Below are 72,089 nucleotides of genomic sequence, written 5' to 3'. Positions count from 1 at the left end.
AAAAATCATGTTTTAGGGTATGATTTTTGCGGGATGAGATGACGGTTTAATTAGCACTATTTTGGGGTGAGTATGACTTTTTGATCGCTTGCTATTACACTTTTTGTAATGTAAGGTTGCAAAAAATTGCTTTTTTTACACCGTTTATTTATTTATGTGATATGTTTATAGAGCCGGTCGATACGGACGGACTTAAAACCCTGCCCCAGTCCCAACAAGTCACGCCCCTGGCCTGATTAGGCCACACCCCTTTCCACTGCTCAGCCGACAGGGATTGAAAAAATAAAGTTAAAATTCAACTTCTGTCAGCTGCAGAGGTGGGAGGGACGGTGACATTCTCCCTGCAGCTCACACTCAGACAGCACAGTGCTTCTGTCTTAGAGTGAGCTATTCAAAAGGATACACCCCTGATCCAGTTAGGCCACACCCCCTCCCACTCCTCAGCGGATAGGGATTGAAAAAATTAAGTTAAAAATCAACTTCTAGGTCCCACTAAGCCACGCCTCTGATCAAGTACGGCCATGCCTACTCCCACTTCTCAGCCGACATGGATTGAAAAAATGAAGTTAAAAATCAACTTCTGTCAGCTGCAGAGGTGGGAGGGATGGTGACTTTCTCCCTGCAGCTCACACTCAGACAGCACAGTGCTGCTGTGTCAGGGCAATAAAGAAACAGTCTTTTTTGGCTGTTAACCCTTGCTTTGTTAGTGGAAAAAATGGGTTAAAATGGAAAATTAGGCAAAAAAACGAAGTTTGTAAAAATGAGTTTTGAATACCTTGAGGGGTGTAGTTTATAGAATGGGGTCATTTTTGGGCGGTTTCTATTATGTAAGCCTCGCAAAGTGACTTCAGAGCTGTAGTGGTCCCTAAAAATTGGGTTTTTGTAAATTTCAGAAAAATTTCAAGATTTTTTGGGGTATTACTATGTATTACAGAAGTAGAGAAACTGAAACTTTTAAATTTGCTAATTTTTCCAAATTTTTGGTAAATTAGGTATTTTATTATGCAAAAAAATTAATTTTTTTGACTTTATTTTACCAGTGTCATGAAGTGCAATATGTGACGAAAAAACTATCTCAGAATGGCCTGGATAAGTCAAAGTGTTTTAAAGTTATCCTCACTTAAAGTGACACTGGTCAGATTTGCAAAAAATGGCCTGGTTCTTAAGGTGAAAAATGAGCCTGGTCCTTAAGGGGTTAATGGGGCGGGGTGTTGTAGATATCACTGTTATAGTGTATAGTGTTGATATCGTTTAACAACACACACAAATATGAAATGAAATAGATTTAATATACCTGCACAAAGCCGGGTCCTTCAGCTAGTACATATATATAAATATATGTATATATAATTATCCTATCATTGCAGTGCTTTTTTTGATCACATGCTCATGCTCAGACATTATCCAAGCACATTAAGGTCCTTCTTAACGTTGTTCCAGAGCCACACTTTACATTCAATGTCTCCCATTTTGTGGTACAGAGGTGACTGCATATATACTGTCATTTTAGTCCCTCTCCATTATAGTTTAGGGCCACAGTCACACGTTGCCTGGCCATGGCCGTATTGCTGCCCGCAAACAGCGAGTCCGCAATATGCGGGCATCGGCCGGGTGCTCCCCGCATCACGGATGGGGATCCCTTGAATGGGTCCGCAATTCGGAGCTGCAGTGCGGAACAGAGCCACAGAACCCCACGGAGGCACTACGGAGTGCTTCCATGGTGTTTCCGTCCGTGCCTCTGCACTGCAAAAATAGAGAAAAAAATGTTGTTTTTTTATCTCGGCCCCATTCAAGTTGAATAGGTCTCGATCCGTCCCGGCCGCCTTATTGACGTTGCCCGTGCATTGGGGACCCAAATTGCGGTCCCCACTCGTTGAAGAGTGTGGGCCTTTTCCTCAAAAGTGACTTTCAACCGCCTGTATACAACAAAGCTATTGAGACCTTTGTCTCCCTTGTCAGACTGGAGATTGAAAAACTTAAGAGATCAAAGGTATATCCAAATATCACCAATCTGACAAGGGGAGAGAAAGTAGCATTAAAATCCCTAAAAAATAGGAGGGAAATTACAATCAAAAGGGCGGATAAGGGAGGAGCCACCGTGGTGATGGACACGGATAAGTATAAAATGGAGGTGATGAGACAAGTTAATGATAAGGAGGTATACAAACCTCTAAATAGTGATCCAAAATAGATAATTATACGTAAGATTAGGCTGTTGGCGGATAGTGCTTTCGCGAATGACCTGATCGATGTCAATCTACATACTTATCTCGTGCCACAGAACCCGGTGACTCCTCTCTTATATATCCTCCCTAAGATACACAAAGGGTTGAAAGACCCGCCAGGACGCCCTATTGTGTCCGGCATGGGGTCAGTCTTCTCCAATGCTGCAACTTTTTTAGATAAAATCTTAAGATGTTATGCAATGGAAGCCAAATCCTATGTAAAGGATACTACGGATTTTCTGTTAAAAATTGATGCACTAGAATTTCAAGAGGGAGATTTTTTGGTTTCATTCGATGTAACCAGCCTCTATACCAGTATTGATCACGAACTGGGATTGGAGGCAGTTAAATGGGCCCTAGAGAGGTCAGATTATGGGTCTGACACCAAATCATTTTTAATCTCCCTACTTGAAATTCTACTGTATCATAATTATTTTTTGTTTGATGATATGTTTTATGAGCAATGTCGGGGCACCGCGATGGGGTCCAACGTGGCCCCGACATATGCAAATATATACATGTCAAAAATCGAGGAAACGTCTATATACCCATCCACCCTCTACAGTAATGTGAGGGGGTGGATGCGGTATATAGACGATATTTTCCTTATATGGAATGGTACGGAAGAAAAGTTACAGGAATTTCATGATTATATTAATCAGTTGCACGATCAATTGAGATTTACAAAGGTGTACTCAGCGGAATCATTACAATTTCTGGATACGTTGGTTTATGTAAGGGAAGGCAAATTGGAAACCGATCTCTTTATTAAGCCAACGGACAGGAACAGCATGTTATGCTATGATAGTGCTCATCCCAGGAGGTCAGTAGAATCTTTACCGTTTAGCCAGTTCTTACGAGCAAGAAGAATAGTGTCAGAAGAGAGTCTAGTAGATGATAGATTGAAAAAAATGGGACAAAGATTTAGGGATAGGAAATACCCCAAAAAACTGATAGATAGACACTTAGAAAAAGCCAGGAATAGTAACCGACAGCAACTATTAATCAACACAATGAAGAGGGAAGAACCAAAAATAAATAGGATCCCATTTGTATCCACTTATAGTAAAATGAGCAATCGCATCTCAGGCATACTGACGCATTCCTTTCCTAAGGTTATTGAATTTCAATCCCCTCCACTGATGTCATATAAGAGGCCCAGAAATCTCAAGGATAGCCTGACATCAGCTGATGTTAAAATCAAGAAAAAGGAGGTTGGTAGAAGGGGCTGTTACCCTTGCTTGGGTTGCTGTAATTGCGGCAGCTTAATCAAGGGTGACTCCTTCTGCCACCCTCAAACGGGGAAGAAATATGACATTAAAGGACACTATACATGCAATACAGACTTTGCCATTTATAGTTTGCAATGCCCGTGTGGTCTTCTCTATATAGGAGAGACGACACAGCCCTGTAAAAACAGGATTAACCAACATCGGTACACTATACGTAAGCTATTAGCTAAAAAAGAAAAAGAAACAAGTCAGCAAAATCAAGGAAGTGATGATGAAGCAGAATTACCAGTGCCTGAACACTTTTGGAAATATAGGCATAATGTCTCTCAATTGAGATTTAGGATTATTGATAATGTCCCAACTTTAAGGAGAGGTGGAGATAGGGAGAAGCTGCTAAAACAAAAAGAACTAAGATGGATCCACGAGTTGGAGACATTAGAGCCGAAGGGCCTTAATAGGGAATTTAAGGTGGGTTCCCTTTTCTGACTCCAGATCAGGTTATGCGTAAATGTGTTTCAAATACCAGGCTAAGAAGCCAGTTTTTAATACATATGTATATATGAATATATCTAAACTCCTGCTTGTGCCCATATCTCCATTTTTATATTGATAGTTCACCTAAAAAAAAATATTTTCCATTTGACTTAGATTCTATTTGGACAAACATGCTGTGGGAGAACCGTCTTCTTATCTTCATGATGCCTTTTCGAGTGAAAGAACCATGATTGATGGGTTAAAAGGGGATCCAGTCATATATACCCTTTAATGACGATGTGGGGTTGTCAAGGTTTGCACCATATACAATATAACCTTAGAATGATGTATATAGTAAATGGAGACTGTTACTAAAAGGGTCCACTTGCGTGATAATCCACATAGCTTGAGAACTTTTTTCTAATAAGTAATCGAGTGAAATGGTACTGGAGGTAAATCTAGAAGTAACAGGTTTCGCCATAAAAAATCTTTTTAGGGAGACAGTGAGGGGATGTGGGCGACACCGCCAATGGTGGGGTAGCCTTACATTCCCTTACTTAAACTCCCACATAGAATGAATGACAGTACGAGGCTGGATGGGCTGGCGTACTGAGGGTTAATCACCCCATGAACGCTTACCCTATATACCAGTCACTAGACTAGGTGGCAGACCTATATGCATAGCCTCTGAATAAAATACCATGATATTCACTCTAAAGATAGGGCGATATGATACAATAGAGATTAAAAGAATGTATCAGTGGCCCAGTTAGTAGCAGCCTCCATAAGATAGGTAATGCATTAGAATGGCATAATTAATGGCCTGACTAAATGTCGATTAGAGTGTGATACCAGACAACCCACAGCGTTTAATTAGGGGTCTCATCAGTAATCCTGCATAACTGTGTTAAAAACCGTGATATATAGTATCACTGGGCCCTGGCATTTGATGGCATTTAGATTAGAGATTGAATAGAACGGAGTATGATCATGTGATAGCGCGTCATCGGAGCGACGTGATCACATGACCAGGAAGTGGGGCATAATGTGATGGAAATGCGCAGAGAAGGGCGGAAGCGATTACGCGCATGCGCAGATCATACACAGAGACGCGGAAGCCTCGTGTTGTAATGGGAGAACATCGATATGCACCTGTGAAGAGGACGTGACGGCGTCTCCTGCAGCATGGTGAAACAGGGGAGCAAAGGATGAAAGTATGTTATTAGGGATTATGGAGTGGGCAATATGTAAATGTTTGTAAGAAGCAATGAGGGGGTCAAAGGGTAGGGCTCAGCAGTAACCAATGCTGAGCCAGGGGACTGTATTTAATGTTCACTGTGTCATTTGTGTAATGGGAGCTTGACAAAGACCATTAGGTTGAAACGTTGCTACACAAGGTGTAATAAAGAAATTGATTGGAATCCCTCTGGAGTGCCGTGGCTTATTCAACATTATCAACCAATGCACGGAATGGCCGCACAACGGTCGTGTGCATGAGGCCTTAGGGCTGAACAACTCTTCTCAGTAGTTTCCATCTCTCATGTTCGACACCTTTTAGAAGCAAACAGGAAGCACAGTACTTCTCTTCAGCTGGGTATCACTCATGTATGACTCTTTGTATTTAATGTATTCAATATGTGTAATTTTTGCAGTACAAAATAGAGTTGTGTACAGTACTCAGAGGAGCAAGGACAGCAAACAGACCATCTGAGGGTACATGTGTCCCTGACCTGGCCAGTTGACCACTACTGTTCTATGGACAGAGTGAGTACACAGTTCATCCACAGAGGCTGCTGTATGGAAGTTTCTGAGTTCTCCTTCTGTATCCAATGTTTTCTTATATATATGTTATTAAACATTTACCTCCCTGCACAGATTCCATCTCTTACTTCACTTAAACATCATTTTATATCCTTTATCCATTTTTAGCCAAACATAACCATGGCTTAGTCACGTCAGCCTTGCAGTTCCAGTAAGGAGCACACATGGAAACCAGCAGCCTGCATGTCTATTTCCTCCACTCAGTTCCTTCCTCCCCACTCTTGTTTCACCGTAACATTTTCCTGTCTTCTTTATGTATTTCTTTCATGTGCCATTACCATCTGTGCCCTTTTATTCACTTCATTCCCTTCAATATCTCTCCTAGTTATCTTTTTACGCCATATTCATATCTTTATTTCCTTAATTCTTTCTTTTATCCCTTATTTGATCTCTAACAAGCGTTTTATAACAGAGGTCTCTAACTTTTGAAGCTTGCAAGCCACTTTCAAAACTGAAAAGTAGTAGTGGGTCACAATAGTAAATCTGAAAAGGTCTAATAAAGATATAGTATGTCACTGATGGATATGTGTTATATGCCAGTGATTTTGAGCTTTGAGGCAAGTTCCAGTTATGGTAGACATTTCTAGTGCCCAATAGTATCTAGAGCTGCCAAAAGCTGGGGAGTCGCATATGGCAAGTGAGACTCTATTTGGTGGACATTGTGTTATAAGAGCCTTTAGAAGTGTTATGTATCTTATACTTTAATCAACCTCTATGCAAATTGAACAGTTTAAAGTGTGTTATATAGTGAACACTGTTGAAATATTTTCTCGAGACCCCAGCATTTGATGACCAGAATAGTCCTCATTTATTAATCAGTTTATGCCAGTATACTGGTGTTAAAGATCACTTATGAGGATGTTCAGCTTTTGTGAATTTTCTTAGCACTCAGTTTTGAAAGTAACCAGAAGTGACCAGAAAAATTGCAGTGGTATATTGGTCTCCTGAAAGCACAGGGATGATGCATGCTGTGATGTTTCAATACAACAATAATACACACAGTGATGTCACAGTACAGGTATTATGCACATTATGATATTATAGCACAGAAATAGCACACACAAAAAAGGTAACCTTGTACACTGTGACCTCACAGAACATGAAAAAGCATATCATGAGGTCAAATGCAGGGATAATGCATATTTGTTGTCCCAGTACAGGAATAATGCACATGTGATGTCCCAATACAGGAATAATGCACACATGATGTCCCAGTACAGGAATAATACACACATGATGTCCCAGTACAGGAATAATACACACATGATGTCCCAGTACAGGAATAATACACACATGATGTCCCAGTACAGGAATAATACACACATGATGTCCCAGTACAGGAATAATGCACACATGATGTCACAGTACAGGAATAATAAACACATGATGTCCCAGTACAGGAATAATGCACACATGATGTCCCAGTATAGGAATAATGCACACGTGATGTCCCAGTACAGGAATAATGCACATGTGATGTCCCAGGACAGGAGTAATACACACATGATGTCCCAGTACAGGAATAATGCACATGTGATGTCCCAGTACAGGAATAATGCACACATGATGTCCCAGTACAGGAATAATGCACACATGATGTCCCAGTACAGGAATAATGCACACATGATGTCCCAGTACAGGAATAATGCACACATGATGTCCCAGTACAGGAATAATGCACACATGATGTCCCAGTATAGGAATAATGCACATGTGATGTCCCAGTACAGGAATAATGCACACATGATGTCCCAGTACAGGAATAATGCACACATGATGTCCCAGTATAGGAATAATGCACATGTGATGTCCCAGTACAGGAATAATGCACACATGATGTCCCAGTACAGGAATAATACACACATTATGTCCCAGTACAGGAATAATGCACACATGATGTCCCAGTATAGGAATAATGCACACGTGATGTCCCAGTACAGGAATAATGCACATGTGATGTCCCAGGACAGGAGTAAAACACACATGATGTCCCAGTACAGGAATAACGCACATGTGATGTCCCAGTACAGGAATAATGCACACATGATGTCCCAGTACAGGAATAATGCACACATGATGTCCCAGTACAGGAATAATGCACACATGATGTCCCAGTACAGGAATAATGCACACATGATGTCCCAGTACAGGAATAATGCACACATGATGTCCCAGTACAGGAATAATGCACACATGATGTCCCAGTATAGGAATAATGCACATGTGATGTCCCAGTACAGGAATAATGCACACATGATGTCCCAGTACAGGAATAATGCACACATGATGTCCCAGTACAGGAATAATGCACACATGATGTCACAGTACAGGAATAATGCACACATGATGTCCCAGTACAGGAATAATGCACACATGATGTCCCAGTACAGGAATAATGCACACATGATGTCCCAGTATAGGAATAATGCACATGTGATGTCCCAGTACAGGAATAATGCACACATGATGTCCCAGTACAGGAATAATACACACATTATGTCCCAGTACAGGAATAATACACACATGATGTCCCAGTATAGGAATAATGCACACGTGATGTCCCAGTACAGGAATAATGCACATGTGATGTCCCAGGACAGGAGTAAAACACACATGATGTCCCAGTACAGGAATAACGCACATGTGATGTCCCAGTACAGGAATAACGCACATGTGATGTCCCAGTACAGGAATAATGCACACATGATGTCCCAGTACAGGAATAATGCACACATGATGTCCCAGTACAGGAATAATGCACACATGATGTCCCAGTACAGGAATAATGCACACATGATGTCCCAGTACAGGAATAATGCACACATGATGTCCCAGTATAGGAATAATGCACATGTGATGTCCCAGTACAGGAATAATGCACACATGATGTCCCAGTACAGGAATAATGCACATGTGATGTCCCAGGACAGGAGTAATACACATATGATGTCCCAGTACAGGAATAATACACACATGATGTCCAAGCATTGGAATAATACACATATAATGCCCTTGTACAGGAATAATGCACATGTGATGTCCCAGTACAGGAATAATGCACACATGATGTCCCAGTACAGGAATAATGCACACATGATTTCCCAGTACAGGAATAATGCACACATGATGTCCCAGTATAGGAATAATGCACATGTGATGTCCCAGTACAGGAATAATGCACATGTGATGTCCCAGGACAGGAGTAATACACATATGATGTCCCAGTACAGGAATAATACACACATGATGTCCCAGTACAGGAATAATACACACATGATGTCCCAGTATAGGAATAATGCACATGTGATGTCCCAGTACAGGAATAATGCACATGTGATGTCCCAGGACAGGAGTAATACACATATGATGTCCCAGTACAGGAATAATACACACATGATGTCCAAGCATTGGAATAATACACATATAATGCCCTTGTACAGGAATAAAGCAGATGTGATGTCCCAGCACAGTGATTTTGTAGTACAGGAACAATGCAAAAAGTAATGCTGCAGACAGGGGTGTACATAGAAATCACTGGGCCCCATAGCAAGAATCTGAATTGGGCCCCATAACCCCGCCCACTACCCACCACTGGTCCACCCCACCTCCTGTCCTTGCTCCTCCCCTGCCACACCCCCTATTTGCCAATAAAGAAATGTATACAGTACATGACCTACTGAAACCGTTAGAGATATGTTTTTTTTTTCAAAATCCACCCCATTTGGATTTTTTTTCACCCGCTTCCCACTACATTGTATGCCATATTAAAGTAAAACTTCTCCTGCAAAAAATAAGCCCTCATACATCTATGTGAATGGAAAAATAAAAAAAGCTATGGCTCAAGGAAGATAGGGAAGAAAAAATAAAATACAAAAAAAAAAATAAAAAATCCGGTATCCTATGGGTTAAAGAGGCTATCTAATGCTGCCAGCAGCGTTCGGGTGTCCGCCTGCTGAGCGGAGCGGAGGACAGACGGTGCCAGACTGATGCATTCTGAGCGGATCCGCATCCACTCAGAATGCATTAGGGCAGTACGGATGCGTTCGGGGCCGCTTGTGAGAGCCTTCAAACGGAACTCACAAGCGGAGCCCCGAACGCTAGTGTGAAAGTAGCCTAAGGCTGCTGCAGACTTTTTTTTTTGCTGTGAGAGGGACATTGCTGATACACCCTACACTCTTAGACACAGTCTGGCCAATTGTTTTTTAACCCCTATATGCCTCAGTTGGACATTACAGCCACTGTTGCAAGAATAACATTGCTAGCCTTAGATTCTGCATAAAGAGACTTTAGAGAGACAGAGGGAAAGAGTACTACAACTTCCATTCTTGCTCTAATCCATACATTGCTATCTGGGAAGCTTTGCACTGTGAACTATTTGGAACTATGTTTTGATATTGTTAGATGTACCAGAAATGCCATTCTGAACTTTAGTAAAGAGAGACATTTATTTTCTAGAACTGGCCTGGTTACTGACTCCTGTACCATACACCAACCATTACACCCTACACCTCCTGTCTTATACCCACACCAAACCTATAACATCAAGGGCACCCTAACTACCATCAGGCAGGGCCCTCAACATCAGGATGTGCTCCAAGTGAAGAAAAGGTGTGCCCTCCTAACACTGTTCTGGCTCTATAGAGCATTGGTGTGAGGAATGCCACTGTGATTGACTTTTTCAGCCAGAGCACCAACCACTCCCATCCTCTGCTCCTCCTACACCATGTGTAACCTTGCGACTTTATAGTAAAACTAAGAATGGGGCTTCATTCACTTTCAGTGCCTGTTTTCATAGTTATCACTAATTGCACCATATGTCTAAGTGGAAATGTCCTACATTAGTTAGGCCCCATAGTAACAGTCACAGCGATGTCTGATAAATAACAGCTGTTCTTGGTGTTGCCACTCAGTAGTATTCACTTGAATGAGACTGACCCGCGCCTAGACCATGACTGATGAAAGTGACGTCACTGGCCCATGAAAAGTCTGCCGCACTCACTCGAGTGCCACTGCTGATCAGTGGGGGCACCGAGTGTTGGACCTCCACCAATTTGATATTAATTAACTATCCTGAGTATAGGTCATCTCATCAGTATCAAAATGAAAAAAATAAAAATAATATTTAAGCCCATTATGTTAGGTATCAGTTGTCAGCTTGCTATGAGTGAAGTGAAAAACCTGAAAAAGTATTTTTTCTAAATCATAAAATCGGCATATCTGTCATTAAATGTATGCCCATAAAACATACATGGGGGGATTTATCATGTTAATAATGGAAGTTTCCTTCTGCATTTGCATTCTTTGCAAAAAAAAAATATCAAACAAGTTATTTGTTAGATTAGGCTTATCTTTATACCTAACACTTTTGTCTACATATCCTACTCCAATCTTCTACACCACCTCCCTGTTGGAGTGGCTTTCAAATGTGTTTTGTGACTTTTTGAAAAAGTTACAGTCATAAATGTGGAGTGAAACTCATTAACCGGACTTCCATTCCTGAGCAAGTTTCATTTTGCAAATCAAACATGTCACTTTATGTGGTAATAACTTTGAAATGCTTTTACTTATCCAAGTGATTCTGAGAATTTGTTTTCATGACACATCATACTTCATGTTAGTGCTAAATTTTACCTTAATTTATAAAGAAAATCCTAAAGTTACTAAACATTTGGCAAAATTAGCAGTTTTCTAACTTGAAATCTCTCTGCTTTAAAAAAAGATAATAATACTTCACAAAATAGTTATAAAATATTTTTTACTTAACATTAACCATATATCTACTTTATATTGGCATCATATTTATTGTTGATCAAGCATGCTTGGCCGAACACCGCCTGTGCTTGAGTCAGCATATTAAAATCTAGTTTAGCCTCTATTTCTGAACATTTTCTGCTGGGATTTGAACTCACAACCTTCTACATAAGGGGCAAGAACCTTAACCACTCAGCTATAAAGCTGAATGATAAGCTGTGTTAGAAAAACCTCATAGTAGTTTCTCATGTAGGAAGTATTCCTATATAGCAGAAGTATCATTTTATATTTAACGGCAGGTTAACACGCAGCTCTATAGCTTATTGTTTAAGGTTCTTGGCTTTAATGTAGAAAGTTGTGAGTTCAAATCCCAACAGAAATATTTCAGAAATAGAGGCTGAATAAAATTTATATATTTTATAATTTTTTAGTAATTGTAAAAAATGTATGGCACAAAATAAATGTGTAATTACAAAAAAAAAAAAATTATAATATATATATATATATATACATGCGCGTTAGCATCCTGGAGACGCGCTGAACAGCGTGACAGTATAGGTGGGCACCATCACTCCTCAAGGTAGTAATTCATCGGATTATTTCCTATACACATGTTCACAATTAATGATAGATTACTAATTATGTATACACAACCAACAGCTGAGTATATGCATATATTTTAAGTAACAATATATGATATTCAGCTATATCATGCACCTGCTTTATTTGTAGCACCAGTCACTTTATTAATGATTATAAGGTTGAAATTTTTTATGTATGCTTGTATACTTTTTATACTGTTTTTCACTAAGTATCAATTATGTTGATGCATTAATTGGTTTTATTGGCACACCTATATATGTATGCTTTGCACTTTTTATCAATGCTTGAGAAAGGCTCATGTTGAGCCGAAACGTCGCTTATTGCCACCATATGGGTGAATAAAAAGAACTTACTGTTTTACTGAAGAACCGTCTGGAGTGCAGTCCGATTTATTTGCATTATCTACAGTGGGTAAGCTCCGGTTACCATACTTGGACTCTGCAACCTCCTTTTCTTGTTTTGGTGGTGCTGCCAGTAGCTTATTTCTCATATATATATATATATATATATATATATAATATAGATTCCAAAAAACAAGGCAGCACTTCCAGATTTGGGTGAAAGGGTGAAGACCCCAAACTTTATTCCCCAGCAATGTTTCGGCCTGTTCAATGAGGCCTTTGTCAAGCTATACAACAGTGCAAAACACTAGGTATTTATACCCACAAGCCAGTGCAATCACATAGTACAATTAGTGGATACACATGTTAACAATCACATAGCATTAATCACATGATAACCTTCAGTGCCCAGTCACGTGACACTCTCTATGAATATTGTAAATAAATCCATGTCAATACAAAAGTATTAAAGTTCCAGTGGTAACACAAATATTAGTGCAAAGTTCATAGTGTAAATCTTATACATATGTCTATACTCCGTCTCATCCAATATATCAGAGCCAAGGGCCTGTATAGATTGTGATATAAAAGTGCTAAGTGTGTAAAGGGTTAAAAACATCTCTTAGCAAAAGAGGGATACACCTGCATCCTATAACGTTTTAAAATAGTAGCGCCTACCATCAATGGTTCAACGTGGCCGCGAGTGTTGGTGTCCTCATCCCTGCTATGCGCATGCACCCACGCTCTCACGCTCCCTGGAACGCAGCGTCATATAATATATATACATATTATGCATTCATATATATCAGAAGTATGATTTTATATATATATATATATATATATATATATACACACACACACGGTATACATATATATATATATATATATATAGATAAAATCATACTTCTGATATATATGAATGCATAATATGTGGGAAACTACTACTGATGTTTTTACCCATAATATATTTACATATATTATAATATGTATTCTAAATATATAATATTATATGTAAATATATTATGGCTATAATATAAATTAAGTTTAGCCTCTATTTCTGCAGGTAAATATAAAATGATATGTCTGCTGTATAGGGATACTTACTACATGAGAAACTACTATGAGGTTTTTCTAACACCATTTATCATTTAGCTTTAGAGCTGAGTGGTTAAGGTTCCTACCTCTAATGGAGAAGGTTGTGAGTTCAAATCCCTTCTGAAACTTTTAAGAAATAGAGGCTAAATTAGATTTAAATACAGTGGTTGTCCGCAAGCACTGAATCCATATATGGACATAGCTATACAGTTGCAAGAAAAAGTATGTGAACCCTTTGGAATGATATGGATTTCTGCACAAATTGGTCATAAAATGTGATCTGATCTTCATCTAAGTCGCAACAATAGACAATCACAGTCTGCTTAAACTAATAACACACAAAGATTTAAATGTTTTTTTTTTTTTTTTTTATAATTTTTTATTTGAATTTCACATAAAGAACAAATCCATAAAAATGGAAAAGGCACATTACTCTGACACTAAACATAGTAATTATAGTTCTTTTTCATTTTCTCTTCCCTTCCCCACCCTCCTCCCCCCCCCCCCTCCACGCGGGGACGCGAGAAAAAAAAAAAAAAAAAAAAAAAACACAAAAAAAATAAAAATAAAAAAATAAAATAATCCAACACTAAAGTAGCCAATTTTTCCATACCTGGTCGAGATTTAATGACCTTTTTTTGTGACTCTTCATCACTCGTTCTTCTTTAATTAAATTATCTATCTTTTTTCTCCACTGTCCCACCGTCGGTAAATCTACTTTTATCCATGTTTTTATTAAACACACCATGTAAACATCCACAGTGCAGGTGGAAAAAGTATGTGAACCCTTGTATTTAATAACTGATTGAACCTCCTTTGGCAGCAATAACTTTTTTTTTTATTATTCCTTTATTGTTTTCTTAGCCAAATATATAAATTTTCATTACATAAAATCTAAATATAACTAATAATAATACAATAATCAATATAATTGACCCTTTTTACCCTCCATCCTTGATTCACTGCTGCGCGGCCCGACTACACCCTTGTTACCACTTGGAATCGATTTCCAATGCTATAAATGACCGAAATCTTAGGAGCGAAAAAATCCCCACTCTTTCAACCATTATTCAGATTTTCTTGCTATTCTTCTATAGGCATCGATGGTGTCTATCCGAGCCCTCCACTTGGGGAAGCTGGGGCTATTTTGAGTGCCCCAGTATTTAACAATCAAGGCCTTTGCGGCCATGAAACCCTCCAAACACACTTGTTTCTGATAGCAATAACTTTAACCAAACATTTCCTGTAGTTGCAGATCAGACGTACACAACGGTCAGGAGTAATTCTTGATCATTCCTCTTTACAGAACTGTTTCAGTTCAGCAAAATTCTTGGGATGTCTGGTGTGAATCGATTTCTTGAGGTCATGCCACAGCATCTTAATCGGGTTGAGGTCAGGACTCTGACTGGGCCACTCCAGAAGGCGCATTTTTTTTCTGTTTAAGCCATCTGTCTGATTTACTTCTATGCTTTGGGTCATTGTCCTGTTGCAACACCCATCTTCTGTTGAGCTTCAGCTGGTGGACAGAATGCCTTGAGTTCTCCTGCAAAATGTCTTGATAAACTTGGGAATTAATTTTTCCTTCGATGATAGCAATCCGTCCAGGCCCTGACGCAGCAAAGCAGCCCCAAACCATGATGCCCCCATCACCATACTTTACAGTTGGGATGAGGTTTTGATGATGGTGTGATGTGCCTCTTTTTCTCCACACATAGTGCTGTGTGTTTCTTCCAAACAACTCAACTTTGGTTTCATTTGTCCACAGAATATTTTGCCAGTACTGCTGTGGAACATCCAGGTGCTCTTGTGCAAACTGTAAACGTGCAGCAATGTTTTTTTTGGACAGCAGTGGCTTCCTCTGTGGTAACCTCCCATGAAATCCATTCTTGTTTAGTGTTTTATGTATCGTAGATTTGCTAACAGGGATGTTAGCATATGCCAGAGACTTTTGTAAGTCTTTAGCTGACACTCTAGGATTCTTCTTCACCTCATTGAGCATTCTGCGCTGTGCTCTTGCAGTCATATTTACAGGATGGCCACTCCTAGGGAGAGTATCAGCAGTGCTGAACTTTCTCCATTTATAGACAATTTGTCTTACCGTGGACTGATGAACAGGAAGGCTTTTGGAGATGCTTTTATAACCCTTTCCAGCTTTATGCAAGTCAACAATTCTTAATCGTAGGTCTTCTAAGAGCTCTTTTGAGCGAGGCATCATTCACATCAGGCAATGCTCCTTGTGAAAAGCAAACCCAGAACTGGTGTGTTTTTTAAAGGGCAGGGCAGCTGTAACCAACACCTCCATTCTCATCTCATTGATTGGACTCCAGTTGGGTGACACCTCACTCCAATTAGCTCTTGGAGAAGTCATTAGTCTAGGGGTTCACATACTTTTTCCACCTGCACTGTGAATGTTTACACGGTGTGTTCAATAAAAACATGGTAACATTTAATTATTTGTGTGCTATTAGTTTAAGCAGACTGTGATTGTTTATTGTTATTAGTTTAAGCAGACTGTGGTTGTCTATTTTATGACCAATTTTTGCAGAAATCCATATCATTCCAAAGGGTTCACATACTTTTTTTTGCAACTGTATATGGAGTCAGAGCAGGGACTCCTAAAAGCATGGACTCACACTGGGGGATTCCCTCACTGTATAGCAATCGTTTGCATAGACCTCAGTGGAACACGGCACCCTCCCCTATTCAGAGCAGGGAGTGCCTGGTTTAATGCTTGGGTTCTTCCATTGACTTCCATTGTGCTCGGGTGCTCTGTAGAGCACCCGAGCATTCCAAAGTGTTCTACTCAAGCACCCGAGCACTTTGGTGCTCGATCAACGCTAATCATATTGTTAATGTCATTTTAATTTTTTAGGACACAAATTAGAATTTCAGGAGCTATTTTTAACATTTAAAAAAACATCTGACTGGTTCAAGGACTAGTTCAATTCTGAAGTGACTTTGAGGGGCTTACTGTCACGGATGGTGTACAGGAAACAAGACAATGCAACATGCATATAATGTCACGGACGGTGTACAGGAAACAAGACAAAGCAACATGCATATAATGTCACGGACGGTGTACAGGAAACAAGACAAAGCAACATGCATATAATGTCACGGACGGTGTACAGGAAACAAGACAATGCAACATGCATATATGACTCACTCGATCCAAAGCTAAGGAACCAAAAGGGAGACCCCTGCACAAGACCTGGCACTTTCCCTGGCTGCTCAGCCTATGCAAAAATCCCAAAGGTGGATGGTTGCATATCCACGTACCTCAACTATATAACACCTGAACACCCTACAATAGTGAGGGGACACGACCACCGGCTCCCTACACCAGACACAGAGGGAGTCAGGGTCACCTGGGATCGAGCAAACAGAAAATAACAGATAAATGTACAGCACTTAACTTAGTAGCGGACTGGGAAATAGGATCAGCATGCACACACACTCCAGGAAGAAGTAGAAGCCGCCCAGTAATACATTATGGGGAGGAATTTAAAGGGAAGCAATCAGTCCAACTACATGACAGCTGAGAGAGGCTAACGAGATGAGGAACTGAACACCACAACAAAGAAAACTCAAGGAGGAGGTTCTGAAAGGCTTCTGTCAGAGCTTCTCATCTGTCTGGTTGTGACACTTACATAATAGAAACCATTCATAAATGGTTACAGACTACAGACTTAAATCATTTAATGCTAATCTTAGAAAGTTTAACTCTTTAGATGTTCCACAAGAATTAAAGGAAAATGGAAGCAAAATTTTAAAATGTTTTTTTTTTTGTTATAGATTTTCAATCCATTTTTCCTCTAAGACAGCAAGGGTTCAAAGTAAAACAAACCTCTATATGGGAAGCAGCGCCACATGGTTTTTGGAGGGCACATTTTGCTAGAATGCTTTTTGGGCGTCATATAGCATTTGAAGAAACCTTGAGGTACCACTACAGTGGATAATTCCCAAATAGTGACCTCATTTTATAAAGTACACCTTTCATAGAATTTATTGGGGAGTGTGGTGACATTTGGCTGTGAAAATTAAAAATGTAATTTCTTCCAATAAAATGTTGCTTTAGCCCGACATTTTTCAATTCCACAAGGGTTAACAAGAGAAAAAACTATCTGAAATTTGTTGCATTGCATGCATCTTCTCCTGAATATAGCAATGCCCCATATGTGGTTGTAAACTGCTGTATGGACACACCACAGGGCTCAGAAGGGAAGCACCATATGACTTTTGGAAGGCCAGTTTTGCTGGAATCGTTTTTTGGGTGCCATGTCACATTTGTAGAGATCACTGACACGAGCTCCGCGCTCTAGCAATTGCACGATTAACATGAAACTGCACTGATGTGCAGTGCCTAGACGTTTCCTGACCTGTCAGACACTTATAGCCTTTGAGCAATCGGGAACTTGTTAACATAGCTAACCACTCCCACTTTTCCACCTACTTTTGAACACTGAAGTGAGTGGTGTAATAATTAAAAAAGTCACAAACATTTTGCGCATATGACTTCAAAATGTCATTAAAACTCTGTTTTTCAACTTTTTGAAGAGAGAATTCCCACGTGCAGGGCTTGATAAATTCCCCCATAGTATTTTAGCCTGTGCTATTGCAGTGGTTCCTCTAAAATCCATTCAGGTCCCATAGCTTTCACTCTGCAGGACATGTACTACTCTGCAAATATCATTAGTCCTTCCACTTTTTAAATGTACCTTGTTCTTGCATTATCTGCTTTCAGTCACTGCAGACCAGGAAATCTGCCATATCAATGGCGCAACAAATTATAGCACCCTTCCAAGAAAACCTTTCATTTTCTTAACACAATCCTAAACTTTGATTGCTGTAGAAATGAACGCTGTTGGGATTGGGAGCAGGAGAGGTCTGACCTTTTAACTTGGGCTGTTTCAAATATATAACAGTCTGTCTGTTTTACTGCAGCGAAACTGTAACTTTTTGGCAATGAATGGAGCTTTGTGAAACTCTACTGTGCGGTCATTCAGATGCAATCTGTTAGTCTTTTTAGAACATGTTTTAAAAAAATATCAATCTAGAAACATGAGAAAAAATCAGTCAAGTATCAGCTGGTGATTCGGCAAATGAATACTTTTATTTGCTAAGAGTCAAGTAACAAAATTGTGTTTTAACTCGACTGGCCTGGCACTACCCATGCTTTGCTTGCGTAGACCTTTCAGTTTATAATTGCAGTAATTAATCAGTGTATAAGGAACGATAAAGGGCTAGAACTGCTCTTACACAGCAGAATAAAAATCTTCTGCAATAAAGAGGTAGTTGTCTCTCAATAGTCGAACTAAAATGTGCAGAATGTCGATATAAACTACTGAACCAACACCCCCTTAAAGGATATCCCTCCTTTCAACATGCCAAGTACATGTAAGTCACTTTTCATCCTATATTGTATATAAATGGGCTAATCACAGTTGGCAACTCAATGGTTGGTATCAAGATGAAACATGCAGCAAGATTCTTATGTCCACATCATTTACTGCAGTGAATAAATTATTTGTACATGTTTGACCTCCTCTGCCCCCTTCAAAATAATTTAAATGGTCTCATTTGGTACAGTTATAGAGAAGCCGTTAGGCTTAATTAATGTCACATCTATGGAGCATGATTGTACATGTTGAGGAAATCTTCAACTATATATGCTTACATGCTCATAAGCTTTAATAGTCAAGCATATACCAAATAGCTCTTATGCAGGCACAACTACTATTCACTGAAATCATAGTTGTGGTATAAAGCAACTGTATAGCATATAGTTGCCTACGTCTGGTGGTAAAGCAGAACCATTTCAATTTATGAATTTAGCTTAATTTTGAAATTGTATTCACTACCATGGTAGAGCCATACTGGTACAAGAGAGGAATTATCATACTCATCTACATACTGTACATCATACTAATTTACAACGGAAAAGTAGTAAATAAGGATGAACGAACCCGGACCAAAATGGTCAGGTTCATACCGAACATTACGGTGTCTAGGCACCCAAACACAGACATTGGCGCGAAAGTCCGTGTTCGGTGTTTTGGATTTTAAATAAAGCTTATTTGAAGGGTGCAGCACAGCCTGTTAATCATGCCGGTGACATAAAGCTATTTTTGGGGTTCAAAACTCCACCTTTACATCCATCTTACTATAATAGAATTGTTAATCAGTATGTTAATTGTGTCTGTGACATGAAGCAATTTTTGGGGTTTCAAAACACCGTCTTTGCATCCTTCTTACTTTAATGGAATAGGTAATCAGTCTGTAAATTGTGTCAGTGACATAAAGTCAATTTTTGGGGTTCAAAACACCGCCTTTGCATCTGTCACACAGAAATAGAATTGTTAATCAGTCTGTTAATTGTGTCAATGACATAAAGCCAATTTTTGGGGTTCAAAACAACGTCTTTGCATCCATCTTACTGTAATAGAATAATCAGTCTGTTAATTTTCTTGGTGACATAAAGCCATTTTTTGGGGTTCATAACAACACCTTTGCATCTGTCTTAATATAATAGAATAGTTAATCAGTCTGTTAATTGTGACATAAAGCTATTATTTGGGGCACAAATCACCTCCTTTGCATCTGTGACACGGAAATAGAATACTTAATCTGTCTGTTAATTCTGTGGGTGACATAAACCAATTTTTTGGGACGCAAACCACTTCCTTTGCATCTGTGACACGGTTGAGATACAATTTGCACCCATGACACAGAATTACAATTGTTTGTCAGACAATTTTGCGGGAGACCGTAAAAAAGTTAGGAGAGCATAAAATAAGGGATGTGGTCTTGGTACTGCTGGTGTTGGCGGACCTCCTGTTGCAAAGAAAGGACGTTGTTGATCGGTGCTAGCTACGCACCCAAATAAAACCCCTTCCTCTGGTGCACGCAGGTGATAGGATGTTCTGTGTCAATTTTTAGGCCCAAATACCGCTCTATAAATGGTGTACCCAGAACAAGTATAGGCAGTAGTAGATTGGATGGCTGACAGTGCCTTCAGTTCCTTCACATTGTCCTCTACCTGGTCCCCCGCTGAAAGCGCAGAGTTGGTACCTGCGGCCCATGGGCATCTATCCTCCACCTCAACCTCTTGCACATCAGCCAAGCAGTCTGAGCCCCAAGTCATGCAGCAGTCACTTATGCTTTTTGACGACTCTGCTGGCGGGGATTCCGTGGGCCATCCACCGAGCCCTGCCCCAGAAGTGGAAGAAATTGAGTGCACTGGTGCCCAACCACTTATGTTTAAGGATGAGGACATGGAAGGACCACTGCAGCACATCTCTGACGTCTTTCTGCAGGGTGAAGACCAGCAAGGAGATCAGGGGTGAGGAGTGGGTGGAAGATGTGGAGGATGATAAGGTCCTAGACCCCACATTGAATCAAGGTCATGCGAGTGACGTGTGCAGTTTGGAGGAAGAGGTGGTCGTCACACAGTGCCAGCCACACAGCAAAAGAGAGAGCAGGGTGCAAAAGCAGAGTGGCCGTCCCCAAGCCAGTATGCCTGCTACTGCCCACCGCGCTGAGGGACAGAGCAAACCAATGCCAGCTCAAAGAAGTTCCCTGGCATGGCAGTTCTTCAGGCAATGTGCTGACGACAAGAAAAAGGTAGTTTGCACACTGTGCAGTCAGAGCCTGAAGCGAGGCATAAATGTTCTAAAATACAGACTCAAAAGTCCCCCACATGTGTTTCACATTGCTTTCTCAGGGATAATACTACAAATGGGCGAATACACTCCTTAAATACCCTGTATTGTCCAATCCTAACCCTACTGACAAATACTGTATGTTTGTATTTTGTATTTACAGCATACGTGAAAGCTAAACAAACTAAGGGAAACACTATTGAATGATTATATAAAGACCCAGGGGAAGAGAAGGTTCAATTTATTTCCACATACAATTTACATTGGAGAAAGATGAGACAGACATTGAACAAGTACTGGCAGGTGTTACGATTGGACCCTGTCCTTTACAAATCTTTAGCAGCTAGACCATCCATTACCTATAGAAGACCTAAGGAGTTAACAGATCTTTTGGTAAAAGTCATTAGCCGGGCGTTCACCCAGTGCACCTCTTTAGGTCACAAGGAACCAGGTGTGGCTGCAAACCATGTAATAATTGTGTGGCCTATACTAATGTAGATTGTGCCACAAATTTATTTGATTCAACTGCCATAAAAGTATATAAGATCACTTAGGCTGGGTTCACACGGGCATCACGTTTTGGCTCAGGATGCGGGTGCATTGCGGCAAACCCGCGCGAGTAGGTACCCAATTATGATTGCGTTCCGTTGTTCAGTTTTTATCGCATGCGTTTTGCACGCACGTGATAAAAAACTGAATGTGGTACCCAGACCTGAACTTCTTCACTGAAGTTCAGGTTTGGGTTCGGTGTTGTGTAGATGTTATTATTTTCCCTTAGGGAAAATAATAGCATGCTTAATACAGAATGCTTAGTAGAAGGTCAATTGAGGGTTAAAAAAACAAATTTAACTCACCTCAACTTGATCGCGTAGCTGCCGGTCTCCTGTTCTTTCTTCAGGACCTGTCAAAGGACCTGTGGTGACCACGGTGATGGACCATGTGATTGGACCATGTGATGTGATGTCACCACAGGTCCTTTAGCCGACAGCTCATGATTAAAGAAGTAAGAAGAGATCGGCAACTACGCGATCAAGAGGTGAGTTCATTTTTTAAAATTTTTGAACCCTCAATTGACCTTCTACAAAACATTCTGTATTAAAGAATGCTATTATTACATGGTTATAAGGGGAAATAATACAGTGAATAGACTGTCATCTTAGCAACCATGCGTGAAAAAGCAATTTTCACACAGCCCCATTTTACTTCTATGGGGCCTGCGTTGCGTGATAAACGCACAATATAGAGCATGTTGCGATTTTCACGCAACACACAAGTGATGCGTGAAAATCACCGCTCATGTGCACAGACCCATAGAAATGAATGGGTCCGGATTCAGTGCGGGTGCAATGCGTTCACCTCACGCATTGCACCCGAACGGAAATCTCGCCCGTGTGAACCCAGCCTTAACCAATCAATTGCTGTACTGTAGGGGCAATATTTTATGTCAAATGCCCTTGCAATCTGATTTACATTGGCCTGACCACGCAAGAGTTTAGAAGACATATCAAGAAACATGTCCTTGATGAAATGAGAGAGCAAGGGACATAGAAGATGTGACTAAGCTTATGACCATTCCAAAAGACTTTCGTAAGTACTGTGATTGTATAGATTGTGTTTTGATATCTAAAGGAAGAGGTAATTGGAATAACTTAGTGTCGCAAAAAGAAATTCATTGGCTCTATACCTGTAAAGACTATGGCGATGATTTATCATTCCTTTACTCCAGAATTCTGGAGGACATGGGTTGCTAGATTGCCGCTAGCACATCCGCAATACCCAGTCCCCATAGCTCTGTGTGCTTTTATTGTGTAAAAAAACGATTTGATACATATGCAAATTTACATAAAAGAGTCATATCTTACTTGTGTGACCAGAGAAGAGTCATATTTTCAAGCTCTGACTCATCTCAGGTTAATTTGCATATGTATCAAATCGTTTTTTATTAAAATATGATTCTTCTCTGGTCTTTTATGTAAATTTGCATATGTATCAAATCGTTTTTTATTAAAATATGATTCTTCTCTGGTCTTTTATGTAAATTTGCATATGTATCAAATCGTTTTTTTACACAATAAAAGCACACAGAGCTATGGGGACTAGGTATTGCGGATGTGCTAGCGGCCATCTAGCAACTCATGTCCTCAGCTCTATACACAAAATCCTGGTGACAGGTTCCCTTTAAGGATAAAGCCTCATTCACACATCAGTGTTTTGGTCCGTGATTTCCATCAGTGATTGTGAGTAGGGATTAGCGAATCGACTTCGGATGAAACATCCAAAGTTGATTTGCATAAAACTTAGTTCGAATATTGTACGGAGCGAGCGTTCAATACAGTATTACAATGTATTGGCTCAGATGAGCGGAAGTTATTACTTCACGAAGTCTCGCGAGACTTCAGGTAATAACTTCAAAAATTACTTTCTACTGTTCAAAATCTTTTCCCGAACTCGGATTTGGTTCCAAGGTACCACTTGCTCCATACAGTATTCAAGCAGAGTTTTATGCAAATCGATTTCAGATGTTTCATCCGAAGTCGATTTGCTCATCCCTAATTGTGAGCCAAAACCAGGTGCGTCAGGAACAGGTGTGGAACAGGTGCAGATATTTCCTTTATACCGTATGTCTGTGGAGGCTCCAATCCTGGTTTTGGCACACAGTCACTAAAGGAAATCACTGACCAAAACACGCGTGAAAGAGGCTTAAGACAAATTTATCAAACAATGAGTGTCATTTGATAAATATGGTATAAATTATTCCAAAGCAGACTCAAGCAAAAAAGACTTACCGATTATCCTCCTGATAAATCCCCCCCTATTGGGCCTTAGTATGAACTTAGTATGCTCCTTTCCTATAGTTATTCTTTAACAGTTCCAAGGCCGCCTTTAATTCTATATATAGATAATACATTTGGTGGTTCACAGCTATTTCCCGAGTGGCTTACGCTTTGTTGTTTTTATGAATTTTTAACTGCTTGTTCTTGTTATTTTTGTTGTATGTTTATACCCTTTAGGTATCCAAGATGGAACACTAGCATAATTACAGTCTCTAATATGATAGATGTATCATAATAGCTCCCACACTTTACTTGGTTATTATGCCATTATTTGATACTAATCAACTTTATATATTTTTACAATTGATGGAATTCATGAATTGATATCATATACATATATATATATATATATATATATATATATATATATACATACTGACCAAAAATATAAACGCAACACTTTCGAATTTGCTTCCATTTTGTATGAGCTGAGCTCAAAGATCTGAAACATTTTCTACATACACAAAAGACCCATTACTTTCAAATATTGTTCACAAATCTGTCTAAATCTGTGTTAGTGAGCACTTCTCCTTTGCCGAGATAATCCATCCCACCTCACAGGTGTGTCATATCAAGGTGCATTAGACGGCATGAATATTGCACAGGTGTGCCTTAGACTGCCCACAATAAAAGGACACTCTGAAATGTGCAGTTTTGACCTATTGGAGGGGGGGCGGGAGTCAGAAAACCAGTCAGTATCTGGTGTGGCCACTATTTGCCTCACGCAGTGCAACACATCTCTGTCGCATAGAGTTGATCAGGTTGTTGATTGTGGCCTGTGGAATGTTGGTCCGCTCCTCTTCAATAGCTGTGCGAAGTTGCAGAATATTGGCAGGAACTGGAACACGCTGTCCAGAGCACCTAAGCCTAATATGCCCCTAGAAGCACTAATAAAATTGATCTATCGATTTAATTCTCAGTTACCAGGGGGTCTAATTGAACAGCTTACATTCACTTGTTTTATTTGAGGTAGGGTTCTCCTTTTTCTGTGTGTCTGCTCCAATGAGGTTCCAGTCTATTATCAATGCGTGACACGTCAAGTTTTGTACATTACAGAAAAAGGGTTGTTTTTTTTCTTATTTGGGTAGTTTCAACCGTATATCAAGTTGGCATCATGCAAATACCCAATTTTTTATTGTGGGTTGGTATCTATTTGGGGAGGGATAACTGTAATAGTTTACCATGTTCCATTTGCATACTCTGGTGTTTGTTTAATTTTTTATTTTATTTAGATGGGTGTTAGATAGAGATACAATAGGCGTAACTTGTACTAATGGCATATTACCTTTGTGTTTTTCTACCACTTTATCATGTGGTTTATCACATGATTCATCATGTGTGTTCCTGCTATTCCTCAGCATGTGATTTATCACATGACGTGTCACATGACTTGTGATTCTTATCAGGAATGGCTGTTTTGACATCCGTCCCTTGGTGCATCATCGTTCTGAACCCTCCCCAAATGGGTATTTAAGCTCACATGTGGGCTTTTTAAGGTAGTTGCTATCCTGCTCAATGGAGATCCTTACATCCTGAGGAAGTTGGCACAAGTGGGTGGTCCACATGGACCTTGCTATATTGCATCGCCTTGTTATTGGTTTTCCACGGCACTGACATGTAAATAGCCTACATTGGTAATTCTTGGAGCCCACATGTATATTTTTGCATCAGGTAATTGCTCCATATTTTTTATGCCCAGGTATTGGTCTGTAAGGAGGTCTCCAATAACAGATCATTATCTTATCAATTGTTTATGTTATATTGCCCTCTTTGTCCCCTTATGAACCTTTATCAACCTGCTTGGGGAAACACGGCAGGATTTAGGGTATTATTTCTTTCACAATTTTGTTAGTGCCTCTAGGGGCATATTGGGCTTAGGAAAGAGCACCATCAGGGTGTGCCTCTGGGCTGAGCTATTATCTAGGGTTCTGACAGGAACATACACTCACCTAAAGAATTATTAGGAACACCATACTAATACGGTGTTGGACCCCCTTTTGCTTTCAGAACTGCCTTAAATCTACGTGGCATTGATTCAACAAGGTGCTGATAGCATTCTTTAGAAATGTTGGCCCATATTGATAGGATAGCATCTTGCAGTTGATGGAGATTTGAGGGATGCACATCCAGGGCACGAAGCTCCTGTTCCACCACATCCCAAAGATGCTCTATTGGGTTGAGATCTGGTGACTGTGGGGGCCATTTTAGTACAGTGAACTCATTGTCATGTTCAAGAAACCAATTTGAAATGATTTGAGCTTTGTGACATGGTGCATTATCCTGCTGGAAGTAGCCATCAGAGGATGGGTACATGGTGGTCATGAAGGGATGGACATGGTCAGAAACAATGCTCAGGTAGCCTGTGGCATTTAAACGATGGCCAATTGGCACTAAGGCGCCTAAAGTGTGCCCAGAAAACATCCCCCACACCATTACGCCACCACCACCAGCCTGCACTGTGGTAACAAGGCATGATGGATACATGTTCTCGTTCTGTTTACGCCAAATTCGGACTCTACCATTTGAATGTCTCAACAGAAATCGAGACTCATCAGACTAGGCAACATTTTTCCAGTCTTCAACAGTCCAATTTTGGTGAGCTCGTGCAAATTGTAGCCTCTTTTTCCTATTTGTAGTTGAGATGAGTGGTACCCGGTGGGGTCTTCTGCTGTTGTAGCCCACCTTTCTTTCCCATTCAGACATTCAGTTTGGAGTTCAGGAGATTGTCTTGACCAGGACCACAACCCTACATGAATTGAAGCAACTGCCATGTGATTGGTTGACTAGATAATCGCATTAATGAGAAATAGAACAGGTGTTCCTAATAATTCTTTAGGTGAGTGTATTTCCCGCTATGTAGCCCTTATTTGCCCCTGATGCCAAGTTTCACTAATTATCGGTATAGTAGTGCTACGTTGGTATATACATTGATAGCCCGAATTGGGATTTTCATATAATATGTATTAAAAGTTATGCTTTAATTGGTTTTTGCTTTCTTTGATAATATTTTGATTTTTGCATGACCGACATTTGTGATTAATCTTCACTTAAAGGGATTCTGTCACCTCTCATAACACAAATTCAGATTTTAAACCAGTCATGCTCCACAGATTACCTTGAATCGGCTGTGCTGTTCTATACTGTAATCCGTCCAGTAGTTTTGCTGAAAAACGACTTTTATAATTATGCTAATTAATCCTGAAGGTGCCCAGAGGGGTGTTATGTTCCGCTTTGTGTGCCCAGTAACGCCCCCCTGCAGTGCCCAAAACGGCATCTCATCCCTCTCCTCCCCCTCCCTGACGGCCGAGCGAAGTCTTGCGCAGACGCAGTACCCACTGAGGGCTGCGCCAGTTCGATTTGCTGGAGACTGAGGGAAGAGCGAGGTCACTGGGCTTGGCGCATGCCCAGTGACGACGATGAAGCTCCTGCCCTCAGTCTCCAGCAAATCGCACTGGCGCAGCCCTCAGGGAGGGGGAGGGGGAGGAGAGGGCTGAGACGCTGTGAGTGGTTAGGGATTCGGGAGGAAGGCGTTTTGGGCACTGCAGGGGGGCGTTACTGGGCACACAAAGTGGAACATAACACCCCTCTAGGGCACCTTCAGGATTAATTAGCATAATTATAAAAGTCGTTTTTCAGCAAAACTACTGGACGGATTACAGTATAGAACAGCAAAGCCGATTCAAGGTAATCTGTGGAGCATGACTGGTTTAAAATCTGAATTTGTGTTATGAGAGGTGACAGAATCCCTTTAAGTGTTTAGTATTTTATTAATATTTGTCCTCTTATAGTTCTTATAGCTATTGTTTATTTTATACATAGTCACATGGCATATTGATTAGTGCATTATTGATTAATTTTAACTGCACTATCTTGTTTGGATAATTAATCAAGAAAAAAATCAGTGATAGCATTGGATCATGTTCACATTCATCATATGCATACAGTTTTCTACAATATAATTTTTAAATTGCTTTCACTGCTATGTTGTGATGTGTTACGCACTTCTTGCACGTTTATCACTGGCACTGTGAAGGTGCTTTTTGTCTTCACATTTTTGTGTGGCACAATGCACCTTATATTTATTTTTCCACTGCAATGTTTGTTTATACGTTCATGCACTTGCTTAACGTCTATGAGCATTCCTATTAAACTTAGTCCACGCAACTCATGGTGACATATGTCACATGATGATGACGTGCTCATCATGTGACAATGCATAAATTATGAACAGTGCTATATTACATATCAATCCGCATGTAAGGTGCTCATCTGGCTCTCCCTGATTATATAACAAGGTACATAGAAACATATGTGTTAATAGGGTTAGGATTAGACCATATAGGGTATTTAACCTTTAGATTCCTAGATCTAAACATGTACGGCGCTGGGAGGGTATTTAAACATGGTGCTAGCTTGCGCGTTCAAACAGCAGAGGCCTGCAGCTAATCACAGGCAATTAACCCTTCAGATGCCGCGGTCAAGCAGATGGCAGGCCAACACAGGATAACAGCAAATTCAGCTAGTACTAAAGTTCCATGGAACTAAATCATAAGCTAAAATAAATCTAACTACTAGTATTGTAGCCTCCTAAAGAGCCTACAAAAAAGTGTAAAAAGGTAAAAAAAGAAAAAAAATGTAAAAATTTAAAATTTCCTTTCAATAAAAAAATGAATACATAAACAATAAAAAACTATAAACATCATGGGCATTGCCACGTCCGAAAATGCCAGTAATATTCAAATCTAAAAATATTTATCCCATACGGCACATGGCGTAACGAGAAAAAAATAATAAGGCCTAATTACCATTTTTTCACAGCTTCACTAACCCCAAAAAGTGGATAAAATGTCTGTCACGACTGTGACTGATCCAGACAGGTCTGGGAGGAGAAGGTCGCAGCGACTTGCTACTCGCGATAGCTTGTGAGTTTGCTCTGTGGTTCAGGGTATGTCATCAGGGTTTTGCCTTGTGAACCTTTTTGTCCTGACTGGGAGTTTGTAGGCATCCTTCTCAGGTGAGTCCTGTCTGCCACTCCCAGCTACTATATTAGTTTCAGTTTCACTTGCAGTCATTGCCAGATATAGTCCTTACTTCCAGTGTTATTCTGACCTTTGAAGGAGATCGTTTGATGGTATTGCTGTGGAGCTCTTGTCTGGCGTGGACTGTCGTTATTGGGATCACCTTCTCTGCTCGTGACTGGATAAGTCTATTCTCTGTTATAGATTGTTTGTTTGTTGCTGTCTTCCCCTGTTGTTCTCCTAGACATGAGTGATGGTGACTAGTGCTCCCATCTGCCTTTCCCCAGTCTAGTCTTGCTAGGGTGACTGAGGGTTTAGGCATCCTGCTCGCCGCACGGGTTCACACCCCGTCTAGGGTATCAGGGCAGACAGGTGCCAGCTTAGGGTTAGTCAGGGGTGGCCGTTCTATCTCCCATCCATAGATAAGGGTCCCCCTTCCCCTCCGTCTGGTACGACACGACTGCTGCTGGGATAGCGGTCGTGACAGTATATCTGGCCATTTAAAAAAAAAAAAAAGTGACATTTCTTTTTTTTTTTTTTTGCTTGCTGTTTTGCTTTGTATTTTTCTATTCCACAATGGATCCAGTTACGGTTTTGCCGAAACAATTACAGGGGTTATCCCTTGAAGTGGCAGGATTAAAAGCAACAGTGCTGCAGCAGCAGCAGCAATCCTTGGGTTCCACCGTTGCTACGGGAAACCAAGGTACTCCTGAGCCAAAAGTGGTTTTACCTGATAGGTTCTCAGGAGGGAGAGACCAATTTGTAACCTTCAGAGAAGCTTGTAAATTGTTCTTCAGGTTACGCCCTAGATCCTCTGGCGGCGAGGAACAACGGGTGGGCATTGTAATTTCTCTCCTGCAAGGAGATCCGCAGGCTTGGGCTTTCTCCCTACCATCAGACTCTCCAGCCTTACGATCAGTGGAGGAGTTTTTTTGAAGCCCTGGGTCTCGTATATGATGACCCGGACAGGGTCTCACTGGCTGAGTCTAAGCTACGTGGACTTCGGCAAGAGAACCGGTCTGCTGAACTATATTGTTCCGAATTCCGTAGGTGGGCTACTGATACATTATGGAACGACTCGGCCCTTAGGAGTCAGTTCTGCCAGGGGTTGTCTGAAAAATTAAAAGACGCGCTGGCGGTATACGAGGTCCCTGGGTCTCTTGAGGCTGCTATGTCTCTGTCTATAAGAGTCGACAGACGACTCAAGGAGAGACTATTAAACTCTACAGAGGCCTCTATAGGGCAGGGATCGGTTTGTTATGATCCAGTCGAACCAATGCAAATAGGGGGCGTCACTAGACGGGTGAATCCTCCGAAGGTCCGCCATAGGTCAGAGGTTTGTTTTCGTTGTGGGGGGAGGGGTCATTTTGTAAAGGTATGTCCCTCAGAACCCAAGAGAACAAACAAAGGAGCCGCGGGAAAACTAGAGTCCCCAGATTGTGCGGAGGATAACAGTCTGGGCGTATTCGTTTCCTCCATACGCATGTCTCAGTTTTTGTTGTCCGCTACCGTTAAGGCTGGCAATAAGACTGAGATCTGTTCCGTCTTTTTGGACAGTGGGGCGGGGGTCAACTTGGTGGATTCACAGTTTGCTCAGGCTCTGGGTTTTACTCCAGAACCGGTACGCAGAACTATTCCTGTTTTTGCCATCGACTCCTCCCCTCTTACTCAGAGAGAGTTAACTCAGATCATCCATAACATCCATCTGCAGGTAGGGGACCTCCATAAAGAGCATATCTCTTGTTATGTCCTGGATGGTCTTCCGGCTCCTATGGTATTGGGGCTTCCCTGGCTGGTGACTCACAATCCAGTGGTGGATTGGCAGGCCGGGGAGATTGTGGAGTGGAGTGATCATTGTAAGGACAACTGCTTGAGTAGTAGGTGCTCTACACTCTCTGTAACATCTCTGCCTGCCTTTCTGTCAGATTTTATGGATGTGTTCTCTGAGAAGGGTTGTCAGGGGTTACCACCTCATCGTCCATATGATTGCCCAATTAACCTAGTACCTGGGGCAAAACTACCTAAAACCCGGTTATATAATCTTTCCGGCCCGGAGAGGAAGGCTATGCAAGATTATATCTCGGAGAGTTTGGCTAAGGGACACATCAGACCCTCTTCTTCACCTGTGGCTGCAGGGTTCTTTTTCGTTAAAAAGAAAGATGGGGGCCTGCGTCCTTGCCTGGATTTCCGGGAGTTAAACCGGATAACTATCCGAGATCCCTATCCTCTTCCTCTCATTCCCGACCTCTTTAATCAGGTTGCTGGTGCTAAATGGTTCTCCAAGATGGATCTCAGAGGAGCCTATAACCTGGTTCGCATCAAAGAGGGGGATGAGTGGAAGACGGCTTTTAATACTCCAGAAGGGCATTATGAAAATCTGGTTATGCCTTTTGGTCTTACTAATGCGCCTGCGGTGTTCCAACATTTTGTCAACTGATATTTTTAGTCACCTTATCGGGAGATTTGTTGTGATATATCTTGATGACATCCTGGTCTATTCTCCAGATCTGGATACACATAAGATCCATGTGAGACAAGTGCTGCAGATATTAAGGGCCAACAAATTGTTTGCTAAATTAGAGAAATGTGTGTTCGCCGTAAAAGAACTGCCATTTCTGGGGTATGTGTTGTCAGATTCAGGTTTCCGCATGGATCCAGAGAAAGTCCGGGCGATTATGGACTGGGATCTGCCTGAGAACCTGAAGGCATTGCAACGCTTCCTGGGGTTTGCCAATTTTTATAGAAAGTTTATAAAGAACTATTCTTTGGTGGTCAAACCACTGACGGACATGACCCGAAAGGGATCCGATTTTTCCAAATGGTCACATGCAGCCAAAACTGCCTTTACATCTCTGAAGGAGAGATTCACCTCAGCCCCCATTCTCGTACAGCCAGATGTCTCGCTTCCTTTTATTGTAGAGGTTGACGCATCAGAGGTGGGGGTGGGAGCGGTACTATCTCAGGGCCCGTCCCCTGGTGAATGGCGTCCGTGTGCTTTCTTTTTGAAGAAATTGTCTACTGCAGATAGGAACTATGATATTGGCAACAGGGAACTTTTGGCTATTAAGTTGGCTTTTGAGGAGTGGCGTCATTTTTTGGAGGGGGCGGTTCATCCCGTCACGGTGATTACTGATCACAAAAACTTATTATATCTGGAGTCTGCTAAACGTCTCACCCCTAGACAGGCTCGGTGGTCGTTATTTTTTACTAGGTTTAATTTTGTAATAACCTATCGCCCGGGGGCAAAAAATACTAAGGCGGATGCATTGTCTCGAAGTTTTCCTGGAGGGGGTGATGTTGATGTACCAGAGCCTATTTTGCAAAAGGGGGTGGTGGTCTCTGCATTACACTCAGGTTTAGAGGGGAGGGTGTTGGAAGCTCAGGGGGACGCCCCGGCCTCCTGCCCCTCGGGTAAACTGTTTGTGCCAGAAAATTTACGCCTGGAGATACTAAAAGAACACCATAACTCCACACTGGCAGGACACCCAGGTAGTAGAGCAACCTCTGAACTAGTGTCTCGTCGGTTCTGGTGGCCTAAGTGGCGCCAGGAGGTGTTGAATTTTGTGTCTGCATGTGCTACCTGTGCTCGTTCTAAGGTAGATCATACTCGTCCAGCAGGGCGTCTTTTACCTCTGGCCATCCCCAACAGGCCTTGGACGCACCTATCAATGTATTTCATTACGGATCTACCAGTATCAGCGGGGAAGACTGTTATTCTTGTAGTTGTTGACAGGTTCAGTAAAATGGTGCACTTTATTGCTCTTACCGCATTGCCTAATGCTAACACACTGGCTCAGGTTTTTATTGACCACATCGTGAAGCTTCACGGGGTCCCTTCCGATATTGTTTCGGATCGTGGTACCCAATTTGTTTCTAAATTTTGGAAAGCTTTTTGTTCTCGTTTAGGGGTTCATCTGTCGTTTTCTTCATCTTTCCATCCACAGTCCAACGGTCAGACTGAACGTACCAATCAAAACCTAGAGACATATTTGAGATGCTTTGTTTCCAAAAATCAGGAGGAGTGGTCATCTTATTTACCATTAGCCGAGTTTGCCATTAATAATCGTCGTCAAGAATCCACTGATAAGTCACCATTTTTTGGTGCGTATGGTTTCCATCCTCAGTTTTGTACGTTTAGTGAGGGGGGGCCGTCTGGGATTCCCGAAGAGGAACGATTTGCGTCTTCACTTTCATCAGTATGGCAGAGTGTGCAAGAAAGTTTGAAGAGAATTGGTGGTAGATACAAACGTGTGGCTGATAAGAAGCGCTCTGAAGGTCCGGACCTTGGGGTGAATGACTTGGTGTGGTTGTCTACCAGAAATATCAAGTTGAAGGTTCCCTCGTGGAAATTAGGTCCGAGATTTATTGGTCCTTATAGGGTAATTAAGATCATTAACCCGGTGGCTTTTCGTCTGGAGCTACCTCAGACTCTAAGGATCCATAATGTCTTCCACAGATCTCTGCTTAAGAAATATGTAGAACCTCCTGAACCATTGCCATTACCGCCTCCACCGGTGGTTGTTGATGGCAGTCTGGAGTTTCAGGTAGAAAAGATTGTTGATTCACAATATGTTCGCCGCTCTCTTCAGTACCTGGTGCACTGGAAAGGTTATGGTTCCGAAGAGAGAATGTGGGTGCCAGCATCAGAGATAAAGGCGGACAGACTCATTCGGGCTTTTCATAGGTCCCATCCGGAGAGGCCTGGTCTTGAGGGTCCGGTGGCCCCTCGTAGAAAGGGGGGTACTGTCACGACTGTGACTGATCCAGACAGGTCTGGGAGGAGAAGGTCGCAGCGACTTGCTACTCGCGATAGCTTGTGAGTTTGCTCTGTAGTTCAGGGTATGTCATCAGGGTTTTGCCTTGTGAACCTTTTTGTCCTGACTGGGAGTTTGTAGGCATCCTTCTCAGGTGAGTCCTGTCTGCCACTCCCAGCTACTATATTAGTTTCAGTTTCACTTGCAGTCATTGCCAGATATAGTCCTTACTTCCAGTGTTATTCTGACCTTTGAAGGAGATCGTTTGATGGTATTGCTGTGGAGCTCTTGTCTGGCGTGGACTGTCGTTATTGGGATCACCTTCTCTGCTCGTGACTGGATAAGTCTATTCTCTGTTATAGATTGTTTGTTTGTTGCTGTCTTCCCCTGTTGTTCTCCTAGACATGAGTGATGGTGACTAGTGCTCCCATCTGCCTTTCCCCAGTCTAGTCTTGCTAGGGTGACTGAGGGTTTAGGCATCCTGCTCGCCGCACGGGTTCACACCCCGTCTAGGGTATCAGGGCAGACAGGTGCCAGCTTAGGGTTAGTCAGGGGTGGCCGTTCTATCTCCCATCCATAGATAAGGGTCCCCCTTCCCCTCCGTCTGGTACGACACGACTGCTGCTGGGATAGCGGTCGTGACAATGTCATCAAAATGTCACACACTCCAATGGTATCAATAAAAATGATAGATTGTCCCACAAAAAATGATCCCCCCAAACAACTCAGTAAACAGTACTATAAAAAATGTATGGGGGTCAGAAAATTGATTTTTATTTTATTTTTTTCAGTATTTTCCTCATATTCCTCTTACAGGCCCTGTGCGTCATAACATCTGTCCAGGTTTGTCTGGTGCCAGATGTCAGCCCTGGGTGGCCTCCCCTACAAATGACAAAGAGAAAATTCATTGTTTTATAACAAAATCTTATCAATCAATGAGCAAATTTCCCAAATTCGTTTTAGTTCTGATTTTAATATTGATATGACCATCATAGCACATTTGATGGGCTTGCCTTATCAACAATATAATATAAGTAACATAAATAAAATATAAATATGGTAACTTCTCATTATATGTATATCATCTTTCTCTATGAAAAGCAAATTCCCAGGTGACCTTTTGTTGCAAGATTATCAGCAACCTTACTTCCAAGAGGAATTGCACTGCAGTTGCAAGGATGCTGCAATTTTACTTTGACTCATGAGGGACCATACAATATCCCGTAGCCCTATGCCAAATGTAAATGTTGTTGATTTCATCCTAACAATCGTACTATTTTCTAGAGACCTGATCTCAAAGAATCAAAGAAAGTTTCTGTTAAAATAGAAGCCAAAATGGGGAGGCGGAGCCTGACTGCACATGGTGATGGACGCTTGTTTGAGAGCTTCCTCATCACAGGCCTGTGTTACTGCCATATAAGCTTCTCACATCACTTTAAATAGGCAAGGGCAAAGCCAGAGACAAGAGAGAACAAGCAAGACCAGACCACAGCGGGACTGACATGAAGAGATATCTCAACTAAGCTGATGCTTCTCCTGGAGCTTGCGCGCGAAAGAGAGGGGAAGAGAGAAAACTTGGCTGACTCAGATGCAGACAGTTTGTCTGACTCGACTGTGGCAAGTGTGACAAGAGAGCCAGAGGTTCTTAAAACAAGCTCTGTCCCAAGCCATAATACCTGTTATGAGAGAACTGAGAGATAAAAAGTGATCTTAAACACCTTGGTCACCAGTGGAAGCCCTGGAAACAAATCAGGCAACCATACTTTAATATAACACTGCCCTAGGAAAGAGCTGTGCCACACAAATGGACTCCCTCAACACAGCATTTGCTTTAATTGAAGACCAGGAAAACCGCAACCGCCGAAAGAATATTCGGATTCGCAGAGTGCCTGAAAATATAGCTCTCGATCAACTACCGGATGCCGCAGCCGCTCTTTTTTTAATGACCTGCAGGGAGAAGTGAGAGCAGCAGCAATCATAGTAGCGCGAATTCACAGATCACTAAAGCTGGTACCAAAGCAGAATGACTCTCCAAGAGACATACAGGTCCTTCTAAAAAAATTGCATATTGTGATAAAGTTCATTATTTTCTGTAATGTACTGATAAACATTAGACTTTCATATATTTTAGATTCATTACACACAACTGAAGTAGTTCAAGCCTTGTATTGTTTTAATATTGATGATTTTGGCATACAGCTCATGAAAACCCAAAATTCCTATCTAAAAAAATTAGCATATCATGAAAAGGTTCTCTAAACGAGCTATTAACCTAATCATCTGAATCAACTAATTAACTGTAAACACCTGCAAAAGATTCCTGAGGCTTTTAAAAACTCCCAGCCTGGTTCATTACTCAAAACCGCAATCATGGGTAAGGCTGCCGACCTGACTGCTGTCCAGAAGGCCATCATTGACACCCTCAAGCAAGAGGGTAAGACACAGAAAGAAATTTCTGAACGAATAGGCTGTTCCCAGAGTGCTGTATCAAGGCACCTCAGTGGGAAGTCTGTGGGAAGTGGGAAGGAAAAAGTGTGGCAGAAAACGCTGCACAACGAGAAGAGGAGACCGGACCCTGAGGAAGATTGTGGAGAAGGACCGATTCCAGACCTTGGGGGACCTGCGGAAGCAGTGGACTGAGTCTGGAGTAGAAACATCCAGAGCCACCGTGTACAGGCGTGTGCAGGAAATGGGCTACAGGTGCCGCATTCCCCAGGTCAAGCCACTTTTGAACCAGAAACAGCAGCAGAAGCGCCTGACCTGGGCTACAGAGAAGCAGCACTGGACTGTTGCTCAGTGGTCCAAAGTACTTTTTTCGGATGACAGCAAATTTTGCATGTCATTCGGAAATCAAGGTGCCAGAGTCTGGAGGAAGACTGGGGAGAGGGAAATGCCAAAATGCCTGAAGTCCAGTGTCAAGTACCCACAGTCAGTGATGGTCTGGGGTGCCAGTCAGCTGCTGGTGTTGGTCCACTGTGTTTTATCAAGGGCAGGGTCAATGCAGCTAGCTATCAGGAGATTTTGGAGCACTTCATGCTTCCATCTGCTGAAAAGCTTTATGGAGATGAAGATTTCATTTTTCAGCACGACCTGGCACCTGCTCACAGTGCCAAAACCACTGGTAAATGGTTTACTGACCATGGTATTACTGTGCTCAATTGGCCTGCCAACTCTCCTGACCTGAACCCCATAGAGAATCTGTGGGATATTGGGAAGAGAAAGTTGAGAGACACAAGACCCAACACTCTGGATGAGCTTAAGGCCGCTATCAAAGCATCCTGGGCCTCCATAACACCTCAGCAGTGCCACAGGCTGATTGCCTCCATGCCACGCCGCATTGAAGCAGTCATTTCTGCAAAAGGATTCCCGACCAAGTATTGAGTGCATAACTGAACATAATTATTTGAAGGTTGACTTTTTTTTGTATTAAAAACACTTTTCTTTTATTGGTCGGATGAAATATGCTAATTTTTTTTGTATAGGAATTTTGGGTTTTCATGAGCTATAAAAGGCTTGAACTACTTCAGTTGTGTGTAATGAATCTAAAATATCTGAAAGTCTAATGTTTATCAGTACATTACAGAAAATAATGAACTTTATCACAATATGCTAATTTTTTTAGAAGGACCTGTAGTATGTGGCCTACTCAGCTTCCTGGACAGCGCTTCACTACTGAAAGCCGCTAGAGAGAAGGAAGATCTGCAATTCTAAGGTGAGCACATTCTTCTCTTTCAAGACATAGCTCCTTCAACTTTTTACAAGAGATGGCTACTGTGTCCTCTAATGGACAACTTGAAGGCCAGCCGCATAGCTTTCAGGTGGATTTTTCCCTTCGGCCACCAAAAGCGGGAAAAGGTGCAACATTAGAACGACAGCAGATCTCCCAGCAGCATTGTCTCTACTACAAATACCTCCACTGGTCATCCCATACTGGTTGTCTGTAGCCACACACCAACATCCGTTTCCAAACTTACCAGATCCCGGTGCCTGGTCGGTGGCGGGGAAAAAAGTCAACCAGCCCCAGGGAATCCACAACTTGAACTGTTAGATCTACATTGGTTTATTCAGACTGGCTCACAGAGTGGTAATATATATCGCCATTAAAGTGCATGACTTTAAGACACATAAGAGGACGCTTACCAACATGTTATCACGACCGGCGTGCCTATCACATACGTGACACAAAGGGGGGGAAAAGGGAAGGCTCTGTCCAAGGGAGAGGGAAAGGTGGTGACCCCTATCTCACCTTGAGACTGGCACCTGACTGCCCTGACGTCCCTAGACGGGTTCCTCACCCGTATGCCGATCGCGTGCCTAAAACCCTGGCTTTCTCTAAGATGAGCCCTAGATAGTGAATAGGGCGGTGGGAACACTAGTCCGCACCACTAACTCTAAAGGAAAACACCAAGGGGAGGACAGACAATACAGACAACATATAATCCCAGGTGGGCGACAACAGAAGACAACAAAAAGCCCAACAGGGATCCGGAGGGTAACACTCTGGAACAACAACCAGGATTCACAGCTCCAGTGGGTCAGTATAGAAGTCCAGGCAGGAAGCTCTATATCTGGCAACCAGAAAAGTGAGAGAGGAGAATATAAGGAGATTGGGAGTGACAGACAAGAAACAGCTGAGGAGGAGAAGCTACGGATCCCTGAGTGAGACAAAAAGGATAGTAAGGCAAACACAGAAAACTATCATTAAGAAACAACGTGATCTTTAGACATAGAGCGCGCAGACACCCGCTGCGACTTCCTGACCCCGGGTATAACGGAGTCAGACGTGGCTCTTGACACCCTCGTGACACATGTTCTCAGGCACTTCACTACCCACAAGATGGATAGATGCCAAGGCCTGTCTGTGGGTCTTTCCCTTTCAGGGTGCCACCATGTGCCCTTCACCAGAATTACTTGATCTGACAGTTGTTGATTCATGGTTTATAATGTTAACCTAATACTAGCTGTTAATTTAAAGTCAAGCAGCCAGCTCAATTTAGCCTACCTTTAGTGACACAGGCCCTGTGTGCTCTTATGTCAGGACCAATATGTTTGTTAGATTCCATACATACCTGTCACTTCTCCCTGTTAGATGGGCATTATTGGCTGAAAGTGGTGTGGTGTGCCTTATGATTCTTCTCATGCTAATGAAAATTGCATTATATAAGAGGTTTGATGCACCACCACACCTTCTTGTATCTACTATATGTGGGCCTTCATTTAGTTTTTATTTCTATTTTTTATATCTCCTGCCCCACCTTCCCTTACTCTCTCCACCTTGCCTCCTACATGCAGCAAGTCTCCAGATAACATGCAACAAGATGTTCAATGATGAATGTTTTCTATGGCCCAAGTTAAAAGTACAAATTACAATGTAAGAGGCATAAAAACGCCGCAAAAAAGGTCTCAACTATGTCGTCTATTAAGTATATCTAAGACGGATATATGTTCCTTTCAGGACACACATTTTAAAGTGGGGCATATCCCGTCTCTGCCATAAGCGTACTTTAAGATGTGGTTCCATAGCTCATAGCTCATAGAGGGGTGAGTGTTGTGAGTGTTGCTATCTCTGAAAATGTACCCTTTACTCATATCCTCACACGACCTGACCCTGATGGACGCTATATTTTCATTACGGGTAAAATAGGAGTGGATGTTGTTACGCTTGCAAGTCTATATGCACCCAATAAAGGCCAACAACAATGGCTCAAAGTCACACTGGCTAAATTACACCAGTTCGCTGAAGGTATCCGTATAGTAGGAGGTGACATTAACATCGCCCTTTCACCTACTCTTGATACCACCACAGGAACTTCCACACACTCTCAAGTATTACCAGGGCGCATACATAAAATGCTAAAAGATACCAAAGATTATACCTTTTTCTCCAATGTGCACAACACTTTCCAGAGACTAGATTATATCTTTGTCTCAGAGAGACATATTGACTTACTGCACTCGGCCGGTCACTATATCCGATCATGCACCAGTGAATGTATCCCTATGCTTCCAAAACTTGCCAGCTAGAACATGCTCTTGGCCCTTGAACGAGACATTACTGGATAAGGATGTAGACTTGCAGGCAATGCAACAGAAGCTAGCACTTTTCTTTCAGGAGAATCTGCCAGGTGACACTTCCACCATAACAGTATGGGAGACCCATAAGGCTGTAATGAGAGGGGAACTGATCTCCCTAGGTAGCAAACTAAAAAATGAAAGGCAACAGTTGCTGAACTCACTTCTGTCACAAATAACCAGAATTGAAGCACTCCACAAGAGGACTAAAGCTCTACAGACACACCGGGAGCTGATCCACTTGAGACAACAGTTGAGGGACTTGCTCAATATACAATCAGCCAAGTCCTATCAATACTCTAAATTTAGATTTTATGCCTATGGGGATAAGTGCACAAAACTTATGTCTCGCCTCCTAAAGCAGAATAAGGATGCCACCTTGATACATTCAATCAATCAGGGTCAAGGTTGTAAAGTAACGAAAACTGCTGATATTGCAGCTGCTTTTCAGAAATTTTACGTCCAGCTTTATGGTTTCAGGGAGGAGGGAGACCCAATGAGTTCTGGTGGGCTCATTAATAGCTTTTTGGATTCTCTGCACCTTATGAAGATCACCCCTAAGAACTGCTCACTTCTGCTCCAACCAGTAAAAGAAGATGAGGTAGCCAAAGTCATAAAGTCAATGCCATTAGGCAAAAGCCTGAGCCCAGATGGCTTCCCAGTGGGCTATTATAAGAACATTTCTTTCCACCCTTTTCCCTCAGATCACAATATTAGGTGTCACCCTGCACTCTCAGGCTTTAGAAGCAGTTGTTGCCATCTTACCCAAAGAGGGGAAAGATCCAGAGTAATGTTACAGACCTATATCACTCCTGAATGTAGATGTAAAAATATGTGCAATGCTTCTGGCTTCTAGGCTGAACTCTCTTCTCCCCAAGCTAGTTAATCCTGAACAGGCAGGGTTTGTTCCAGGAAGGGAGGGGAATCACAACTATTGTAGGATCCTTAATGCCATCTCCTATGCAAAGGCTTCTAAACAGTCATTGGTCCTTCTTAGTGTTGATGCAGAAAAGGCCATTGACAGGGTCAGCTGGGCCTTTATACAGAAAACTCTCTTGACATTTGGCATACCTGCTGCTTTTGTCATTCTATAGGTCCCCTAGCGCGTCAGCGTAAATGGTACCCTCTCATCTGCATTTCCTATTAAAAATAGGACGAGACAGGGATGCCCCCTGTCCCCCAACCTTTTTATTCTAGTAATGGAGACGCTATTACAAGCCATTAGAGAACATCCCCAAATACAAGGACTCCACCTACCTAATAAATTTCCCACTTACCATACAGCTGCTTTTGCAGATGACCTACTCATCTTCATAACTAATATATCATGTGCCTTCCCTTCTTTATTAGACCTTTTTGTGAAATTTGGAACTCTCTCTAACTTCAAAATAAATCATACTAAATGAGATGCGCTCAATATAATAGCACCTACCTTGTTAGTGTCTAGGCTTTGCTCAACTATCCCCTTTAAGTGGCAAACCTCACACCTCACCTATCTTGGCATTAAGATTCCCTCAGACCTTACAAAGATCTTCCATATCAAATATCTTCCTCTGATGCGGGAGATTCAGGCCTACTTAAAATCCCTCTAGGTCCCTTAAATCTCCTGGATGGGTCATAAGAATTTGCTCAAGACCTTCATAATAACAAAATTGCTTTATGTCTTACAGATGCTGCCGATACTTGTTCCCATAAACTTCTTCCGACAGATTAAGTTTGCATTTGCAACCTTTCTATGGAACAAAAAGAGCGTGTATAGCAGACTTGTGTTAAGAAAGGAACATGGCGGCTTCAGGCTTCCTAATCCTTTGACCTATTATAGAGCAGTTCATCTAAAACGTTGGCTCCAATTGAATATTGCAAATAATCAAGTCCTAGGTACTAAACTAGAATTGGACTATAACATCTGACCAGCTGGCAGGCCTGTGGGGACTGGGAGTCTCAGCCTCTACATGTAGTCCTTTTCTTAAGGCCCCATGCACACGGCCGTGTTTCACGGCCGTGTGCGGGCCGTGGAACCGCGGCCTGGATCCCTCCTGAGAGCAGGAGCGCACGGCGTCACTGGTTGCTATGACGCCGTGCGCTCCCTGCTGCCGGCACAATACAGTAATACACTGGTATAGATCATGTGTTTCACGGCCGTGTGCATGGGGCCTAAAGGGACGATGTCAGTGATAAGAGCCACTACTAGAGATCGGGAAATTCTTGGTTCTCCATCTCTTATCCTACCAGTTCAGTTGGTCCCGTTCTTAACACGCCCGTCTGTCAGGTACCCCTCCCCAGTCTGGAATAGGTTCAAAGCCAGACATTGGAATCCTTTCTAGCTAATTGGTGGAGACTGATGGTGTGCCTCAGGCCAGAGCATTAACCTCCTGCACCACCAATTTCCTGGATAAGGCAGAAATCATATAATCCTGTAAAGTGCTGGCACAGAGGGAGGTGGGTGGGGAGATCATACCTGGTTTAAAAAGCTACTCACCTGAGACAGCCTCCCCGCAAACTGATCTCTATAATGTATAACTCACTCTTAGCTAAACAAAGCAGAGGGACTCCTGCATATGTTTCAAAATGGTCAGATGAACTTAAGTCTCTCTGAGACAAAAATACTACGCATTCACCTTTTTTGTTCTCATGGTTTTTCCAGATGTGTGAGAATCCAGGAACACTCATATAAAATGATGACACACTGGTATATAGCCCAAAACAGATGTATCTCTTAGGTTTGCAGTCATCGGAGTGCACTAGAGATGCGAGGACAAGGAGGGTACACTGAGCCACATCTTCTGGTTCTGCCCAAAGATTTCAAATTATTGGGAAAAGTTAATGAGAGAGGTTAATATGATTACCTCGACTATTATTAAGCTAACTGCAGAGTCAATCCTATTATGGCTTCCAAATGATACTTGGCGCTCAGCTGGGAATGAACTAGCCACCCATCTATTATAAGCGGTTATAGTATAGAACCCCCCCACCACCACTTTAGAGAAGTGGATAGATAAAGTGGACAAAATATGTCGCCTTGAAGAACTGGCTGGGTGGGAAAACAGGAATCGCCAAAGATACATGAAACTCTGGGGACCCTGGAAACAATACCGTGCATCAGGACCTAACAAAGTGCCATAGACACCCCATCCTACTATCTGGGCAGTCCTATCAATGTAAACATAGGGACCACATCCTTTCACTTACAAAACACTAAGACAGTCAAAGAGGAGCAATAATCTGGGCTCCCACTCTGCCCTTGTCACAGATCTATATGGCTATCTAGTGGAGAATAGTAGGTCGCATGGACCCCTCCCTTCACCCTCTTCCCCCATCTGATCCTTCCTTATGCCTCATCTTCCTTACCTCTTATTCATTACTTCAATGTTTACACATCTTTCTTGTTTGCTAATACTCCGTTTTGCAAGACTAAACTCAATGGTAATGGTCTGGCTTTCATTCTCTATATCAGGGAGAATGATAACAATATATCCTAAAAATTGTGTCAGACACGTTACCTTTACTTACATTTGTGTTCTTGAGAAATTTGTGAACTACAATGTATGCTGTTATATTCAATTGTACAATTCTGCTGATCAATAAAAAGAAATTTGAAAGAAAATAGAAGCCAAAATAATGCAGATTGCGTTATTCACCATTGCTTATTGTAGAGTGTTAATTGATTCCATAACTAGATTTGTTCATATTAGTGAAATAGATATGTTAAAATCACAGGGCAGTTGTTATCAGTTTTCGGGCTACATGATGAAATTTAATTTGATGCACGTTTCTTGGAAGCTGTTCAAGAATTGGAAACCAAACAAAGCTGACTACTTTGTAAAAACACATGAATGGACTGAATGCATTGAGCGGGCTATTTTACTTTCTCACTCTTGCTGAAAGTCTTGTCAGATGTTTTGAAATGGTTGCTGAAATTTGGGTACTTTCTCTGGAGACAGAAATGGATCTGACATAAAGTGACTTGTATGCTTCCTTTGTACAATGGAACCTGGATGAGCTCCAAAGAAAACTACAACAAATGTTGTGCTTATTCATGGCACAAAGATGAATTAAAAGTACAAGCCCTTACTGAATATTCTGTCTCTATCAATATAAACATATGCCGCCTATGAACTGACACTAATTGGACCATTAGCTACTAATAGCTTAAGGGTATATTTAACCTAGATCTTAAATCCAGAAAGGCTCAGCTATTAATCTGAATAAATAATAAATCTATTTAACCATCACTAACTTTGGCTCCATAGTCATCAAAAGTAAAATCAACAATATCTGTAAAACATTCATTCCGTTCTCCTTCTGTTAGCACATATTTACTAGTTTTACTTTGAGCAGTAGAATCACAATATCCTTTTGTCACTTCTAAACCATCAATAAGCTACAGTCGGCAGATCTATAATTTATATGTGGCTCTTTGAGTAGGTTGTGGATCTCGAGAAATCATTAGAACTTCTCAGATTATTAACACAATAAAACATTTCCACATTTACTAATGGTGTCTCATTTGATTGACTCTCTTAAAATGCATCAAATTTACCTCAATTGCTGATGCAGGATGATTAATTTGGTGAATCTTTAGACTGTCCAGTCTAGTTTATACTACCTATTTGTAGTTTACTTTGATAGTTTGTCCACATGGCCAGAAAATATGTCCACGTGTGCCATCATTCTATCAATCAAAATCTTTAGACTAACTCTAAATTGGTCTACTCTGTACCACATTTTTGCACCAGCATCATGTATTTTAACTTCATAAATGTATCTAAACAATACCTGGCTGTGTCCATATTCCAGTTTTAACCCGGGAATTGCTGAAGATGTTGGAAAAAGTCATGGCACATCAGGTAGGGAACATTGCAGACCTGAACTCCACCCACACCACTGTCCTTACCTACTTGGAAGATCTGTCCTAAATGGCATCCCCCAACTGGGTGACAGTCACTGACCTGACCAAGTGTGCAGGGCCTACTTAGGGAAGACAAAAGGGGAAGTCAGACAGGCTGAGTGAAAACCAAAGAATACTGTCAGAACCAAGGAATAAACAAATGCATAGTCATATACTGGAGTCAAACCCAGGAGGTTAATAAGCAGTCAGAGGACTCCACATGAAACACAAACTAAGCGTGTGAGTCAGCCATTGACTGATTAAATACTCCGCCTTCAGTAAATGCTGGTGCTGACACTGATTTGCCCGGCCTGCTTGAATCCTTATAGGCCGACTATCTCCACTGTGAGCATGGCTGGTTGCCACATTGATAGAGCAATGCCAGCTGTGCAGTGCTAGCGTGGCCAGACTTATTGCGGGAGCGTGGACGGGTAAGTACAGTCATTATGTTTTGCACAACTGAATAATAGATGTCTATCTAAAACTAGAGGCACCAAAATTCTGCAGCAAACAGCACCACAAAGGTAGCACACACAGGGTATAGTAAATGTGGGCAATTGAATATCCAAGGCAGGTTTCAATTATTCATATATTAATTAGACTCTTTCATTGACCACTTGATGTTTAGCAATGATTTTCAGATTTATTTATTTTTTTACATATAGACTAAAACTAAATTGAAAACTTGATTTAACTTAACTCAGAGGGGTATTTTGGTAATACCAAATCATCGTTTATACACTTGATAACTGCTAGACTGTTCGGTACAGGGTATGTAAAACTACCCCCCCACCACCACATTCTCATGATTAGTAGGGATCCAAGTGGTCAGACTCCTACCAATCGAGCAGTTATCTGCTATCTAGTGCTTTTGCTTTTCTTGAATACCCCTTTTGTAAACTGGTCGTAAGACAAAACAAAAAAGGAGATACTTTTTTATGGACTTTGTCTGGCTCCACAGCTCAGCTATCAGAAGTCAAAGGAAATAAGCTACAGCCTAAGGCAGAGGTGGGCAAACTTTTTGACTCGTGGGCCACAATGGGTTCATATATTGTACCCGGGGGCCGGACCAAGAGTAGATGGATGGGGCGTTTGTGTAAATTAATATAAATTAAATTTAAATTTCGTAACATTAAAGGTTTAGTTTAAATTAAGGTAGAAAAGAGTTATTGTACAAACCTTTTATGCAATGTATTTCTTTCATAACATAGAATGTATAACTCACCTTTAATTTCAGTGGGAACAGTGTTGTTGGTCTCCCTTTTTTGCTAAGGCATCAAAGTCTGGAGTTAGCTTTGTTGTTTCAATTCGCAGAATAGATACTGTGTCAGTATATAGGGCCCCCATAGGGATTCCCCTTTTCTCCATAGTGCCCCCCTATATTTTGGCAGTATATAGGGCCCCCATAGTGCTTCCCCTCTTCTCCATAATGCCCCCCATAGTGCTTCCCCTCTTCTCCATAGTACCAATCCATATTGTGCCAGTATATAGGGCCCCCACCCCCCTTCTTGCCACAGTATACTATAAATAATAAAAACAATAAACACATATACTTACCTTATGCTGCTGTCAGTGATGCGATGCAGGCCTCTTCCAGACTGTGTCCCGCTCTGTATGGCTCAGGCGGCACAATGATGTAATTGTGCCGCCTGCATCAGCCTCTGATAGGCTACGGGCCTAGTGCCCGTAGCCTATCAGAGGAACGGGCAAGGGAGACTCCTCTCCCCTGCTCCTTCGCACTATTCATCTGTATCCATGTCCTGAGGACGGCGATACAGATGAATATGGAGATGAGTGCTTCCACAATGGAAGCGCTCAGCTCCACTCCTGCTGCCTCCAGACAGCTATGCGGGCCGGATAAAAAGGTCAGTATGCGGCCCACGGGCCATAATTTGCCCATCACTGGTCTAAGGTGTCACCATTTCTGATATTAGAAGACTCTTCTAATATAAAGATAAAATGGAAAGATTTTTGATTATATAGTTAAATATTAATCAAAATTACTCTTAACTTTTTCCCCATTTTCCATTATTTGTCAGACAGTGAAAAACTTTAGCCCCCACAGAAAGAAATCTGTTAACTTTTTTATATGGTATGCCTGAAAAAGCCATTTCTTTAAACATTATCTAGTTTTTTCTATCAACCAGTAGGTCTGGTTACCACTGGATGGAGAAACATGTAAGTAAGCGAAAGGCAGGATCACGAGCATTGAATGGTTTATTTCTTCTCCTAAAATGCAAGTAGCCATTAATACGTGACAAAAACATAGCATAACAGGTAACATAACCATGTAGTCTCGTAATAAACAGGTCATGTACCAGGTTCTCATCACCAAAAGATCACAGCTTCAATGGTTCCTTAGGTAAACCAATCACCAAGAAGCTAGGAAGGGAGTTATGTTTTTATAACAGGTAATGTAATCCCTCTTCACCTATTACAGTTTCTAAAAGTAATCTGACTGTTTTTTGAGTTGTACTTTCCATTCAACATTTTCACATCATCTCCTATAGTAGATCCTGCATGATATTGGCATTGCTACTTTCCTACAGCCCTTCTCTTCTACAGTATTTATTGCAATTCTGGGGTTCTGGTGGTTAACCGGCAAAATTAAGAAGAAAATAGATAGCAAAGTATTTGGAATAGCAATCTAGTTTAGGAGACTAGATTTCTATATAGTGACAATGGCACATCCACAATATGACCAAAACCATGCCAAAGTACAGCTCTACCACAAATCTGCACTACAGTATATTAACCTTATTGTTAATGGGCAAATTGTTTTTTCTTTAAACTGCGGTTTTAGTGCAAAACTGCGTTACCATTAATAATAAAAAATCATGACAGTATAAAACTGGATAGTTTGTTAAAGAGGACCTTTCACTGATCCTGACATTGTGAACTAAGTATACAGACACGGAGAGCGGCACCCGGGGATCTCACTGCACTTACTATTATCCCTGGGCGCTGCTACCATAACTTAGTGACCGGGAGAACGGAGCGACGCCCAGGGATAATAGTTAGTGCAGTGAGATCCCCGGACGCCGCTCTCCATGTCTGTATACTTAGTTCAGAATGTCAGGATCTGTGAAAGGTCCTCTTTAATCTACTCATTTTTTCTTTCAGTATGGATGAATAGGTTGGTTAAGATATTGTAGCTCAGTATATGTATGTCTTGATCACAGTGGTTGTCCCCCCCCCCCCCCCCTTTTCAACAGAATGTCAATATCAATGCACCAGGGAGATGAGCTGGCTGGGGAGCGATAGAGATCAGACGCAGTGGCAGGGACCAGGTAAGTATGATCACCACGGCGGGTTGACCACTCTGTGAGCTCTGATATAATGCTGCAAAATCCTTTTTATTTTTATTTATGCAGTAGATTAGAAATTTTACTATACAGAAATGTGGGCACTGAAGCTAGACAGACATGAATATGAAAGATGGTGCAGCTACCTGTGTTGGGAACAGAGAGGTTGGGAATGGTAGTTGTGGCACTGATTGGAGTAGTGGTGGTTCATTGTGGATGTCCTCACTCAGCATTCCCTGTGGCTGCACAGTGGTCGGAAGGCGCACCCTTTTCTTTTCTCGGGGCATACCATACACTTTATGGGGGCTCCTGCCTTTTGATAGATGGGATACCCATGATGGTGAATGGTTGTCAGGATGCAAGGCAGGAGAGCAGGAGTGGTGAGCCAGTGGATGTATGGCAGGGGAGTCAATGACCAGGCCTGTTTGTTATATATAAAGTCTTACTTTACTGAAGAGATGATGGAGGTAGTTGTACAGAAGCAATAGGAACAGTTTACTGGTAAGTTACACAGTAGTGCTTTTCCTCAATGGCTGTGTTTATGCAGAGAAAATGATGGTGGTAATTCTTCAATTCTCTCTCTCTAACTATGCTTCTCAGCCCTCCTGAATAATCACAGGCATGCTACAGAGTTCTCATTAACCTCTTAATGTTTTATGCCATAAATGTACAGAATTAGTGTTCAGCTGAGCTCAGTCCATACATAGTGGGCACAGGCTGTATAATACAGCAGACAGTACATGGACCATAAGACTGCAATGTTTTAAAATAAGTTATTATCTAAACACATCGGCCTACATTCATGTCTAAAGAAGCACTCAAAAACTGATATGGTTCCTTGAAATAGTCGCTTAATTTTATGTCTTTTATGTTGAGAGCATTAAGTAGAATCAGCTAAATAGTTACAGATGGGTTTCTTCAATTCCTGTTGATTGGATTGTTGGATAAACATATGCACAATAAATGATGACAAGATGATTTCTGTTTGGAAATAAAAGACTGAACATAATGAACTTCTGAAAGTCCTGTGCGCTGCAGATGTGCGGAGCACGTACCGTAGTATTCATTTCATTTAATCCAGATTTAGATGCCATATCTTAATGGGTAGATATATTGTGTAGGGCTATTCTCCCTTTATTTTTCAAGAACTGTTCAGATACAAAATATTAATAGTATGCCACTTTTTACACAGAACCTTGTTTCTCAGTAGGTTTAGTTTTATTTGATTTAATACAGTATATTAATTGTGTAGTCAAGCATATAGCAGTCACCTTGGTGGTGAAAGCAACAAATATTTGCATTATATATTTCCAAATGATATAAAAATGCTATTTAAAAAATAGACAAATAAATAGTCTGTAATTTTAAGACTATTAAAGGAGTTGACTGGCCAGGGAGCCAACAACCCCTGGGGTCTTCTGCCCCCTTCTGACCCCTAAAGAAAAAAAAGTAAAAAAGAACCCCACTCGTAAAAAAGAACCCCACTCACCTATCCAGGGTCCTGCTGTTAATCCCCACAGGATTAGTAAGCGGCTTGGTCCCATGACCACTGTGGCCAACTCTGAAAATAAAAATGGTTGGGGCCCGCAAAGCAGGAGAAGGCTATAAGAAGATAGCAAAATGTTTTCAGGTTATCATTTCCTCAGTTCGAAATGTAATTAAGAAATGGAAATTAACAGTGGAGGTCAAGAGATGGACAGAGGAAAATTCTAAGACAGCTGCTCATAACATTGCTAGAAAGGCAAATCAGAACCTCCGCTTGACTGCAAAAGACCTTTAGGAAGATTGTCCAGACTTTCGAGTTGCGGAACACTGTTCTACTGTTCAGCAGCACCTGCAAAAATATGGACTTCATGTAAGAGTAATCAGAAAACTTTTCCTGCAAACGAAAATCTAAGCAAGCCTGATGCATGTTGGAAACAATTACTGTTGACCAATGAAGTTGAAGTATAACTCTTTGGCCACAATCAGTAAAGATATATTTGGAGAAAAAAGGGCCCAGAATTTCATGAAAAGACCACCTCTCCAAATATTAAGCATGGGGGTGGATCAATCCTGCTTTGGGGTTGTGTTGCAGTGAATGGCACTAGGAACATTTGACAAGTAGGTAGTAGAATGGATTCAATGAAATTCCAGCAAAAGCTGAAGTTGAAAAGAAAATCCACAATAGACAACCTCAAAACCCGCAACCTGAAGGTTTTACCATGGCCCTTATAGTCACTTGATCTGGAAATCATTGAAAATCTGTGGCTAGACCTCAAAAGTGCAGTGCATGCATGGCAGTCCAGGAATCTCACAGAACTGGGATACTTTTAAAAGGATAAAAAAATAAAAATCCCTCAAACAAGAATTGAAACACTCTTGGCAGGCTACAAAAAACTTTTACAAGCTGGGATACTTGCCAAAGGGGGCGCCACTAGGTACTAACCATGTTGGGGGCCCAAAGTTTTGATTTGGGCCCTTTCCCTTTTTGTTATTTTGAAAATGTAAAATATGAAAATAAAAAAGTTTTTGCATGAAATACAAAGGAAATGTGTCATCTTCAACTTCATTAACTGTTCACAGTAATAGTAATTGTGACCAGGGGTGCCCAAACTTTTGCATGCCTCTGAATTTGAATATTACATGTATTTCTCTTAATTAAAGGAAATATGTCACCAAAAATGTCCAGTTAAAACCAGATAGTTATCCATTTTTCTAATATCCTTTTTTACTAATCTGTTTTTATTTTCTTAACCCCTTAAGGACCAGGCTATTTTTTGCAAATCTGACATGTGTCACTTTATGTGGTAATAACTTTAAAACTCTTTTACTTATCCAAGCCATTCTGAGATTGTTTTCTCGTCACATATTGTACTTCATGACAGTGGTAAATTTGAGTCAAAATATTTCATTTTTATTTATAAAAAAATATCTAATTTACCCAAAATTTTTAAAAATTAGCAATTTTCTAAATTTCAATTTCTCTGCTTTTAAAACAGATAGTCATACCTCCTAAAATAGCTATTACTTTATATTTCCCATGTGTCTACTTCATGTTTGGATAATTTTGTAAATTACATTTTCTTTTTTTTGGGACTTTAGAAGTCTTAGTTTAAAAGCAAATCCTTTTTAAGGACCAGTTCAGGTCTGAAGTCACTTTGTGAGGCTTACGTAATAGAAACCACCCATGAATGGCCCCATTTTAGAAACTACACCCCTCAATGTATTCAAAACTGATTTTACAAACTTCGTTAACCCTTTAGGTTTTCCACAAGAATTAAAGAAAGATGGAGATGAAATTTCAGAATTTCACTTTTTTGGCAGATTTTCAATTTTTTCCAGTAACAAAGCAAGGGTTAACAGCCCAAAAAACATAATATTTATTACACTGATTCTGTTGTTTACAGAAACACCCCATATGTGGTCGTAAACTGCTGTACGGGCACATGGCAGGGCACAGGAGGAAAGGAGCGCCGTGTGGTTTTTGAAAGGCAGATTTTACTGGGATAATTTTAAGTTGCCATGTCACATTTTAAGACCCCCTGATGCACCCCTAGAGCAGCGTGGGGACCCAATGGCTAAGAAGAGGGAGCGATAACCTCCCATATGCCGCTGTCAGCGCTGAGGGGTTATGAGGGGTTAATATGAGGGGTTAATCCACCGGCATCTGCATTATCACTGATGCTGGAGGATGCAGCAGGGATCCGGCTGTCAATAACAGCTGGATCCGTGCTGCTGATTGCGGCACTGCACATGGGGGGAAGAGGACTGCAGGACTAGAATGTTATCCTGGGGCGCAAAGTACCGGCCATTTAGGACGAGCATTCTCGTCCTGGGTCCTTAAGGTGTTAGTGCAGATTTATTTCTTGTATTTTACGGCTTGGTGCTCTCATTAAGAGAAACAATATACGAGTATTCCAGGTTTGATATCTTTTAATGGCTAACAAAAATAGAAGTAATGATGTTACATAGCGAGCTTTCGAGACATCACCAGTCCCTTCATCAGGCGTACTACAAGAATATATGAAGAAAGTAGGGGTGCACCGAATTGAAAATTCTGGTCCGAAACCGAAAATTCAGGATGCCCTTGATGAAAACCGAAACCGAAACTGCCTTTTTGCCCAAATACTTTTAAAATACTTTTTTTTAATGATATTTATAACAGTGCCATCCACAGACCCCCCCACCTCATAACAGTGCCATCCACAGACCCCCCACCCCATAACAGTGCCATCCACAGACCCCCCCACCCCATAACAGTGCCATCCACAGACCCCCCACCCCATAACAGTGCCATCCACAGACCCCCCCACCCCATAACAGTGCCATCCACAGACCCCCCACCTCATAACAGTGCCATCCACAGACCCCCCCACCTCATAACAGTGCCATCCACAGACCCCCACCCACCCCATAACAGTGCCATCCACAGACCCCCACCCACCCCATAACAGTGCCATCCACAGACCCCCACCCACCCCATAATAGTGCCATCCACAGACCCCCCCCCCCCATTGCCGCTCCAGTACAGACTAGTTATAAAATGTGTACAATTAATAAGGATTCTATTCATGAGGCCCCCTCTGCAGTAGAACATTCAATATAGCCACATCCTACTCACAGGGCTGTTATCTTAATGCTGGCCGGCCGGGCAGACGAGCGGCAGCGTCACGACTGACGTCACATGCCTGCGCCGCCTCCTTCATTCAGAAAGTAGGCCGGGCACATGACGTAAGTCGTGACGCTGCCGCTCCTCTGCCCGGCCGGCCAGCATTAAGATAACAGCCCTGTGAGTAGGATATGGCTATATTGAATGTTGTACTGCAGAGGGGGCCTCATGAATAGAATTGTCATGGTCTTACCTTCTTGCTGTTCTCCTTCGTTTGACATGTGCTGGCGGCCATCTTGGTTTCTGGGTTTCTTGTAGCCTCCCACCCTGCGGCTTCTCCTTCCCACTGGGAGGAGCTGGATGCCTAGCTCATATATATAGGAGGTCTGTAGCTTCAGTTCCTTGCTTGGTCCTCCTGTGTTCACATGCTTCTAAGACTGCAGCTGCTTCTGGTTCCTGATCCTGGCTTTGTCTGACTACCCTGCTGGTTCCTGATCCAGGCTTCGTCTGACTACCCTGCTGGTTCCTGATCCAGGCTTCGTCTGACTACCCTGCTGGTTCCTGACCTCTGGCTTCGCAAGACCCTGCTTCGGTTTAGCCATCCGTTTGGACTTTTGCCTTACAGCTTGATTTTCAATAAAGCCTTCTTATTTCCACTTATCTCTTGTTGTACGTCTGGTTCATGGTTCCATGACATTAGGACCAAGCCATGAATTCTGACGGTACAGGGCCATCCTCGCTACCTACGCTGGTTGCCAGACTTGATCAGCAGGATCACCTGTTGGGTCGGTTCGCTGTGGCGTTGCAAACCCTGCTTGAACGCACGGCTCATTTAGCTTCCGTTGCCGATGGGTCGGTTGTCGCTCCTGGGCCCGCTCCTACTGCCGCTCCGGTTGTTGCGCCAGAGTCTACCCCGACACCTGTTGCTGCGCCTGCGGTGTTTCGGGGTATGACCGGTTCTGCCCCCCTTCCACAGCGCTTTGGGGGAGAGCCAACTCAGTGCCGAGGTTTCCTTAACCAGGTGGGCATTTATTTCGAGTTGCTGCCACATGCCTTTCCTACTGAGAGATCAAAGGTGGGCTTCTTGATCTCGCTGCTCTCGGACAAGGCCTTGGCCTGGGCCAGCCCTTTATGGGAGAACAACAATCCGGTGGTTGCCGAGTTTTCCGGTTTTGTTGCTTCTCTTCGGAAGGTATTCGATGTGCCGGCTCGTGCTGCCTCTGCTGCGAAGCTCCTTATGTCCATCAGACAGGGTTCACGATCCGTAGCTGAATACGCCATTGAGTTTCGTACCCTGGCAGCAGAGGTGGGCTGGAATAATGAGGCTCTGGTCGCTGCTTTCTCTCATGGTCTCTCGGATGCCTTGAAGGATGAGGTTGCAGCTAAGGACCTACCAGTGGAGCTCGAGTCTCTTATTTCTTTCCTGATTTTGATTGACACCAGACTCAGGGAGAGACCTTCCTTTAAGGAGAGCCTGCGGAGGTCTTCTAACAGATTGGCGCCTACGTTTGCTGTCCCACCCGTGCCTCCCTCTCCTCCCACGCCTCCTGGGGATGACTTGTCTGGGGGTGAACCCATGCAGCTGGGGTTTGCTCGCCTGTCCGAGGGGGAGAGGGTACTCCGGAGACGCGAGGGCCGATGCATGTACTGTGGTCTCGGTGGGCATTTTCGGTTGGCATGCCCGAACCGTCCGGGAAACGCTCGCACCTGAGATCCTGTCGGGGGCAGATCTTGGGTGGAGTCTCCTCGTCCCCGGTTTCCCGTGTTGACAAACCACTGATTACTGTTGTCCTCTCCTGGGTCGGGGGCTCGGTGATGACCCAGGCGTTGGTGGACTCTGGTGCTGGTGGTTTGTTCATTGATAGTGTGTTCGCTGCCGCCAATTCCATTCCTCTGCAGCTTCGAGGTTCCCCACTGGCTCTTGAGGCGATAGACGGCAGACCCCTTCTGCCGCCACACGTGACTCATGAGACCCTTCCAGTGGGGATGGCCATTGGTGCCGTTCACAGAGAGTCGGTCTGTCTCCAAGTTATTTCGTCTCCACACTACTCGGTGGTCTTGGGGTACCCCTGGCTCCAGAAGCATAATCCGACTTTCGATTGGAGATCGGCCGAGATCCTCTCGTGGTCACCGCAGTGTGGGGCTAGTTGCATCCATGGGTCTGTCAAGTTGCTGTGTACTTCCTCGGACTCTCTGTTGCCTCCTGAATACGAGGAGTACCGGGATGTATTCGATAAGGTGCGTGCGGTTGCCCTACCTCCGCACCTCCCATACGATTGTGCCATAGAGTTACAATCTGGTGCCGTTCCTCCTCGTGGCAAAGTCTATCCACTGTCGGTAGCGGAGAATGAGGCCATGGAGGAGTACGTGAGGGAGGCGCTTTCACGCGGACACATTCGCAAATCCTCGTCCCCGGCAGGGGCTGGATTTTTCTTTGTGAAAAAGAAGGGCGGTGAGTTGAGGCCTTGCATCGATTACAGGGGTCTCAATCGCATCACGATCAAGAACGCTTACCCGATACCCTTGATTTCCGAGCTGTTCGATCGCCTCAAAGGGGCCACGGTCTTTACCAAACTCGACCTGAGGGCGGCATATAACCTGGTAAGGATCAAGGCGGGCGATGAGTGGAAGACCGCGTTTAACACCAGGACCGGTCATTATGAATCCTTGGTTATGCCCTTTGGGTTGTGCAATGCGCCCGCAGTCTTCCAGGAATTCATCAACAATGTTTTCCGTGACCTGTTGCAGCAGTGTGTGGTGGTCTATTTGGATGACATCTTGGTATATTCTGAATCCATGGAGGCCCACATTCTGGATGTCAGACGAGTGTTGCAACGATTACGAGAGAACAAGCTGTTCGGTAAGCTTGAGAAATGCGAATTTCACCGATCCCAGGTAACCTTCTTAGGTTACATCATTTCCGCTGAGGGGTTCTCCATGGATCCTGAGAAGGTTTCGGCTGTCTTACAGTGGCCCCAGCCCAGTGGTCTTCGTGCCCTGCAGCGCTTTTTGGGCTTCGCCAATTATTATCGGAAGTTCATCAGGGACTTTTCCATGCTAGCCAAGCCTCTCACGGATCTGACCAGGAAGGGCAGTAATCCCCAGGTCTGGCCGCTCGAGGCCATCCGAGCTTTTGAGGCTCTAAAGTCCGCCTTTGTGTCGGCTCCGATTCTGTCGCATCCCAACCCTGGGTTGCCTTTTGTCCTCGAGGTGGACGCGTCTGAGACGGGAGTAGGCGCCCTCCTGTCTCAGCGTAGAACACCAGAGGGTCCTCTGCTTCCTTGTGGGTTTTACTCCTGGAAACTGTCTTCCGCGGAGTGCAACTATCAGATTGGTGACAGGGAGTTATTGGCCATCGTGCAGGCCCTTAAAGAATGGAGGCACTTGCTCGAGGGCTCGGTGGTTCCGGTTCTCATCCTGACGGACCACAAGAATCTGACCTACCTCTCTGAGGCCAAGAGATTGACACCACGTCAGGCCAGATGGGCTCTGTTCTTGTCACGTTTTAATTACGTGGTCTCCTACCTACCCGGTTCCAAGAACATCAGAGCGGATGCCTTATCACGGCAGTACTCCGAGCTGTCCGGGGAGGAGTCGATTCCGACTTCGGTCATACCTCCGAATCAGATCCTGGCCGCCATTCGCACCAGCCTGACCTCTCCCCTGGGTGAGCAGATTTTGGCGGCTCAATCTGGTGCTCCCTCTGGGAGACCCAACGGCAGATGTTTTGTGCCTGAGGAGTTGCGCACTCGGTTGTTGCGAACCTACCATAACTCCAAGGCCACGGGGCATCCTGGAAAGAATCAGCTGTCCTGGGCTGTTTCACGTCTGTTCTGGTGGCCTTCTCTACGTTCCGACATCGCCGCATATGTAGCGGCATGCTCCGTTTGTGCCCAGAGTAAGTCCCCTCGGCACCTTCCGTTGGGCCTTTTGCAACCCATAGCCACCGGGGAGCGTCCATGGTCACACCTGGGGATGGATTTCATTGTGGACCTCCCTGCATCCCGAGGCCATACGGTCATTCTCATGATTGTGGATCGGTTTTCCAAAATGTGCCACTGTGTTCCTCTCAAGAAGTTACCCTCTGCACAAGAGTTGGCCTCGATTTTTGCCAGGGAGGTCTTCCGGTTGCACGGTTTGCCCAAGGAGATTGTGTCGGATCGGGGGAGTCAGTTTGTGTCCAGGTTCTGGCGCGCCTTTTGCTCCCAGTTGGGGATTCATCTCTCTTTCTCCTCGGCCTACCACCCTCAGTCCAATGGGGCCGCAGAACAATCCAATCAGGCCTTGGAGCAATTCCTTCGTTGCTATGTCTCCGATCACCAAGACAATTGGGTTGACCTCCTGCCTTGGGCTGAGTTTGCCAGGAACACGGCGGTGAACTCTTCCTCTGGGACGTCTCCCTTCATGGCCAATTATGGGTTCCAACCTGCCGTGTTACCGGAGGTATTCTCTCCCCAGGATATTCCGGCTGTGGAGGATCACCTTTCCGTCCTACGTGCTTCTTGGGTACAGATCCAGAGGTCCCTTGAGGTCTCTGCGCAGCGCCAGAGACTCCAGGCTGATCGCAGACGAGCGCCCGCTCCTTCCTACCAGGTCGGAGACCGCGTCCACCCGCAACCTCAACCTTCGAGTGCCCACTCCCAAGCTGGCGCCTCGCTTTGTTGGTCCCTTCCGAGTGCTTCGCAGGGTAAACCCGGTAGGCCTATGCCCTTGCGCTTCCTCCTGGCATGCGGATCTCCAACGTGTTTCATGTCTCCCTGTTGAAGCCACTGGTGTGTAATCGTTTCACTTCCTCGGTTCCTCGGCCTCGTCCGGTCCAAGTGGGCAATCATGAGGAGTATGAGGTGAGCAATATCCTGGACTCACGCCTGGTCCGCGGTCGGGTGCAGTTTTTGGTCCATTGGCGTGGTTATGGTCCAGAGGAGCGTTCCTGGGTTCCCTCCGCAGATGTCCATGCTCCTGCCTTGCTCCGAGCCTTCCACGCACGCTTTCCTCAGAAACCGTTCTTTACTCCGCGGAGGAGGGGCCCTTGTGGGGGAGGTACTGTCATGGTCTTACCTTCTTGCTGTTCTCCTTCGTTTGACATGTGCTGGCGGCCATCTTGGTTTCTGGGTTTCTTGTAGCCTCCCACCCTGCGGCTTCTCCTTCCCACTGGGAGGAGCTGGATGCCTAGCTCATATATATAGGAGGTCTGTGGCTTCAGTTCCTTGCTTGGTCCTCCTGTGTTCACATGCTTCTAAGACTGCTGCTGCTTCTGGTTCCTGATCCTGGCTTCGTCTGACTACCCTGCTGGTTCCTGATCCAGGCTTCATCTGACTACCCTTCTGGTTCCTGACCTCTGGCTTCGCAAGACCCTGCTTCGGTTTAGCCATCCGTTTGGACTTTTGCCTTACAGCTTGATTTTCAATAAAGCCTTCTTATTTCCACTTATCTCTTGTTGTACGTCTGGTTCATGGTTCCATGACACTGTGTCCCATCAACAGGGATATTTTGTGCATATACTGTAGTTCCTAGGCAAGCCTACATCCCCAAGGAATACAAGGGATACAAGATAGGGAGTAATGATTGAATAGTAGACAAAGAGGGAGGAAAGGGGAAAGATTGAACAGTACACAAAGGGGAAAGAAGGGAGAGATGAAGGAACGAAGAATTAAATAGTACACAAAAAATAGGTAAAAGGAAGGGGGAGGGGGAGAAAGGAAGGGAGGCAGCGAGGGAGGGAGGAAGGAAGGAAGGAAAGCATGCAGGACAATCATTTATAGAAAAAAGTAAACAGACACAAATTAAATATATAAAAGCACAGTCAATGACCAGACATGTATGAACAGATTTTATTAAGTAAAAACTAACAATCCTTGATCCAACACAGTGCCGACATTTGACCCAACAAACCAATTAAGATGCACAGATGTGTTTGAATAACACATTTAGTAAAGACTTTATCCAGAAAGTAGGAATATGTCATGCAAGCACTTTATCATTTGATGATAGGGAAGCTAATGAATCAAAAAGGAGTGATATTTTTAAATAATGCAGCATTGTTGGTCTTTTTTTTATAGCAAACATTACAGTTTCACTAATGGACACGTTTTCTTTGACAAAGCTAAATTTCCCCTTTCATCTGCTGTACACCCACTTTTACAATGAAGGCACTATACTTCAAGCTAGATAAGAATTTTAGACAGGTTCCCTGTGGTTAATGGAAGGAAATCTTGACATTTTGAAGCTAGCATTGCTTTGTAACCATTGAAGTCCAATTTGAGATAACTTTATGCTTACATTACTGTAGACTCTACCCCACACCACTAAATAAATCCTTCTGAACTCTAGTTTAGATTAATTACTGTGTGAGAGCCAGGATTTTGATACAGGATTAACAGCACATGTCATTTTACCTTGCTTACCTAAAGTATTGCTGATATATAGTGGTAGCCATGAGCGTAACAAGTAATCCTGGGGCCACATAGCAAAATCTGAAATGGAGATTCACATACAAGAAATGTATGAGTATGTGATTAATGGTTTAATGGTCGTGTATACAAACAGTATCTTCTACCACCTCTTGTAAATCTTGCTTCTTATTTTAAATCTCCTAGTGTCATACTCTTTCCATACCTTTTCTGTTCCTTGTGATAAATACTGAAATGCAAATATTGTAAAATAAAATACACTCCTTGAGACATTGCCACCACAACCAAAGTCATATAGACCCTCCATAGATCATCCAGTCATCATGGTTTCATTATATTTGTCTCTTTCTATGGTATTTCTTACTCTCTCATCTCTTCACTTTCAAATAACCCATAATGACTCTTTGACACTTTTCATTCCCTTCTAAGCCTTAATGTTTATGTCCAATCACAGATCTGATGACATTTACTTCAGAGACAAGATTGGTACCATCCGACAGAAATTAATCTCCCAGTCCCCAGCCAGTTTCAATTCTTCTCCCTCGCACACTTCCAAATGCTCTCTCTCCTCTGTTCACTCTATAACAGATGAAGAAGTTCGCACCGACCTGCTGCAGCGATCCTATTCCCTCACACCTTCTTCAGTCCCTATTATAACTCACCTTACTACAACACTTAACCTCTTTCTTTCTAATAGTATCTTTCCATTCCATTCTGTTATAACCCCACTACTAAAACAAAAACATCTCTTGACCATGTGCAGCTAACTACCGATCTGTTTATAATCTCCCCTTCATCTTTAAACTCCCGGAACGTATCGTCTACTCTCAATTAGTAATGGATGAACATCGGCCGGGACGATTCAAGAACGCGATCAAATGTTCACAAACCACAAGTTCGTAGGGGCCTCTATTCACTTTAATGGCAGGCGAACCTGAAAAAACTTCAGGTCATTATTGCAGCCACCAAATACTTACAAGAAGTGCACAAATCGTCCCACAACATGGACAGTGACATACCAGAGGGGGAACAATTGCAAAAATTGGCACAAAAAATATGTATTTTAATCAGGGGCCATTTTTATGCAAGGGAAACTCTCAAAAATGTGGCCTGCTTGAGCCTAGAAAAATTATATTTTAGGCCACAGGAGTACAGGGCCCAAAAAATAGCCATTAACCTGACCGAAAACATAAAGTGATTATGTGGCTGGAGGTATATTAGACGGTCATTGGATATCAATTTTACTGCGGGCCAGTACAAATAGATGTCGAATACATATGTTTAAAAGAACAAAAAATATAAAATTGGATTAAAAACATGACTAACAAAATCCCCCCTCTTGAAAAAACCCCAAATGATAATAGTTGAAATTTGATAACACATGGTTGTCACAGGTGTTGAATTCCTCCGAGATCACAAACATTAGGCATTCACTGGAAAGAAAAGGCCTTTTATGCTGCTGTATTTACCTAAGACAGGGACCATTATTTGTTCTGGGTGGTGGCGGATATTTGTAGGCTGGCATGAGGAAATTAAATTAAATGTGGTCATCACAGGTGTTGAATTCCTCCGAGATCCATGCCTCATTCATTTTTAGAATTGTGAGGTAGTCCACATTGTCGTGCACTTATCGGTCACGATAACCTCTGCTGCGCTGAACGTCCTTATAGACAGGACACTCGACAAGGGGCAAGCCAAGAGTTCCATGGCAAATTGTGCCAGCTCTGGCCACAGGTCAAGCCTGCACACCCAGTAGTCCAGGGGTTCCTTGCTTCTCAGAGCAACCAAATCGGCCGTTAACCCGATGTAGTCGGACACCTGTCGGCCTAGGCGGTCTAGGCCCGCAACAGCAGAATGCAGCATCTCTCGCAGTAAGGCCTGGAAAAGCCCTCTGTGATGCTGGTAGCATGTCCGCCATTTTGTGTTTGTACCGGGGGTCTAAGTATGTTGTCACCCACTACTCCACTACTGGTCTATTCCCTTTATGCTTTTTCTACGGGGGTCCCTCTTCTAACACTTGAGCATAAAGGACCCCATTTGCACTAAATTGGAAGTGGTGGTGCGGCCTGGCTCCTGCTTATCGCCCAGGAGAATGTCGTCCTTGGTCTCCTCCCCCCAGCCACGGACAACACCAGGGATCACAAAAAAGATTAAAACCTGCTCTTCTTGCTCTCCTCCTCCTCCGCTAGGCACGATGCTCCTTTGACTCCTCTTCAGACTCCTGACTCAGACTTCAGACTCCTGACTTGTCTCAGATGGAGTAGCCCTCCCTGGGAATTTATTCAGCATTGTGACTTTCTTATCTTCATGCTCCTCGACGGCTTGATCAATGACATGATACAATGCATGCTCCAGAAATAAGGCGTAAGGTACAATGTCACTGATGGCGCCCTGGCTGCGACTGACCAGTTTGGTGATCTCATCAAATTGCAGCAGAGGTCTGCAGGCCTCGCGCATGAGCAGCCACTGGCGCGGTGAAAAAAAAAACAAGCTCCCCAGAACCTGTCCTGCCAAAGAGTTCATACAGGTAGTCTTTAACAGTATGTTTCTGCTGAAGAAGCCTATTAAGCATATTCAAGGTAAGGACATCTGACTCGCAAGTCGTGTCACCGCTAAACGTTAGCAAGGCGAGCCATGGCCGTGTAAGATCTTCTAAAATGGGCAGAGATTTTCCTGGCCGGAGAAAGACGTCCTGGACCCCGGGGTATTTGGCAACAAATCGCTGCACGACTAAGTTCAAGACTTGTTCCATGCACAGCATGTGTGTCATTTTGCCCTGTTTCAGCTCACTCAGCAGATTGGCACTGTTGTCGTACACCACTTTACCAACTGTCAAATTGAGCGGGGTTCGCCACTGATCGGCTTGTGACCACAGAGCTGAAAGCAGCACAACAGCCGTAGCACAGCATAGCAAGGTCTCAACTGGCATGTTGAATAGGTAGCAGTAGCAGTGGAAAAGGAGGAGTCAGATGAGGAGGATACAGAGAATGGAGTAGAAGGAGGAGAAGAAGAGGTAGGCCTGCATGCAATCGGTGGAGGGAACACCAAATCCACATGGGTGCCATGGGTTACATGCTTGACGGCCATCAGAAGGTTCAACCAGTGGGCAGTAAAAGTTATGTACCTTCCCTGCCCGTGTTTGTAGACCACATTTCTGTGGTCAGATTCATCTTGGCATCGACACTGTGTGCCAGAGATATATTTACTTGCCGCTGAACATGGCCATATAGCTCTGGGATATTTTCTTCCATTGCGGTGTGCCAATGGCCACAAATTTTCTAAAGGCCTCCGAGTCAATCAATTTATAGGGCAGTAGTGGGGGGGCTAGCAGTTCTGACAAGTCAGTGGTCAGCCGTTGGGCAAGAGATTTATCCAGCGTCATCCTTTTTTTACGCTCGAACATTTGGGCCACGGAAGCCTGCCTTGTGCCAGATGAACGTAACAACAGCAAGGTGGAAGGTGGAGTGGAGGATACATGGAAGGAGAGAGGAGAAGGAGAAGTGGCAGGACGTGGAACGCCAGGAGTGTGGATTTGTGGGTTCTGACAGTGTTGCTCCCACTGGGCTCGGTGATGGGAGACCAGGTGCCTTCTTAAGGCGGTCGTCCCTAGGTGAGTGTTGAGTTTACTGCGACTTATGCGTTGACAGCACAGGCTTCAGATGGCAACACTATTATCAGCAACTGACAAATAAAAAAGAGCCCACACTGCGGAGCCATGTGACTGTGCATGTTGGATTGCTCGCTCCAGATACATTTGCAGGCTGCTTTTTGCATCCTGTGAACTTCGAGTTCTGCCTGCTTCTCCCCCTTCTCCTCCCTATCTGCTGCTCCATCCCTCTGAACTCCCCTCCTCTTCCTCTCTTCTGGGCAACCACATGATGTCCATTGACACGTCATCATCGTCACCTTCACCACCACTGAAATGGCTGCGCATCGGTAAGGTCTGGGAATGGATGGGAAAATAATTCCTCTGACTCGAGTGGAGGGGCTATGGTGGTGGTGGTGTCTTTGGGGGTGCACACAGCAGAGAGTGAGGAGGGTGTAGAAGCAGAAGGCTGAGTGAGCCAATCAACCAACTCTGGTGCGTCCTTTGACGTAATCGCAAGCACCTTCTCAAACTTCCCACTTAGGCTCTGTCCTGGTGCACCTGCCCGACCCCTACCACCCCTGTGGAATGGCCTGCCTCTTCTTCTGCCTGTCATTTTCAAAATGACCCTGTGAAAAAGTCCATATAGAAGAGCAGTATTTGTGGAAGCAGGTATATAGAACCCCTTAATCAGAATTTTTGGGGGACAACTGGTATATCACACCAGCTGCAATTAGTTGTTCCAATGTCGTTTGTCCCTCTGTATACCTACAGTATCTCAGCAGAACCCCACACAAATGCTGCACAATACAAATGCACTATATATACATTATATTATAGGTATATAACACCCCTGCCTCAATCAGATTTTTTGGGGGTGCAACTGGTACATCACACCAGCTGCAATTAGTTGTTCTAATGTCATTTGTCCCTCTGTATAGCTAAGGAATCTCAGCAGAACCGCACACACATGCTGCACAATACAAATGCACTATATATAAATTATATTATAGGCATATAACACCCCTGCCTCAATCAGAATTTTTTGGGGGCAACTTGTATAGCACACCAGTTGCAATTAGTTGTTCCAAAAGCATTTGTCCCTGTGCATAGCTGCAGTATCGCAGCAGAACCACACACAACTGATGCACAATACAAATGCACTATAATATACTTTCTATGTTAGAAATTATAAGTATATTACACCCCTCAGTATGTCACACCAATCGATAGTACACCTATACCAGTCCTTAAAAGGACTTTTGTGGCCCTATTAGCTAGTGTTTGGTGTCTCTATACTCTCTAACATTCTGTCCCTGCTCCACAAAGCAGCTAGAGTTGAGCAGACACCTGGATGTTCGGGTTCGATGGGTTCGGCTGAACTTCACAAAAAAGGACCCGAACTTGACCCTGAACCCGAACCTCATTGAAGTCAATGGGGACCCGAACTTTGGAGCACTAAAATTGCTCTAAAAATGTGATGGAAAGGGCTAGATGGCTGCAAATGGCAGCAAAATGTGGTTAAGAGCATGGAAAGTGCTTTGCAAACAAATATGGATAGGGAAATGACTTTAAATAACATAAAATACGTAAAATAAAATAAATCTTGATCTAGGAGTAGGAGGTTTAGGAGGCAGTGGATGTGGCGGTGTAGGTGGAAGTGGCGGTGGAAAAGGAGGTAGCCTACACCGTTTTTAGTTTTAATTTATTTTATTTTTTTGTTTAAATTAGGGTACACCCCAAAACGCACGTTTAGACAATACACTGGCTGCAGGGCAGGCCAGCACCTCCTAGGCGTAAAGGGCAAGCTCAGGCCATGTGCCCAATTTAGAGACCCAGAAATGGAAGCGGGCAGACCCATCAGTCAGTACATGTAGGCGTGTGCACACATACTGCCCCACCATGTCGCACGTCACCGTGATGTTCACGATCCAATTGGATATCTTCTTTATCAACTTTCGATGCTCTTTTCTGAACCTACTATGTTGATCACAGTTAGCGGCGAATCAGGGTTCCACGCCGGAGAGGGAACGTGAGAAAGGAATACTACATCCAAGGGAGGTTAATGGATGAAATTCAATGTGATAGAGCAGAAATGTGACTCTTAAAATGCCCTGTTATTGGAATGATTATTAAAAAATTATAGGGAATGTCACTGGGGTATTTTGGATTTGGAAATGTTAGACAGGAGAGGCCCTGCTGCCGCTTTGTTGACTCTAGATAACTTCTGCCTGATTGCACATCCCCGTGATGCCCACGATCCATTTGGATATCTTCTCTATCAACTTTCGATCTTCTTTTCTGTGCCTACCATGTTGATCACGGTTATCGGCTAATCAGGGTTCAACGCCGGAGTGGGAGCGTGAGAAAGATATACCACATCCAAGGGAGATCAATGGACGAAATTAAATGTTGATCAAGCGGAGAAGTGGGACAAATTATTGAAGCTGAAGCTTACAAGTAAAGCAGGTGGCACACGTCAATTAAAGAAGAATTTGTCACCTATGCAGAGCAGGAGTTTGTATATGGCAAAATTGGTAAGATGTCACCTAACAATGTAACAGACAAGATTTTGAAATTTATGTACCTGTCAACTATGCAGAGTAGGGGTTTAATCATGTCAAAAATGGTCAAATGTCACCCAAGAATGTAACAGACAAATTAGTAAAATGTTTTTACCTGTCTACTAGGTAGAGAAGGGGTATATCACACCCAAAAATTTGTGAATTTCACCCGAATATGTAACAGACAAATTAGTGAAATGACATAAAATAAAGTACGTACACTTGTGCATGTAGCTGGCACAGATCTACCACTTCCTCTCCCGGCAACAGGAGCTCCACCAGCAGCACCACGACCGGGGCCACATCCCTTATTTGACGCTGTCGTCATATTTCTCAAATTTAGGATCTTGCCCAAAATGGGTGGTTTTTTAATAACTGAATAATTCACCCGTATCTAACGCATGTATCTCAAACCGACAGATGAAGCATAGGCCCCTGATGTAGGGTATTGCCAAAAATGGGTGTTTTATTAAACACAGAATATTATTGCAGTATTTCAAGCTTGTATGTCCCACTAACATATGCAGCATGGGCCTCAGATGTAGGGGGTTGCCAAAAATTTGTGTTTTTTTAAACCCAGAATATTATTGCAGTATTTCCAGCTTGTATCTCCCACTGACAGATGCAGCATAGGCTGCAAAATTAAGCATTTTGATCAAAATGGGTGTTTTTTTAAATAACAGAATAGAACACCAGTATCTAACGCGTGTATCTCACACTGACAGATGCAGCAAAGGCTGCAAATTGAGTTTTAATGGGTATTTTTTTCATATCAGAATAGAACACCAGTATCTAATGTGTGTATCTCACACTGACAGAAAAAAGCATAGGCCCCTGATGTAGGGTGTTGACAAAAATGGGTGTTTTATTAAACCCAGAATATTATTGCAGTATTTCAAGCTTGTATGTCACACTGACAGATGCAGCATAGGCTGCAAAATTAAGTATTGTGCCCAAAATGGCATTTTATGCAAGCTCAGTGCACCAGCACAGCATATGTGCTTTTGTGACATTCAAATCCAAACTTGAAATACTGCAATAATAATCTGGGTTTAAAAAAAATCACCCAAACCTGGGCACTGCATCCACTCTACAGAAACTGCCCTTACTAAGGTGACTAACGATCTCCTGACAGCAAAAATGAATGGCGACTATTCTCTACAAATTCTACTGGATCTCTCTGCAGTATTTGATATGGTAGACCACAAACTCCTACTCACCATGCTCCACTTGATTGGCCTTAACGGGAACCTGTCACCTGGATTTTGTGTAACGAGCTGAGGACATGGGTCTAGATGGCTGCTAGCACATCCGCAATACCCAGTTCCCCATAGCTCTGTGTGCTTTTATTGGGTTAAAAAACTATTTGATACATATGCAAGTTAACCTGAGATGAGTCAGAGCTTGAAAATATGACTCTTCTCTGGTCACACAGGTAAGATATGACTCTTTTATGTTAATTTGAATAAAAGGCAGGAAGTACAAACATGCATAATACTTAATGAATTTGTCTGCAAATGAAATTAAAAGTGTAATTTATATGTTTAGGGTAACACAATGAACATTTAGAGACGCTCAGTGAGGGTAGCATAGTAGAGGTGACAGGTTCCCTTTAAGGACACTGCTCTCTCCTAGTTCTCTTCCTATCTTCCTTCTTCTTCTCCTCTTCCTCTTGATATTGGGGTTCCTCAGGCTTCAGTCCTAGGTCCTCTATTCTTCTCTGTCTACATAGCCCTTATTGGACAGACTATTAGTAGATTTGGCCTTCAGTACCATCTATATGCTGACAACACCCAACTATACAACTCATCCCCTGACATCACCTTTGCTTTACTCCAAAACACCAGTGATTGTCTGGCAGCTGTCTCTAACATCATGTCCTCTCTGTATCTAAAACTGTATGAAAAACTGAATTTCTTGTCCTTCCCCTTCTACTAACCCACCTAAACTTGATATTTCAATTTTGGTCTGCGGTACTGTCAAAACTCCTGGGCAGCACATCCGCTGGGGTCATGTTTGATTTTGATCTTTTATTTGTTTTCCATATCCAATCATTTGAACACTCTTGTCTTTTGCACCTAAAGAATATCTCCAGCATCCGCCCTTTTATTAGGGTGGAAATGGCTAAAACTCTTGTTGCTGATTTATTCTTGTCTTGACTACTGTAACTCATTGCTAATTGGTCTTCCTCACACTAAACTCTCCCCCTCTTCAGTTTGTCCTAATTGCTGCAGCCAGGCTCATCTACAGTTTCTGTACTCCTGCTATACTGATGCTACTAGCCTGTGCCAGTCACTTTACTGGTTGCCCATCCACCACAGAATATAATTCAAAATTGTCACCCTCACCTAAGAAAGCTGTCCACAGTGCTGCACCTCCATACATCTCCTCCCTCTTTTGCAACTACCACTCTACTCGTCCTCTCTGTTCTCCCAGTGATGTAAGATTAAAATCCACCATAATTCATACCTCACTGCCATCTTCAATACTTTTCTCGAGCTGCACCTACTCTCTGGAATGCTCTGCCCCAGAATATTGGGTCAATTCTTGACTTCCCTACCTTCAAGTGTCCCTTAAAACACATGTTTTCTGTTATGCTTATAATGCTTCCCCATCTCTTAAGACCTGAACTTGATCTTCTGGCAGTCCTTACACCCAAGCATTTTAGTCGCCAGTCTTAATAAAGCCCCTGCTCTGGCGGTGCATCGCCGAAGTTATGTAGAGGCACAGGTGTATTTCAGGTTAATAAATGACCCCCATAGTCCATTGACAAGAGTGGAGCTGCCTATGTTAAAATCTGAACAGGTCATGATAGACTGAAATCCCCTTTATATGGGTCAACACAACAAGCAATTATCAAGAACAAACTGTTCTTTCCCAATAATGTGCCACTTTAATATGCCATGCAGAAATCACCTGTGTTGTAGGGGGAAGAGCCATCGCTAGGGTTATTGCTTATCCCCATATACATTCATTGTTTTGGTAAGCAGATCGCTGTTTAGACGGCAAAATCTGATTCCAAAAATGATTGCGCTGTCAACATCAACATAGCTTTTCCTCAATAAACACCTTTTACAAGGACAGATATCAGGAATAAGTCTTCCTAGGAATGCTCCTTACCAATAATTTCCCCCATAAAGGAGCCTTTAGTTATCTGTAGAGGTCCCAGTTAGAGATGAGGGAATCAAAGCTGACAAAGTGAAATTCGATCCGACTTTCAGGAAAAATTCGATTTGCACCGAATCCAAATTTCCTCATGCTTTGTGGTAATGAATCGCATTTTTTCCAAAAATTGCTGCCACACATGTTAGGACGTGGAGCAAGGAACTCTGGGAAGGCGGGATCATCCATAATGCCTTGCATCCAGCCATTCAGCAGCCAGCCAGCCCTGTGATGTCACAGCCCTATAATTAGCCTCAGCCATCTTGGATTCAGACATTTTCCAGTGTACTTAGTGCAGGGAGAGACATCAGCAGGCGCTAGGGACATTGCTTGAAAACTTCATTTTACTAATAAAAGATTATTCAAGGTGTAGGGAAAGCATAGGGAGGAATAATTCCACAGCATTTTGGTTGAGCAGGATTCAGTAGGGGAGGTTACAGTCTGGGTAATAGGAACAATCCTATTACACCTTGATGCACTGACTGGGAACCCAAATTGCCATTATACAGCTCTGTAATTTCAGAAAACCGTTCTTGTTATTGAGGTGCAAGTGCTGTTTGATACAGCCATTAACAGGGTTTATTGCAAGGAAATATCTCTACGTCTTTTTTGCCCTTGTGCGGTGCAATTATATGTTCTAAAGCATTTTATGGTTTGTATTAGTGGGGAAAAAGGGCTGATTAGCCATTGTGTGGTGAAGTGCTTTTTGTCGTGTATTAGTGGCAAAAGAAAAACATATTTGCCGTTCAGCGGTGCAGTTATATGTTCTAAAGCTTTTTGCGGCGTGTATAAGTGGAAGAAGAAAAATATATTTGCTGTTTAGTGGTGAAGTTATATGTTCTAAAGCCTTTTGTGTCGTGTATTAGTGGCAAAAGAAAAATATACTTGCCGGTCAACGGTGCAGTTATATGTTCTAAATCCTTTTTTTTTTCATATGTATCAGTGTGAAAAAAGGGCTTATTAGCCGTTGTGTGGTGAAGTGAGAACATTACAGACTTTTTTGGGGTGTTTTAATTTCCTTTTTATTTATTTATTTGATCTAACAGTATGTCAGACAGAGAAGTGCCAAGCCCTGCACAGGGGAGTAGCAGAGGCCTAAAAGAGGCCGCAGCAGAGGAAGGGGCCGTGGCAGTGGAGGTCACTTCCAGAGGCCTGGGCTTCTAGTGTCAGCTAGCAGTCGTGTCTTGACCAGCAACTCAGCGGTTCTTGAATAGTTTACTCAATCTTCGACTTCGTCGCAAGTGACATCAGACACCCCCAGCCAAGAGTTAGTGGGTTCGTCAGACACAACCCTTCGTTGGCATGGCCCGGGAGCAGGCCCTGTGCTCTCACCTGTCCTCAACCTGCCTTTGTCCTTTTCTGTTCCCTCAGCCAGAGAAGTATTATATGGTGTGGGCTAGGGTTGGACGATATCAAAAATATTCAGACGATAACGATATTAAAAAAGTTATCGCGATAACGATATATATCGCAATAAATGCCCATTTAAAAGAAAAAAAAACACAAGGCGTTATACTGTATGGGGACAGCCACAGGGAGACGTTACACTGTATGGGGGCAGCCACAAGGAGACGTTACACTGTATGGGGGCAGCCACAAGGAGACGTTACACTGTATGGGGGCAGCCACAAGGAGACGTTACACTGTATGGGGGCAGCCACAGGGAGACGTTACACTGTATGGGGGCAGCCACAGGGAGACGTTACACTGTATGGGGCAGCCACAGGGAGACGTTATACTGTATGGGGGCAGCCACAGGGAGACGTTACACTGTATGGGGGCAGCCACAGGGAGACGTTACACTGTATGGGGGCAGCCACAGGGAGACGTTGTTACACTGTATGGGGGCAGCCACAGGGAGACGTCGTTACACTGTATGGGGGCAGCCACAGGGAGATGTCGTTACACTGTATGGGGGGCCACAAGGAGGCGTTACACTGTATGGGGGGCCACAAGGAGGCGTTACACTGTATGGGGGGCCACAAGGAGGCGTTACACTGTATGGGGGGCCACAAGGAGGCGCTACACTGTATGGGGGGCCACAAGGAGGCGTTACACTGTATGGGGGGCCGCAAGGAGGCGTTACACTGTATGGGGGGCCACAAGGAGGCGTTACACTGTATGGGGGGCCACAAGGAGCGTTATAATAAGGTCTTATGGGAGCGAGGAGGAGGGAGAGTCAGGGCGGCCGCTGCAGGAAGTAGTAGGTTTATAATTTCGTCATCAGACAGAGCACACACTAGTGAGACAGCCGCAGAAAAAGTCTCTCCAGAGACACCAGTACTCACACAGGGGATCGCCAGTTCGCCACACACAGAGCCGGCACTGGTGGATGACGACGTCAGATGGTGGGTGGAGACTTGACTAAGGGAGGCGGAGCAAGAAGGAGGCAGGCCAGGAGCGAGAGGAAGTAATTACCCAGCGCTATGCAAGGTGCAGGGGCGGGCGGACGCACGTTTAGAAGAGGTCAGCGCACAATGTGCGCTGACCGCTTTGATGATGTCAGAAAATACCGCGGTATTTAGGAAACGGCGATATCGCCATATCGCCGTTTTTTTAATACCGCGGTATATCGTGATACCGGTATATCGCCCAACCCTAGTGTGGGCTCAGCTCCACTATACAGGGAGGACGAGCTACTAGAAGACAGTAAACAGCTAGCGGCAAGCCAAGATGTGGAGGATACATCCGCCGCTTCCTTCACTAGACGGGCAAGTAGCGATAAGGAGAGTGGAGTGCAAGCTGGTGTTGCGAGTGGTAATCATTGATCTGGAGATAGTACTCGATGATGATAATGTAGCTGATTGCACTTTAGAGCCGGTGACAAAGGGACTATATAATCATTGGGAGAAGAGCGTGGCAGCTTGCCTGCGAGGCAGCAGCGGAGCCAGCAAGTCGTTAGCATGGCCTGGAGTCAGCAGGGTGGCAGCAGTGGGAGGTCGGGAGCCAAACATGCCTGGGGCAGACCACCTGCTTTGCAGGAGCCTACCTGTCCGGGAAGTAGCGGTGCATGGGTTCTCGGAGGCAGGGGCAGTAGCATTCAGTCAGTGCACAGTGTTGGGGTAAAATCACCTACTCAGCGGTGTGGCAGTTTTTTCTTAAGCCACCAGAGGAGGTGAACATGGCCATATGTAGATTCTGTAGGCAGAAGATGAAGCGTGGCCAGGGTGTCAATGTTGACACCACAGCCCTGTGTCAACATATGCTGCATCACCATAAAGTGGCCTGGGAGAACAGCGGCTCTGATGTGATGGTCCAGCCTGCCGCAGCAACTGCTGCATCCCCCAGTGGTACGCAACCGATTTCAGACAGTCAAGGCTCCACCTCAGCCAAAGGGAGCTGTCTGTCCTTCCCATTATCTGCTGGTCCTGATGCTCCTGCTCCTCGCTCTCCCACTCCCCGTCAGTCATTCCATCAGCAATCGATCACCGAAACGATTGCCAAGAGACAACAGTATGCAAGCAGTCCTCCAATGGTGCAGAAGCTGAAAGTGCTCCTGTCCAAGTTACTGGTGCTGCAGTCCCTCCCATTCCAAGTGACGGACTCTGCACCTTTCAGATAACTGATGGCTAGGGTTGAGCAAACCCGATTTTTTGACCCCGGACCCGAACCCGAACATTTCTGCAAAAGTTTGGGTTCGTTGTTCAGCGATTTTTTTTTTGTGCTTTTTGAAAGGCTGCAGTAGAAGCCATCACAGCCATG

This window comes from Bufo gargarizans, chromosome 2, assembly GCF_014858855.1.
Source record: "Bufo gargarizans isolate SCDJY-AF-19 chromosome 2, ASM1485885v1, whole genome shotgun sequence".
Lineage (NCBI taxonomy): Eukaryota > Metazoa > Chordata > Amphibia > Anura > Bufonidae > Bufo > Bufo gargarizans.
This window is presented reverse-complemented; position numbering follows the sequence as displayed.